General features: G+C 39.8%; 1 protein-coding gene across 1 annotated transcript; it reads right to left on the bottom strand.

Moving 5' to 3' along the window:
* Positions 1-17,317: 17,317 nt before the first annotated feature.
* STIL (STIL centriolar assembly protein) lies at positions 17,318-70,991 on the bottom strand (the record flags this gene model as incomplete). The annotated part of the gene is made up of 16 exons (XM_082833626.1): positions 70,887-70,991; positions 68,715-68,801; positions 65,237-65,344; positions 62,731-62,843; positions 62,224-62,411; positions 61,025-61,272; positions 58,391-58,474; positions 56,773-56,859; positions 50,421-50,571; positions 47,804-47,913; positions 41,285-41,399; positions 33,407-33,572; positions 31,968-32,196; positions 27,404-27,614; positions 25,868-26,118; positions 17,318-18,107 (listed from the first exon to the last, which is right to left on the bottom strand). The coding sequence occupies exons 2-16, from the start codon at positions 68,756-68,758 to the stop codon at positions 17,318-17,320; spliced, it is 2,895 nt and encodes a 964-aa protein (XP_082689752.1). The 5' UTR covers positions 68,759-68,801; positions 70,887-70,991.
* Between the last annotated feature and the right edge of the window lie 1,098 nt (positions 70,992-72,089).

Raw genomic sequence — 72,089 nt, 5'->3', positions numbered from 1 at the left:
TTCTTCCTACAGATTAAGGGGGGCGGGGAAGAAGAGAGAGAGGAGGACAAGAAAGAAAGGAAAAGAAAAGAAAGGGAAAAAGAAAGAAAGGAAAGGCCCTCGCCTTTCCCTCAACAATCCCTACACAAGATTTTCGATTTATCGGTATTCAGATCGTCAGAGAAGGGGAGAATTTTAGTAATTCTTTTCAGCAATAAACAAGGAAAGGACGGAGGGTAAAAATAAATCCAGTACTGCTTCCCAGGGTGTAGCGGTAGTGAAATTTAGTTCACCTTTTTTTCCCTCCCTCCGGAAGGTTTGTTTAATTTGTTTTGCCTAAATTGTCCAGTTTATGGTCACACATCGAAGTCTTGGATTAATTGCTAAGGCCACCTCCTTTTTGCCCCGGCTTTAGTGGAAATACAGTAATAATTATTCCCTGCGGTTTCAGTCCAATGCGGGAGATTTTCTTTCTCCTCTTCTAATCCAAATGAGGGGGGAGGTGTGGGAACAAGAAGGAATCCAGTCACGCCCGGTGTCTGAGGTCGGGTTTAATTTCTGCTTTAGGACGGAGTCTCTGTGTGCGTCCCTCTCTCCATTTTCTCTCCCTACCACAAACCCAGCAGTTTAAAGATCAGCGCTGGTGGGAGGAAACCCGCGCTGCTTTGTTATCGCCCCGGAGAAGCTAAAAGGGACAAGCCGCTTCGCTCCTGGACGATTATTTTAATTAAAATACGATGATGATGATGATGGTGGTGGTGGTGGTAGTAGTGGTGGTGGTGATGATGATGACATTAGCAACCACAGTAACCGGCAAAACAAAATCCTTTCTTTCGGAGCTAGGGCAGCACTGACCCCGTCCCTCCATGAAGCCCGGTCCCGGTCATCGATGTGACGGGTACCTGACCCACGCGGGAATGTCGCTCACCCGGGGAGGGGGTAGAAAAATGTTCCTTGGAGATGATCCCGAAGGTCCCCACCCGAGGCGCGAGGCCTGGAGAATGCGCCCATTGTCTTTTCCGGGCCTCTCCCGCAGACCCCCGGCGGCCGTACCCGCGAAACTGACCAGAAATGGACGAAGCCTGAATGCGGCGAGAACCGAAGCCGGCGGCTACCGGCCTGAAGGCGCTGGCCTCCGCGAGCGCTGCTCAGCTTCCAGCCTGGAAGAGCCTCCCACTCACTAACAACCCCTCCAACACCGAGGCACAGAGTGGCCTCTGGACAGAGCAGGGCTGCTCATCCAAGCCAACGCTGGCTTCCGAATACATCATAATTTGGAATAAAACGTGAAATCCCTCTCCCCGCCCCCATGCCGCCTCCTCAACTCGCGCATCCATCTCTCGCTCGCTCGCCCTCCCCTCCACCCCCCAGCGATTTACAAACGCACTTCCAAAGGACACCAGCACACAGGCACACAACCCGGTGCGGGCAGGGCCACACGCGGTCCAGCTCCATAGAAGGGAAGCGAAGTAAGCACAACGCAACACTGCCCCACAAGCCGACTCGGTCAGGCCCACATATTGTCCAGCACGACACAACGAAATCGATCAAACGCAATCGCTCAGGGACGCACAACCCAACGCAGTCAGGCTCACACACGCCCGACACAACAACGAGACCATACAAACACAATCGCAAAGGCCAAGCAACCCCCGCACACATGTCGAGAAGGCAAACGAGCGTAATTATATACAACGATGAAAACGCAGAAGGGCCTCGGAGAACTCAAATCTACACCCTAAAGAGGGCAAACACCATCACACTGGGACACACAACCTATCGCCTAGAAGACCACACTCAGAAGAAGTCAACACTGCCCACAGCTCACACACTCCCTCTCACAATCCCACCGCATGCACACAACCACTAAGGAGAAATGAAAACCAACCACCGCCTCGCGCATTTCTGTATATTGCGTAAGGAAAAGGGGAAGGAAGGAAGAGAGTCTCCGAGGCGGGAGGGGCGGCGGCGGCGAGCTCAAGGGCGTCGGTGGAAAATGCCCCCCATCGAAAGAAACCGAGGGAAAAGGAGCGAAACCTCTTCTGCGAGCGGGCAAAAGAGGGAGGAACTGGATGGGGATTCCGTGGGAGGTTGCAGGTTGCCTGCCCCTAGAAAAAGGCCAGAATGCTCACGTTTTGCCGCTAAGGGGGTACGCGTGTGGCCATTTTGAGGCCTGGTCCTTAGTGCCGAGCCCTCCCCCAGCCCCCCCCCCCCCCGCCCAGTCCCCCGCTTCCGCGCCGCGGCGCGCCCGGCTCCTCCACCGCCGCGCTCTAATCCCGCTCACGTTCTAGGCCTCGTTAGCATGGGCCGAGGCGCGCGGGGGCCGTGTGTGCCGCGGAGATAAGGCACTGCCGCGGGTCCGCTCGCCCCCGATAAGCGCCTCGGCCATTACGGGCCAAATGATTCATTTTAATTTGGCAATTTCACCGGAGGGAGTGGGGACTGGTTGCGCGGCTCTGGGACCGTCTCCGTAATGCGCCACGGAGAGAGTTGGGCGGGCGCTCTGTCTAGGACCCGCCGGGTCCAGCCTCATTACTGATCCCGAGGCCTCTCGGGAACCCGGGCTCCCCACAACCTCAGTCCCTCGGCCTTCCAGACACATTTCTCCAACGACTCGCACCCCAGCAAGACCACAACACCAAAATGATCACATCCAACCCTTCCTTCCCTGACATTCATTCATACCAGTGTCCTGGATACTCGGATTTCAATGGGCAGTTCCTCTTATCCCAGAAAGCTCCCCAGTTCCCCCCGACTCTCACCCGCTTCAACCCTGGCTCTTTTCTGTTCTAAAATGGAGCCTGCTTGCCTGAATGTTGGGACTGAGGTCACACCCAAGAGGCTCTATGGAGGCAGAACTGGTGTCAACGAAGAGTTTAAAATATCCATTATACCGAGTTTCAGGCTGAGCCCAGAGCTGGGAAACATCCCTCCCCTCATAATTTAACATTTTAATCTCGATACTGAAGCAGTCTTCTGAGCAGGGTACAAATATTAACTCATTTAGTTCTCATAAACAGTCCTAAGAGGTTGGTGCAATTATTCAGTTTACAGATGAGGAAACTGAGGCAGAGTGAAAGTAACTTCCCCAGTGTCATGTATCTAGTGAGTGGTAGAACCTGGGTTTGATGGAAATCTGGCACCAGAGTCCTCTGGAGCCCAGCTAGAGCCTAGGCTTGGAGGAGGGATCTGGGCTCAACTCGCAGCACGAGCTGAGATCTGTACTGTGTCCTAGAAATCTGGGTTCAGTGAGGGGTAGGCAATGGGCTCAGCCCATGGAGGGTATCTGGGTTCATTCTTTTAGGGTGGAGTCCCAAAGTCACTTAGGGACTTCCCTGGCACAGTGGTTAAGAATCCGCCTGCCAATGCAGAGGACATGGGTTCGATCCCTGGTCTGGGAAGATCCCACATGCCACGGAGCAACTAAGCCCGTACGCCACAACTACTGAGCCTGTGCTCTAGAGCCGGCGAGCCACGACTACTGAAGCCCACGTGCCTAGAGCCCATGCTCCACAACAAGACAGGCCACCGCAAGGAGAAGCCCGTGCTGCTTGCCACAACTAGAGAAAGCCCCCGCGCAGCAACAAAGACCCAACGCAGCCAAAAATAAATAAATAGAAGTCACTTAGTTCCAAACCTCAGTTTCACCTCAGAGAGCTGTTACGAGGATTATATAAAATGATCTTTAAAAGGTGGTGAGGGCAATAATCTGTGGAAACTTACCAGCCTGGAGCCCAGCATGACATCATATGCACTTGCACACTGGAGTTCTGGTCTATCCTTATAGGGAAGAAAATTAGGTCATGAGGAGATGTGACTTGACCAAAGCTTACAGTGACCTAGAGGAAAAGCCAAGACCCAAACTCAATTATCCAGTTCCCAGTCCACAACTCTACCCAACATGCCAGGCTGCTTTGTCCTTCTAGCATCTCTGGTTTTGAGCTCCTTTTGTCACCTGAGAATTCACAGACTGAGTTCCAGTCGAGGACTGAGCCCAGAGTGTGGCTGCAGTCTGAGTCTGGCCCCTCCTTGGCCATCAGGCAACTCTCCGTGAAGATACAGTTAATCCAGTGCAGCCTGTTCCCTCTGTTCCTGTCATGCTCTCTGGCGGAAGTCAGGATGCCATGTGGATACAGGTAACTTTTACAGAATCCCATGGGAGAAGGGCTACCCATGTCCTGAGGAAAAGAGTCTAATTCCTGGACTTGCCACAAGGCCTCCCCTGGCCCAGCCACACCAACTGCTCAGCAGGGACTCAGGGGACCGACCTCTGTGGTTTGCTCAGCCCCATCTCATACTCTCTCCCCGCGGCTCTAGCCACACATCACCCACTGCTATCAAATTCAACTCACCCTCCATTACGTGTCAGCCTCTGCTTTACCGCACCCTCTCCTCTCACATCCATCCTTCAAGACTCAGTCTTTCTGCTCCATCCTTCTTGAAGCCTCTCTGCAACGGGGGTTGGTTTTCATCTCTCCCTCCCCTGGTCCCTGTTGTCTTTGCTTGGTTGCATCACTAAATATAATTCTGAATTCAAAGCCCAGCGCTGCCACACTTGGGCTGTGGCACCACTGGGCCAGTCATTTCACATCTTTGAGCCCCTCCAAAAAAGGAGAGCCCATCCAGGGAATGCTTCTCTGAAAACTGATGCCTGGACTGAGATCGGAGAGTGGGTTCTGAGGGTAGGTAGAGGAGTGAGCATTGGGAACCTTCCAGGTAAGCCAAGGGCTGGAACCGAAGGGCTTGAGGTTCATGAAAGGCATAGAGAAGAGTCCAGTACTGGCTGGAGCAAGGCTGTGGACAATTCAAAGAATTTGGGGGGGGCACCATTTTGTTCACTAGGTTAGAGGGGGTGTGTAATGTCCTATAAAAGATCAGCTTTGCATTTCTAGAAAGCTCTTTGGCTGCACAGTGGAGAAGGGGTATGTGGGGGAGCGTGGACTAGGGTGTCGCCAGGAGAGATGGCAAGAGGCAGATGCAGATGACATGTATTTAGGATACAAAATCGGGTTTATAAGAATTGGGTTTGAGGGATGAGGGGGAAGGAGAAATCCAGGAACCCTCTGGGTTTCTGGCTGTATTTGCCTAGATGGGAGTGTTATTCCAGGTGATGGGGGCTTGGAAGCCAAGAGAAACGGAGAGGGATTCTGCATTTGGTTTTAAATTTCTTGAGTTTAGGTGCCTTCGAGGCACCTACAGGCTGTTGGACAGGCAAGGCTTTTGTCAGCCCTGCCGAGCGGGGAGAGAGAGACGCGAGGGGAGGTGATGTTCCCCATCCCCCTCTATTCTCGAAGCTCCAGGTTCTGACAGTCTGGCAGCCCTCCTGACCTGTCCCCCAGCTCCCTGCCTGGGGTTGGGGGCTCGTGACGTCTACACCCTCCCCCCTTTCCCCGTTTCCGACGGTCGATGGAAAAACGGAAACTGCGCGTTGAGCCTAGAGCCGCCTGAAATAGCGTCTGGTGCCTGTCGATCAGCGCGCTGTCCGAGTGTCCGGGAGCGAGTGACGCTGCCCACGGCCCCGCCAGGAAATGCCACCCCTCCTCCGCCTGCCCCAAGCAGGGGCCTCGGACGGGCAGGAAACCCGGAGCTCCTGGGCTGGGGATGTCGAGGGGGAGGGGACGTGGGGACCCAGACTTGTGCGTCCGGAGTCTGGTCCTGGAGGGAGCAGCCTGGAGAGAACAGCCTAGCCCGGCTCTGGGGCTTTGGGCCTGAGGGCGTCGTCGCCACTCTCCGACCTGTCCCCTACCCCCACCAAAGGCCGGATTCTCCCCCAGATTCGAGGCTTTACATTTTTTTCAAGTGTTTTCTGCCTACCCTGTCTCTGCGTCCTAGGCAATCTCTGAGCTTTCTCCCCAGAGCTAGTCCCCTGGAGGGATGCAGTGTGTGGGCACCGTTGTGGTCATCCAGGTTTGTTTTCAGTACACGTATATGGTGGTACTATGTGCCAGGTGCTGTCCTAAACACCTCATAAATATTAATTTCAGTTAATCCTCACCACAACCCAGTGACTAGGGACTACCGTTACCTCCACTATTGTAGGTAGCCAGTTGAGGCACAGAGAAGTTGAGCAACTGGCAGAGAACACCCAGCTGGTAGGTGGTGGAGTCAGATTGCACACCTAGGGCAGCAGAATGAGTACAATAGTCAGGCAGTCCTGAGTTCCCACCCTGCTCCCCAACTTGCCCGATGTTTCCAGGAAAGTTACTTAATCTCTGAGTTTCACTTTCCTCATCTGTAGAAGGGAGTTGATAATTGTCTATACATCATACTGTTCTTAGGATTATTTTTAACAGTAAAAACTCTGATTTGAGATGTCATTGTTTCCCCCTTCTACCTCCATATGACCACTGTCTCCATTCCTTGCCCTGGAAGAACCTCACCTCCTCAGTAAGCACATCTGAGCCCAGAATTCCAAGCTTGAGATGTGAGGAGAGTCATCTCTGTGCTGCCAAACCCAGCGCTGCCATCACAATGCTCAGGGATGGAAAGGACTTCACTCTAATTCAGTTGTTCTCAAAGGGAACCATCACCATCACCTGGGAACTTGTTAGAAAAGCAAATTCTCGGGCCTCACCCCAAGCCTGCTAAATCAGAAATTCTGGGAGTGAGGCCCAGAAATCTGTGTTCCAACAGGACAACCAGGTGATTTCTGATGAGCACAAAACTGTGAGAGCCACTGCTCTGGTTTACAACCCTCGTGTCGCAAAGACCAATGTAAAAGAATTGAATGTATTTAGAAAGCACTGTGCTTCCCAATGTTTTGAAGCCATTTCCCTTTCCCTAACCCATGCTTCGTACAGGAGCATCCAGAAGACCAGAGCTGCTCCCCAGACTTATAGAGCCGATAGTACCTAAGTGGGTCTGTCCTCACAAGGCGAGAACCCCACACAGCTCTGCCATAAATGATTTCGCTCCCAGAACTGTCAGAAAAGGACAGAAGAACATGTGTGCAGCCACCAACCCTCTGGCCAGCAAATAGTTGTTACTGGTCACCCCGATGGGGCCCTGGCCCTTGTGTAATGTAAATACTTGTGGGTGGGATCAATGAGGGGGACTATATGTGCTGAGCACCTGCTGTGTGTGCCTGCGTTGCTCCTGCTCTGCCTCTGTTGGTTACTTCATCCTCCACAATAACCCTGCTGGGCTGCTAATGTGACCCCAACTTAAGAGGTGAGGAAACAACTTACCCAAGGTGATTCAGCCAGTCGCACCCATGTCAGCTCGGACCCAATGACCTTTCCATTCCTGCTGGCTATAAGGAAATATTTGCTACATTGGGAGAACTAATTAAAAATCTTGTGGTATGTCCTGGTTTAAATCCCTTGTGACCCTAAAGAAGATAAACAAAGAGCCAAAATGTCATGGGAAGATGTGCAAACTTGCATTTGGGAAATGCAAATTAAAACTACAATGAGATACCATGATACATTCGCTAAAATGGTTAAAATTTAAAAGGCTGACAATCCCAAGTACTGGTGAGGATGTGGAGCACCTGGAATTCTCATACATTGTTGAAGGGAGTGCAGAAATGACTCAACCACTTCGGTGGGTCTTTAGCAGTTCCTTATAAACATGCAGTTTATAAACATACACTGACGTGGGAGAATCGAAAAACATATATCCACAGACCCCTTGTACATAAATCTTCATAGCTGCCTTATGCACAATTGCTAAAACCTGGAAACAATCCAAATGCCCAGCAACAGGTGAATGGATAAACCGTGGTACATTCATGCAACAGAATACCACACAGAAATAAAAAAAGAACCAAACTACGATACATGCAAGCATATGGAATCTCAAAAACATTATGCTCGGTGAACGAGGCCAGACACAAAAGAGCGTGTTAGTGTCTGATTCCACCTATAGGGAACTCTGGAAAAGGCAAAGCTAATCTATAATATGACAGAGCTCAGATCGGGGTGGTGGGAGAGGGAAGATGACAGCAAAATGCACAAGGGAACTTTCCGGGTAATGAACATATTCTATATCTTGATTGTGGTGGTGATTATATGAGTGTATACATGTCAAAACTCAACAAACTGTACACTCAAACTGGATGTGTTTTATTGTACATAAATCATGCCTCAATAAAGTCATTTATAAACCTTTTTTTGTGGCCCAGTTTCAATCGTACCTTGTCCAGGGAGCCTTCCCTGGTCAATCCTGCGTGGATATTTCCTCTTACCTCTTTCTCTTCTGATGAGCACCCCCCTGAACCCTCCATTACAGTCCAACTCGTGCTGCTCAGGGCCAGCACAGCAGGCATTCGTACGTATCTGGGGACACGAGAGGAACTAAATGAATGGTGTTTAGAAAAGTGACAGAGACATCTGCCAGGAAGTAGTGTCATTCCCTCTGACCCTCAGTTTTCCCATCTGTAATAGGGAATGTAATGGGGTGAGGGGACCACAGGATCCCTCTCTCCCTTTTATCTCTTATCATTTCTTTCACTCTGCCTCTCATCTCTGCCACCTCTATCTCAAGCTTGCGCTCTCTGTCTGTCTCTGTTTCTCTCCCTGGGTCTGCTCTTTATCCTGCCTCTGGTCCTCACTCTCTGTCTCTGTCTTAATCTACTTCTCATCTTTGCCTCCTTCCTCTTTTTTCGGTCTCTGCTCCGACTCTCACTGAGAACTCCAGTTCCCCCACAGGTACCCGTACCAACAGACATCTCGGTTCCCTTGTCATATTTCTAGCAAGTCAGACCAGATAGAGAGTTATAAGCTCATCTGTCAGTTGTTCTGGGCCAGGGTGAGGGGGTGGGTGATGGAAAGGAAGGTGGAAAGGGAAGGGGAGAGTTTATAAAGTCACCATTTAAAGACACACACGGGCCTACTGGACTCTGTCACCAGCTCTGAGTCACCAGGAAAACACTGCAGCAGGAGCCCTCTTGTCCACATGGCCTGGGTCCTGTGCATCCAGCCCGGAACCCTCCCACAGGGCAGAGCCTGATGGTGTGGTTAAGCATATGTTACTGATTGTTAGGCCAACCTAGGCTAGAGTTCCTCCTTGGCTACTCAGTAGGTGGTGTCCCTATGCAAGTTACATCACTTTTCTGTGACTCGGTTTCCTCATCTCTAAAGCGGGGGTAAAAATAACATATGATTCACAGGATTGTTGGAAAGCTTATGAGACATATAGAAAGAACTTAGCACAGAGCCTAGCACCATCTGATACACAGAAGCTCTTATTTTTTATGAGGAGCCTCTACTTTGCACCAGCTCTGTATTTAGACCTAGGGATGCTAAGATGGAGGAGACAGACACACAAGCAAAGAATTATAGTGCAGCTTAATCAGTATGCTAGTAGGGCGGAGTGTGCAAAGTGTGCTGGGAACCCAGGAGAGACTGTGTGTGTGTGTGTGTGTGTGTGTGTGTGTGTGTGTGTGTGTGTGTATGTTTATTCTGCCAGGAAGGATAAGACCAGACTTTACAGAACTGGTGTCATCTGTCTTGCACTGTGAGGAACAGGGGCAGATGACAGGGAAGAATAATAGCAAGTACAAAGGCCCAGTGGTGGGAAGTGAAGGGCACAGATGGGGACAGCAAGCAGCTCAGTGTGACTGTGGCTCAAGTGATCCGCAGGGACTCTGTGGTAGATGCAGCGAGAATGGGGGGCCAGGGCTCTCCACATCGCATGCCACACAGCTCCATTCGTTCATTTTATTCCACATTTGCTAAGCATCTAGTTTGTGTCAGACAACATCTTAGGTGCCTGGGTGACAGAGACAAATAAGACATGCTCCCCTTTCTTAGACAGCATGCCCTGCCCTAGGGTAAGAAACCTGGGCTCCTTCTCATTCTGTTACTAAAAGCCGTGGTGGGGGAGCAATCTCCTGTCCTGTCTGGAATTCAGTTTCCTCATCTGCACAGTGGGCACAGCCCCTGCCCGTTTGTCCATTTTAAGCAAACACTTTTGGAGTGGTAGTTCTGGACCCCGTGCTGGCTGCGGGGGATGGGAGAGGATGCAGAGCCCAGCTGGGCTGCCCTCAAGGAGCCAAGGCTCACCTTTAGGAGAACGGAGAGGAGTCGAATGAAATCATGTCCATGATCTAGGGCCTTTAGCAGCACACAGTTGGGTACCTTGCTTCTCCTGGATTAGTCCCAACACTGTCTTGTTTTCCCAGGACCTTGCGCTGGGGCCCTGCTGCACAGGGGAGGCAGGAGGAGGCGGGGACAAGGGTGAACACCAGGTGAATCTCCTGGAGGAAGACAGAGGGAGCCAGGGACTCTGGTTGGCCTGGGACTTCCAGCAGAGTAGGAGTTCCTGCCTCCAGCTCCTTCTCCTGTGGCCCTTAAACCTCCCTCCATTGTGGTACCAACCACACGCGACGGGTTTCTGTGTACCCCAATGGGGGCCTCGGAGACAGGGACCGTGTCTGGTTTGTCCACGTCCCAGCCTATCATAGAGACAGAGCAGGAGCACCACAAATGTATTTTGAAGAAATAAGAGCGACAGAGACAGGACTGGAGAAAGAAATTGAGGGAGAGCGACACCACCCAGCAGGAACCTGGGCCATGAACTTAGAGGAAACAGAACTGGTCAGCCCTCCGGCTTCTAGAAAACAGCCCCAGAGAACGTGCAAGTGCGTCCTGTCTGGCCCTTGTAGGAGAGAGAAATTGTTCCGCGATTACACAGGCTGTGAGTCGCAGCCCCTTCCTGGGTGGCCCAGGGAATGCAGGCCTTGATGGGGGTGGGGCGCTGGACTCTCCCTGGCTCGGTGGTACTCTCCGTGCTGGGGGTGCGGGAGGGGAAGGAGGCGAGAGTCACAGCGCACCCCCTGGGGGTGATTCTGGGCGTTTGGAGCAAGTTACTCACCAGGATTGACTCAGCTGTGGTGAAGTCGGCATGTATGACCTGGTATCACCTTATCAAGGTAGGAACAGGATCTTTAGGGAATGGAAACACATGCTTCCCTCAACCCTCTGCTCTGAGGGAGGAGGAGAAAAAGGAGAAGAGAAGCCAGACAGGCCTATATTCAAATCCTGGCTTCCACCGTGTGCCCCTTGGGCACAGCACTTTATCACTGAGTGTCCATTTCCTCTCAGGGATAGTCCCCATAGAATGCTCGAGTGAAGAGCGAGGGCTCTGGAGAGAGATTGCCGGGGTTTGAAACCTGGTTCTTCACATTGGCTGTGTGACCTTGGGGAAAATTACGTAACCCCCCTGTTCCTGTTTCCTACTCCCTAAAATGGGGGATAGTAAGAGTATCTACCTCATATTGTTGTTGTGAGGAATAAGTAAGCTAACAATGTAAGGGGCTTAGTACAGAGCAGATGTAGTCAGTAAATGTTAACTATTGTTCTTAAGTCACTGAGTTGTTATGGTGATTAGATGAGAGAACAAATGTAATTGTGCTTTCCTCTGTGACCTGAAGGATCCGCAAGGCAGTAAGCAAACTGTACTGACTCTGTAACAGGCAGTTTCTGATCTTCAGAAAGATCTCTAAGAATAATCTTGTCTTCCTTTCCCCCATCACATGCTCCTACCACAGCCCTCAACCAGGATCTTGCCCCTCGCTGCAGGTCTTTTCCCCTGCTTTTGTTCCAGTTTTCTGTGGTCGTTGAGTACCTCTGTGACTGCATGAGAAACTGCACATTTGCTGCTGTTACCTCGCAGGACTGGGTGAGGTCTAACGAGACTGAGTAGCACTAAGATAAGTGTTCGATGAGTGGGATTCTGCACCTATGTCCATGCATGCATAGATGCATCTTTACAGTGGCAGGTGTCTACCAGAAACCTTCTCTTTCTTGGTTTTGCTCCCAAGGGTCTAGCACAAGGTCCCAGACATAGTGGGGACGTTCAACAGACCTTGTCCCTGTGACTCTTCATTGGACAAGGCGATCATACAGGGTCCCTGCCCTCAAGAAGCTCCCAGCTTGGATACTCACAACCAACATACAAGCTGGCTGTAATCATCTGGAAGAGGACAAAAAGAGGACCAGAGAGAGGGTAATGAGAAGTCAAGAGAGGAAAAAAATCACTCTCACAAGAAGATTCTGGGAAGGTTTCCTGCAGGGTGGGGAGGAGTCGTGGAGCGGGGAAGCATCTAACCTGAGCTTTGAGCCCATGGACAGTGTGGAGGCAAAGGGAGCAGTTGGTTGTGTGTGTGTGTGTGTGTGTGTGTGTACGTGCCCGCGTGCACACAGAGCCTTTTCGTTCCTTTATGGTAGAAAGGCAAATGGGGGGGCGGGGGAGGCAAGGCTAGGTTTGATGCTTGGTACCTGATTTACTGACTCAAATACCATGGCATATGACAGCATGCTCTGAGAGGCTGGAGTCCTGAGTTCCAGCCTGAGCTCTGTGCTTACTGAGCTGTGTGAATTTGAGCAAGTCCCTTTTCTTGGGGCCCTGATGTCCTCATTTGTACAGTGAGGACCAAGTGATTTCTGAGGGCACTGCAGCTCTGAATACCTGACATCGCCTTTTCCATTGTGTTTTTAATTAGTTCCTCTTGTCCTCCTGGTCCCAGACCTCCCGTGAAGAGGCAGGACACAGGGCTCTCCCCAAATCCATCCTTTTCCTGGAGTTCAGCCTCTTACCAGGAGGTGGGAAAGCAGGATTTCCTGTGAGGATGTTTTCTGTGATCCAAACAGTTCCCGTTTGGGGAGTGGAGAGGAGATAGGGAACATCACCCAGGCCTGCAAACCCTTAAGCCCCTTTCTGTGGGTTTGATGTTTTCTTCCACACTGGAGTTTGAGCTCCTTAAAGTCAGGGAATGTATTAATTCAGAGCTGGAGAAAGAGATGTTGGTACCTCTTTGAACAGATATTATTACTCAACATTTTGGTGGTGAAAACGGAATTCTTTTTCTTTTTAAAGTGTTAAATAATTAGGTATTATTAAAAGTAAGGAAATCTTTTCCTCATCGATGACTGTGGAAATCCTTCAAAATGCTTCAAGGCCCAATTCCAATGCTATCTCTTGCAGAAGCCTTTCCCTCCTCTGGACTTATAAATCACTCCTCACAGCCTATTTCTGTGTTAACATTTCATACAATCACAGAATGTTAGAGATACATGGCTAACCCCTTCACCTAAAAAACTGGGAAATAAACCTAGTGATATGAGGTGACTTGCCCAACGTTATGGAATTTTGAGCAGAGGGACAAGTGGAACCCAAATGTTGCTGACTTCTAACTCAGTGTTCTAGATGTGTCTTTTTTCCCTTCCTATCTTTGGTTTCCTGCCCCAAACCCCCTCCTCCAATGCTATACCTATTCAGATCTCCATGCTTTCCAACAAGCTGTTCCCTCTGTCAGAAATATCACATCTTCCCCTTCTCTTCCATATTGCTCCTGTAAGATTTTGGAAAAACCTGGAGCATTCGCAAAATAACCGTCCTCTTAATATATCCTCACGTCGTATAGTTTTATTATAAGCCCTGACCTCACTGTATTGCTAATGTTTGCATGTGTCTCCCCCATTAGATCGAGATCCTACAGGACAAGTTGTCTTGTTCATCACGGTATGCTCAGCATCCCAGCCCAGAGCCCAGCAGAATCAACATTAGACACCTGCTGAATGACTAGGGGTATAAAAGGTGCCGGTGGGGAGAGGAAGAATGGAGGGAATGGCTACTGCTGGGCTGGATGCTATGAAGGACTAGGTTGTTAACTATAAGTGTGTGACCTTGGCCCACTTATACCTTATTTGTGTCTGTCTCATCATCTGTAGAAAGAGGTTGATGATGTCTGCCATACATACTTCAGTTGGGTTTTTGTTGTGAGGATTATATGAGGAAATGTGTGGGAAAGCACTTTGAAGAGTGTGAAGCAGTCTGCAAATCTAAGACATTATCATTAAATTTATTTTGCAGGCATAAAGGTCTCTGTTAATCTAGGAGCTAGGAAAGGTTCTGCCCTCAAGAGTAATGTCTAGGGGCTTCCCTAGTGGCACAGTGGTTAAGAATCCACCTGCCAATGCAGGGGACACAGGTACGAGCCCTGGTCCGGGAAGATCTCACATGCCGCGGAGCAACTAAGCCCGTGCACCACAACTACTGAGCCTGCGCTCTAGAGCCCGCGAGCCACAACTACTGAAGCCCGCATGCCACAGCTACTGAAGCCTGTGCGCCTAGAGCCTGTACTCCACAAGAGAAGCCACCACAATGAGAAGCCCACACACCACAACGAAGAGTAGCCCCTGCTCACCGCAACTAGAGAAAGCCTGCTCACAGCAACGAAGACCCAACGCAGCCAATAAATAAATACATTAATCTTAAAAAAAAAAAAAAGAGAAATGTCTAGAAAACAAGGGCACAGAAAACTCTTTTGCTCCTCTAATTTCCTGGAGCCATTACAGTACTCAGTAGAGGTTACCACGATGTAAAATCATTGACGTGAACTCTTTAATATTAACAGAGCTGGGGTTCCCTTCTTTAGGACTGTTGACTAAAAAACCAGTAGTTTCTGGTCTTGGCTAAAGGGCAGGGGGACTTCTTGGCAGAAAATAAGGCCGGCAGCTTGGAGGACAGCACATACCTGAAATAGCACTGACTGTAGTATTCAAAATCATTCATTCAGCTCAAGATCTGCGTCTCGTAGGCATGTGAAGTGCTCTGCACAGCGCCCTGTGAGCATGTAGTTAAGTCTTAAAAGATGGAAGCTATCGTGATTACACTGTTGTGGCTCTTCATAGTCCGAATCACTCGTTTTGGCTTTTCATCATACACTGTCTCATACTGTTGTGCCACTGTTTCCAGTGTGTATCTGTTTCCCCTAGAGCCTTTACAGCTGGCAAAGGCAAGACTTATGTCTAACTTGTCTACATCCACTTCTCTGGAGCTTATTTAGCACAGGCAGGGAAAGGCAGAGGACAAGTGAGCATAGAGTAATTAACCATCAAGGGGCTCAGAGGTTGAGTGAAGGGACATTTGATGAAGGGTGTGGAGGTGCCGACTGGCCAGGACCTAGACTAACAGGCTTCTTTCCCAGGTAATAGAAGCTCCATCATTTCCTTATTCCATTTGACGGAGCGCCCACATATCTATAAACAGTATTCTGTGGGACTGGATGAAAGAAAGAAATTCAGACAAACGTCACTTGAGAGGCAATCATCTCCAAAGTCTTTTCATCCAACTTTTCCCGTATTAATGCTGTTTCCAAAGATGCCGAAAAGCTATTGTAGATAGCTAATTTGTCAGATAGCTTCCAGAGTGAGTTCTCTTCTTAGAGAACTTCTAGAGAGGCTTCAGTGATGGTCCCTCTTCTCTGGATGTTAGTAGGAGACATGTTTTATTGAATTAATCTACAGTCTAAATTCAGTCTCCAAAACTGCTTAAGTGTCTTATCAGAGGCCTTGAATTAGATGTGCTAACAGTAGTGATGGAATTAAAAGCCTTGGGTTCAGTTTTTATTGCTAAAAAAAAAAAAAAGCCTAAAAAGCCTTGAGTTCAGTTTTTATTGCTCAGATAGAGAGCTTCTTGTTTGGTGTGAAAATTACAGGATTCCCAGAGATAATGGTATAGTTAATGAGGCCGTCAGTGCATCAGCATTCTCTCAGTTTTTTAAATAATATGCAATATAAATTGTACTTACACTCACTTCTTGGGTGAAACACTGAGGGCTAAAGTTAAACAGAACACACTTGAAGTGGCGATGACAATTCCATTACTTAAAAATTTACTCCAATGAAACCTATAAGTGGATTTTAAAAATATTTATTAAAATAACCGAAGCCCCAGACATTGCCAATGGGAACAAAGGTAAACACAGAGAATCACCATCAGTGACATTTCTATATCTTGATTTTAACCTGAAAGGGCAATGTAACAGGGAAGTGTACACTAACTGGTGCCTGGCTCCAGTGGGGAACAGCAGAGAGCATCATGTTGCCATACTTTGGCTGGCTAAGTATAAATTGTTTCATCAGATTATTACCTTAGAAGGCCCCAGCTGGGTATTTAGAGACCCAAAGTCCATTTCTCTCCAGTTTACATATCAAATTTTGATATAAGGCAACGACGTCTTAATTTAACTTCAGCAGAAGAGCTTTCTCTCTCAAGTGAATGAGGACTTTTTCATTTACGTTCAGAAGTAACAATTTAAAACTTATTTTTTAAGAAGGTGAGGAAAGGAAGCAACTACTGATGCACTAAACAAGTTGGATGGATCTCAAGGATATTATGCTGAGTGAAAACCAATTTCAAGAAATTACATACTATGATTCCATTTATATTAGCATTCTCAAAATGACAAAACTTCAGTGATAGAGAACAGATCATTGGTTGTCAGGAGTTAGTGTTGGAGGGAGGCTGTATTTTAAAAGAGTAGAACTAGGGAGTTTCTTTGTGATGATGGGACAGTTCTGTATGCTGATCGTGGTGGTGGTTATGCAAATCTATAAGTGATAAATTTTCATAGTTATACACCAAAAAGTAAATAAATGAGTGCAGCAACTTGTGAAACCTAAAAAGTCTGTGGTTTAGTTACTAATATTGTACCCAATGTCAATTGCTTGGTTTTGATCATTTACTATGGTTATATAAGATATTATCATTGGGGGTTGCTGGACAAAGGGTACACCTGAACTCTCTGTATCATTTTTGTAATTTGGGGGGAGTCTAATAAAAAGTTTTTTTTAAAAAAGTGGAGAAGGATATGCTACAGCAGAGGACAAAGGAAAGTAGTCAATCTAGACATTTTTATTAAGTTCCATTAAAAAATATTAAAACATCTGAAAAACTCACAGTTTATAAAACACACTCATACTCAATAATTTTATTATGTGATAGCTAGTGCTATATGTTGAAAATGTTACATTAACATCAACCCACAAGAGTGCAAAAGTTTTACTTCCACAGTATTTAACAAATATGCATCTTAAGACAACATCTATACTCCTTGTATAAAAGATCTTAAGTTACTTTTAAAAATAAAACTTTCCCCTTAAATTCAATAAGCGTTGATTTAGCTAATTTACTCAGGGTCATGATAACTTTATATTCTTTTGGTGATACTGGGTAGATGCAAAATGCTAGGAAAACAGACTTACTTTTCAAAATGTACAGTATAAAAGAGCAATTCAGATTCATAGTTGGATAGCATCTGCTTATCTAAATTTGTTGAAATAACTGATCTTAGGATTTCTTTAAAAAAAAAAAAAATCCAGTGATGCTGAATGCCACTATTTGAACAAAGGGCATTTAGCCCTCCTAATAGCCAGCCATCTCATAGACAATCAGGTCACTTGTTCAGCTCTTTGCCATCAGCTGCTACCAAGAAAGAGTGATCCCTAGAATGACTAGGAATTCCAAAACTATCAAAATGCTCTGGCTTCCATAAGTATCTTCAGGAGACATCCCATCCTCATATCAGGAGGGCGGGGGAATTAAAAGTTTAAAATAATTTTGGCAACTGTCTGAGACGCTTCACATCTAAGAAGGTGCCTACTGAATTCATACTATTCATTTGCTTTAAAGTGTCAGAAGGTTTCAAACTTTCAGGAAAAATCGGAGTGTCCCTGACATTTTCTTTCTCAGGATGTTGGGTGAACTCTGCTTTTCCACTTCGGAGTTTCACTGCAGGACTTGACTTAAGGTTCTTTAATAAGAAATCTGGGTTTTCATTCAACTGTGGTGTTGCTTTTGGCTGAACAACTTCATTTGTAATATTTCTCAATACTGGCATATCTGTGTGGGTGCCCATGGAGTCACAGTTACAAGACGTAGTTATCTCCCAAGCATTCCTAGAAGGCTCTTTCTGACAATCAAGTTGCTCAGCTGTGCATGTAAGGTTTTGATTCACTAAATGTTCACTCTTGGTATCTATATTGTTTGGAGGCTCCTCTTCATCTTCACTATTGTCACTGCTTTGAATCAGTCCATATCTCTTCATGTATTTTTTGGTTGCAAATGACATGTTGTTTGGTGAAATTAAACTAAGGCCCACTGTGTTTCTGTCTGTATTAATATGTAGAAGACTAAAAGATGAGTCACAGTTATTTTGGCTTGATCGAGTGAGAGACAGTTGTGACAGCTGATTTTCATTTAAATATTTCAGAGCTATAGCATTTGCCTCCATGCTCAAATCCACACCGTTGGGGCTTAAGCCACTCATGCCAACATTAGCAAATGACATGCAGTTTAATCCAGAGATCACTGCTTCAGGGCTGATGCATGCCAACACACTGAAAGACAGAACAGAGCAGGCCATCATTTATCTTATTTTGAGTACTAAACAGTGTAATTGTAAATATGTTCCATTCTATGAAGGTAACAGTAAGTCTTCAGCTTTAAGCTTGATGGTGCTTTTTATCTGAAAGCTCAGACATCTAAGTCTTGATGATCCAGATACATTCAAGGGGTAACTATGATAACCTAGAAGGTAATCCATGATGCAAAGACTGAAAGTGGAACACAAATTAATTTTCCTAAATTTATATCAGTTATGGTTTTAAGACCAAATATAAGACCCCCAAATGTAAAGCTTTTTAATATTGGTAAAATAAAAATAAATAAAATCAAACAGAAAACACATCTGATAATATAACAAGATTTGGTGAGTAGCTCAGAATGTTACATTGTTCATAGTTGAAGAGATTCCATTTGTAATGAATGAAAAATATCAACCAGTCTCTGGATATGGACATGTGTGCGTGTGTGTGTGTATACACCAATTTTCTTTTGTTAGATATAATCCTCACTCACTTTGGTTGCTGTATCTCATTAACAGTAATCAACTGACTTGCCTTTTCCTGTATATCACATATACAATAATAGCTGCTAATTTTTATTGATGCCTTATTATGTGCTAGGCACTCTGCTAAACATTCAGTGCCTTATTTAATCCTTGCAGAAACCTTTCTCTGGGAGGTTGTCCCTATCATGTATTTCAAACTTATTCTCCATTACAACAATTCACATTTCTCTTCCCCTACTTTTCTGTTTTCTCCTCGGCACTTATGGCTACCTATATATTTAACTCACAGTTCTTATTTATAGTCTAGCTCCCTCATGAAAATCCATGAGGGCAAGGGATTTTTTGTCTCTTTCCCCCACCACTGCAGTATCCTTGGTGCCTGGAACAGTGCCTGGCACAGGGTAGGCATTCAATAAATATTTACTGAATGAATAAGTATCATTATCTTTATTTTATTTTACAGTTAAGAAAACTAAGGAATAGAGATTTTAACTAATTTCCCTAAGTTGAACAGCTAGTAACTGGCAAGCTGAGCCCAGGTCTGCCTTACTCTCTGGGACTCTATAACCACTGTTTCACTACACTGTATTCAGCAATTTGTATTTTGCTATCAGAGTTTTTCTATTCCCTAAAAATCAGAGTCCTCTGTGTACTATTATATTATATATATAATATATATATAATATACAATATAGTATATTATTATTATATTCCAGTCAAACAATATGCTATGACTTTCCATACCATCCAACGAAGAAATTCAGCTGTTTTATACATGCCAGCCACTGCCTGCATCCCTACCCTCACAAAACCCAAATAACTATCAGGTATTTTTATTCTCACAAGTACCTGAAATTCTGAAGAAACTATTTTCAACCATCAATATCCCCTAAAACCAGTGATGTCATTACCAAACAATGGAAGAATGTGCTTAATAATGCTGTTCTTTATAACTACCTTGGAATTCTTCCTCAACCTTCTTGGTATTTACTGCTTTGGAGACTGTCTTAATAAGATGGAAGAGATAGTACCAATCTATCTAGATATTATTCTTTTATGATATATTCATAGTGCTAATATCTTCTGAATATAAAGTCATTTTTCTACTTTCTTTGCCTATTTCCTCAAAATTATAAGCAATTTGCATATTAAATCAGACTTGTACATATTAAAAATATATATCTATAGATAATATTAATGTAAATAATATGAAGGCAAATAAAAACTTCTAATTCAAAATGTTAAATATTAAGAAAAAGTAGATCTAATTTGAATTAGATCTTTTTTTTAAAACCATTTTTAAAAATTGAAGTATAGCTGATTTACAATGTTGTGTTAGTTTCAGGTGTACAGCAAAGTGATTCAGTTATTTATATATATACTCTTTTTCAGAGTCTTTTCCATTATAGGTTATCATAAGATATTGAATATAGTTCCCTGAGCTGTACAGTAGATCCTTGTTGTTTATCTATTTTATATGCAGTAATATGTATACGTTAATCCCAAACTCCTAAACTCCTAATTTATCTCCTCCCCCCATCCCCTTTGGTAACCATAAGTTTATTTTCTATGTCTGTGAGTCTATTTCTGTTTTATAAGTAAGTTCATTTCTGTCATTTTTTTTAGATTCCACATATAGGTGATATCATACGATGTTTGTTTTTCTCTGTCTTACTTCACTTAATATGATAACCTCTAAGTCCATCCATGTTGCTACAAATGGCATTATTTCATTCTTTTTTTATGGCTGAGTAATAATAGATCTTTTATAGAATGGTTAAAAGATCCATATAAATCCAGGAAAACAATCAATATCAGTTCAAAAGGTCCTTCAAGTTTCATTGTCTAACACAGCTAGCTAGTTTCGATTTGGGGTCTGGAGGAAACACCATTACTTTGAAAACAAATCAATAATACTCAGGACAAATGCATATAAACACTAGGGTAATTAAGATGAAAAGCAAAAGTAGGCCATTCCACTGATCAAATCCTAAAAGCCTTGATCACAGATATACTATATTAGAATCTCATTAGATATACAGTCACAAAAGGATGATGAGAGTCCATTTATGTTTAAATATGAGAGTCACATGCCAACAATTAAGGGAACTATTCCAGCTTACTTAAAGATGAAAACCAACCCTGACTACTGTCCTGTTTGAATCCCAATTAGTTACCTCCTACTTATCCTACATAGGGTTTTCAACTAGAGAAAACATACCATTTTCAAGTAGAGAGCAAGGAAATAACTAGAGACTGCTAAGGATCTGTTTTGAATTCAAAAGGTCACTCCAATTGGGAATATGCCTGTAGAGGCTGCTGCCAGTCCTCCATCTTCCCTACAATTTCTAGGTATGTCTGGGACCTTCTTTCATTGTTTTCCTGTTTTTGGACCTTCTTAATCTGCAGTGTTACGGAACAGGAAAACAGAAAGGAAATCTTCCTTCCCCTGTCTCAGCTACTCTTCTGGCTAGAAGATATGCTCCTGCAGTCCAGAACTGGAACGTGAAATAAGTTTTCACATAGGTACAATGACAAAAGTAGCTGGTTTATAGAACTAGGACAACAACAGGCATTACAAGGATTACAAAGATTACTTTTCTGGAATACCAAACTACAATTTATACACTATTTCTATAGGAAAAATGTGTCTTAAATTCTAAACAACTGCCTTATGAACTTTCAGCACACCAACTATATTATACCAATATCTGTTAAAAGATAACAACACAAGGCCATAAATACTGACAATAAGTATTACAGAGGTACTTATAAAAATAAGGCATTCATTGTAAACTTCAGTGATGACCCGAGTAGTTTGGATTTCCTTCCTTTATCAATCCATGAAGACCCACCAAATGTGGTAGAAGCAATGAGGATTCACAGATAGATAAAACTCACAATCTTGCTGGAAAGGCTATCACAAGAACATGCTATATAATTTATTAGAAACAAGGTACTCTGAGAGTACAAAACATCAATATTCTGGTGAGGGGTCCCAGAAACATTGACAAAGGAGGTGACGTCTGAGTTCAGCTTTGAAGGATAAGGATTCTGGCAAGCAGAAAGATAAAAAAGAGCATCCCAGGTAAAACTAACAGCAAGGAACTTTGCAAATGCCAAAGAGGGGTAAACTGGAATTTGGTAGAGAGTGGTAGGAGATTATACTAAAAGAACTAAGTTCAAGACAAACTGTGAAACAACGTGAATTAATTAGGTAGGCTTTAGATAGTCTTATGCTTGGAATCTCCTCTCAGCCTAAGACTACTGACAACAAAATATGACTTATATGTGTTAGAGAAATAGTTTCAGTGCAGTTTCATTTTTAATCACAATAACATAGAGAAGCCATTAATAATGCATAAAATATAAATTAAAGATAATTTAAGAATTTTTGGTCTAATTTAGCACAGATCTTTAAAATGGTCAATTTTAATATAGGGTAATTATAATACAGTATGAAAATATGCTAGGTACCTCTCCTATGTGCTTCCATGGTATACTATATCCTTCCTTTTCATAGCAGGTATCAGAGTATTTTATAATTGACTATTTATTTGTGCATCTTCTCCACTGAACTATAAGATCTATGAGGGGAAAGATGTCTTTCCTAGGTTATCTTGTATACCATGATATTTCTCATAGCTGGCTCACAGTAGCAGCTCATTATATATTTATTGAAGTAAAATGAGTAAAAGTATTGGTGAACTACTAACACATATAACTGGTAGGAAGGTAAAAATCTTACTCTTTCAGAAAGCAATGTAGTGACAGCCTTAAAATTTTCCTACCATTTGACTTAGTCTTTCTACTTCTGAGACTCTAGTCTAAGGAAATAATCCTAAACCTAAAAAATGCAATCTTGGCAAAAGGATGTTTATCATAGCAATATTTAAAATAGTAAGACATTGAAAAAAATTTGACTCAGTTCTGACAAGAGGGGAAGGGTTAAGTAAACAAATACTATGCCCTACTTACTGGTTTATTAGTTCCCCACTAAAGATGATGCTTAGAAGACGTTACAACAACTTTGAAAACGTAATTATTTTCCAGTGTAAAACCAAAAACACTTTTTTGGGAGGGTATATACAGTATGGTCAAAACACAAAGCAGCAAAATATACACCACTGTTAAGACCCCACCAAAAACTTAAACAAGCAATAAGCAGAGAGCAAAATAGTAAAAAAACAAAACAAAACAAAAAAACTATGGACTTTGGAGTTAGAAGAGTAGGTTTAAAATTACAGGTGTGGGGTCTTGAGTAAATTGGTACTTAATTTCCTCATCTATAACACATGTATAATAATAGTATCTATCACATAGATTATTGCAAGGATTAACTGAAATAATGTTGCATAAAACTTCAGCACAGTTCCTCATACATTATGAGCACTCAATAAATGGTTGCTGTTAAAGTTATTTTAGAAAAATAAAAGGAAATACAAAAGCAAAATTTTTAATAGTAAATGAAGTTGGTTGGTATGAATATGTTTTGTTTTGTTTTTTTTGGCCTCACGGCTTGTGGGATCTTAGTTCCCCGACCAGGGATCGAACCCAGGTCCTCAGCAGGGAAAGCACATAGTATTAACCACTGGACCACCAGGGAATTCCCCTGAATATGAGTTTTCCTTGTCTACTTTTCTAAATTTTCCAAGGTTTCCAAAATAAACATATTACTTTGACAATGGAAACAAAACAAATATCAAACTCTATTTCCAAAGCTCTACAATATTTTACACAATTTAAAACATAAAATAAAGCTTTTTAAAAAAAGTTTTCATGTGAAGATATAGCTATATCATTGTAAAATTTTAGCCAGTTTACCCCTCTATGGAAATGATTAATTTAATATATTGTTTTGAACTGAAAACAATTTTTTTCACATCAGCTTTTACTTCCTTGAGAAAATCATCTTACATGAAACTAAAATCCTATCTATGAATGTATATCTATGGATTTTTCAACTCATATAGGTAATTGAATTTTAAAAATGGGAACAGCCCACAATATTAAATGAAAATGTCTATTTTGTAATGGTAAGTAAAGAAAAATAAACAAAATTATATATATAGTAAAACAGCAACTATGTTTCCTAATTTTCTTTGGGTGTTATTAGTTCAGATGACATTTTCTTCACTTTGTAAAATTCCAACCCCGAGCATGTATTATTTTTATAGCATAAATTTATAATATAAACTGTCATTTAAATAAAGAGAAGAATGTGACTACTCCACACTGATACATCAAAAAGGCGTTACTTTCCATTTCATTATAGGCATTTAAAAACAGAATCAAGTTCATTATATACTGAAAATTTATTCATTTCAATGTTTCATACTTAAGAGATTAAAACAGGGTGGCCACTATGAAGAAATACATTACTTAGAAACTATTCCCGGGCTTCCCTGGTGGCGCAGTGGTTGAGAGTCCGCCTGCCGATGCAGGGGACACGAGTTCGTGCCCCGGTCCAGGAAGATCCCACATGCCGCGGAGCGGCTGGGCCTGTGAGCCATGGCTGCTGAGCCTGCGCGTCCGGAGCCTATGCTCCGCAACGGGAGAGGCCATGACAGTGAGAGGCCCGTGTACGGCAAAAACAAACAAACAAACAAACAAAAAAACTATTCCCTACAGGCAGCCATACCAAAACGTAAGGGCTCCACACAGATAGCAGGGTGATTTATGCATTTTAACAGATGTATATAGCCTCTATCCCAAGAGTATTGAAATAAAACCTTCAAAAATGCTAGACTCATTCCTACACTGGTGGTAGGCATATAAACTAGTAAAACTATTTTGGTCGGCAATGGCAACATCTACCAAAACTTCAGATGCACATATCCTTTGATCCTGCCTATTTCTAGGAATTTATCCTACAAAGACACTTGTACAAGTATATGTAGAATGATGTTCACTTAGCATTGTTTGAGATAAGAAATAAGAGATTTAGCCTAAAAGTCCATTAATAGAGAACTTGGGTTCACTATATTATAGTACATGGGCACAACAGAATATTATCCAGCTGTTTAAATGCATGAGAAAGAACTGCATATACCTATAAAGAAAAGTACCTAAGATATAACGTTAAGCAAAAACCCCAAATTGCAACACTTATCACACAGATACATACTTGAACATGCCTAGAGCATTTCTAGAAGAATACCAAAGAAACAGTTAAGAGAAATAACCTAGGAGGAGTCAGACTGAGGAGTCTGGGACATGGGGGCTTTAGCATTCTATCTGATATTCTTGCATGTTATTTGATATTTTTTTAAATCATGAAATTGTATTATTTTTGTAACTAGAAAATGACATCAAAAATAATTAATAGAAAGCACACTAGCCTTAATAACATAATTTCCAGATTTTATCCTCTTTAAAACAAGTATGTGTTGAGGTGATCTTTGATGAAGAGGAATCTAAACAGAAGAACATGGCCAGTTGGAACTGGTGAGCAGTAAGTAAGGTTCATATAACTAGATTCTTCAAAACACATTTCTACAAAAAGGAATTTTTTTTTAAAGGAAATAATCTTGTTTTAAAATTTATTTACTTTGGGCTGCGTTGGGTCTTCGTTGCTACGTGCAGGCTTTCTCTCTAGTTGCAGCGAGAGGGGGCTACTCTTTGTTGTGGTGCGTGGGCTTCTCATTGCAGTGGCTTCTCTTGTTGCAGAGCATGGGCTCTAGGCGTGCAGGCTTCGGTAGTTGTAGCACACAGGCTCAGTAGTTGTGGCTCGTGGGCTCTAGAGCGCAGGCTCAGTAGTTGTGGTGCACGGGCTTAGCTGCTCCACGGCATGTGGGATCTTCCCGGTCCAGGGCTCGAAGCCGTGTCCCCTGCATTGGCAGGCGGATTCTTAACCACTGCGCCACCAGGGGAGTCGCACAAAAAGGAACGTTTTTGCCTTTTAGATGGCATAACTGCATTAACTGTACATCCAGTAGCTGGCGCAGACTCCATCACCTCCAGGAAAACTTTTCCAGACATCAAAAATGAGCAAAAGCTCATTTCTCTTTCTATAAGACTCCCAGAGCATATTGTTGGCCAATATCCCTCAAGTTACTTAGGTATATAACCTTCTCCTCTACTAGAAAAATCTAAAGGGTAGAAACAATCTCTTATATTCATCATATAGTAGACCCTGAAAAAAGGATAAGCCAATTGAATTGAGTGGCAAGCTTATACCTTTTTTCATGAGACAGCTGCAATACATATAAATTTTTCTTTATCTTTTAAAACAAATTTTAAAGTTACCTGGCATGATCCACTTTATGTACATTTTTCTTCATTTTAGTAGGAGAATCAATTTTTACTCCAAGGCTTCTTAGTTGCTTAAGGGTTGCATTAAGAACACAATCTTTGTCCACCGGTCCTGAATCATGGTTTTTTTTTTTAGTATGGTAAACATTCTGCATTCTGGTGCATTCGTGACTGATAATTACTGCTTTGGAAGATGGCTGCTCAGTTTCCTTGTGGGAGTTATTCAATAGGTGGTTCCCTTGACCCTGATGAAAAAAGAAAAAGGACATATTTGAAAAATCGCTATTAACAGTCTTAGGAAACAAAAATGCAAATAATAGTGGTAAGTAATGCCAGAGAAGAGCAAAATATTATCCTGCTAAATTCTACAAAATATCAAATACATTTGCCAAGTTTTATGGAGTTTTTATAAAAGAAGCCCATCTTAATGAATGAATGATTTCATCAGATCCTACAGAAAACTTAGAATGTTTGTTCAGAATTTGTTCATTTTAAAACCAAAAGATTTAAAATCATTTGAGTAATATTTCAAGTATTTTTAAGGATTTATAGTAAATTCTTTATAAACAAAAGTTTAAAATCATGCCTTCATTTGAAAAATGATAATGTTTCAGAGTTATAAGTTTGATCTTTATGTTACTTTGAGAATTTGACTCCTCTCTTTTCTCGCTTTGAATGAGAATGACCTGTGATCCTATCTCTGCCTTCCTGACATTAAATCATATTTCATTCCCTTGAGCACACGGCTGCTAGCACCAGTCTAGGACCTAGCAGGCAAATAACAAATATGTGTTAACTCATGAATACTTAGGGCCCTATGACATATGTTTAATTAGCCTTCAATTATAAATGGAGAAATCAAATGTTCCAAAGTCTACAATTGGTAAGTGACAGCCACGGTCATTCGACCTTCAAGTCCCAGTTTACATTCTAGCTTTTCCAAGATGACTATTTCCTCCAACCAGAATTACCCCTTTTTATTGTGTATTGCCTTTGCTTACAGCACTTCTCAGCCTGTCCTATAGTTATTTGTTACTGGTATCCATGGGCTATTTCCCATAGGTTTTCAAAGGCAGAGACGGTCATATTCATCTGTATATTATCCACTTAGTTCATTTTCTTACACTAAGCTAAGCATTCAATAAAAATCTGCTTATCTGAACTAAAGTCAGTAAATATTATCATAAATATTCTACTACTTTCCAATTTTCAAGTTTCCTGCAAACGCTCGCTTATTTTTCTGGTACTAACTTTAGTTTGAATTTGGCATAATGTCAACATATTTTTAAAATAAGACATTTTTCCCCTGGCTATCTAAGTATCTGATGACTGGCATGCTTACAATGAGTTACTGAATTTAGGTTATCATAATTTATGAAAAGCTAAAAGAAATAAGTGACATATCATTAATTTGGGGAAAAACTTTTTATATCAAGGTCCCAATCAGTTTAAGGATAGGAAAGGCTTAACTCACATATCCTAGACTAAATAACCATCTCACAAAAGATGAAATGCTTTACATTTTCTTACCAACACATCCTGGAATAGTTTCTGGTTATCAGATGGTTGATGAGGCAAGGGTTGCATTACTTGCTCAGTTTTGGGTTCCCCTGATGTTACAGAGCTATTAGTGGCACCCTCTGTTGGTCCACTTTGGAAGCACATGCTTACACTCTCTGCCAGCAGAGGATTTGGAAAGAATACAGGCACATCAGGTTCTTTTTCCACAAGTGGAGAAGAGCTGCTTGAAAGGACATACATATATAAAGTAAGTGTTAGTTATCAAGATATCTTTAATGTATATTTGAAGTGCAGTAACTTTGGGAGAACGGGGTAAGACTCGGCAGCATTCTGGTTTGTACCGTCAGCTCTTAGTGGTACTAGATAAGCATTTCATCTTGATTGGCTGTATATAAATGGTTAAGATGGTAAATTCTATGTTATTTTGTTTTACAACAACAAAAAAAAGACAAGCAAAAACCTTAAAAGGTTTATTAAAACAAACACAATTCCTTATACTGTCAGTCAAAGCTCTCTGAAATTTGGTAGTCAACTTGGCTTTTCAGCCAATCTCTTTCAATGCCTGTTTTATTTTATATTCAGAACAAACTGGATTACTAACAGTACTCTGAATTCTGCCCATAAATTTTGTCTACAACAGCACAGTTCTCAATCTTGGCTACAAATCAATATCACATGTAAAGTTTTAAAAAATACAACTGTTTGGACTTCTCCCTTCAGAGATTCTGAATTGGTGAAGGGCCCAAATTTACCTGTATTTTCAAGCGCCACTGAGACAAGACTTACTGTTCTAATGCCTTTAAATTGGCACATTCTCATCAAAATCCTATCTACTGCTCGAGGGACATTTTAAAACTTTGCTTCCTCTATGATGTTCTAAAACCTTAACTGGGTATGTCCTCTTGCTTCTTTCAACCCCCATTAGCACTTCCTTTTATCTCTTAGGTCACATATATTCTCATTTATAATATAGTTTGTTCATTGTGTCTGGGGCAAATTTCTGAATCTCTCTGGGCCTCAGTTTCCTCATTCATCAAATGCGAAAAATGATATCCACCTCCCTGAGTTGAAAAACATGAGACAGGATTAAAGGAGATACAAAGTACCTAGCATAGTACCAGATAAACATAGTGGGTGGTCCATAACTGCTAGTTCTCTTCATCTCCTGCTGCTATCCCCTTGCTTCCTAAATATCACATTGAACCTTTATCTTCAACCATGTTAACTAATTTCACTTTAGTGAAAATACCAAAACTCAAATGTAGAAGCAGAAATCCAGCCTTTAGAGATTTTATGGCTTTTTGGGAAAGTACTTGTACTGAGCAGGATTTTTATCATGCAAACATTTGCAAAAGCACTTTATAAGGAGAGTCCATGTCAGTTACTGAGTTTGCCTTATTCTACCTTTAGCTAAATGATGACAATAATTAGGTACTAATTCTGGTACTATTCTATGTGTTTTAAATACATCAACTCATCTAATCTTTACAACAATGCTGATAGGTACTACTTTCACCGTCTCCATTTATAGACAGGAAAACAGAGTCATCTAGACATTATGAGACCTGCCCATGGTCACACTGCTGTGATTCAAATCCAGGCAGTTTGGCACCATGCTCTTAATCACTCTACTATATTGCATTTTCAAGAATTTAAAAATATGTGTCTTGGTGTCTAACCTACCAAACAAAAATAAAAGCTAAAAAAGAAGACAAGAACCAAAACATTAAAGATTTCAAATTAAAAAAAATTGTTTAAAGATGATTCTAATATGGCAAGTATTAGTAGGTATGTCCAAAGCACGACTTCTTAAAAAAAAAAAGCAAGCTTGTGTCAAAAGAAATATCATCTACCACTCTCCCCTGGGAAAAAGCAACCAATTACCATATATGCTGCAAGCCAAAAAATTTATCTTTCACAAACTGCTTTAACATTAGACTGATTCAGCAAGACATCCAAAGAGGGCAGGGAACCCAGGTGGCCAGGTGCCATGTATGAATACTTAGCACTGGGAACCACAGCATGAATCAGACCAGATGTTTGGGAAGAATCTCCTAAAGAAGCACCCAAACCACCATATACCACACTGGAGATACTATTTAATCCAAGTCATATATTATGCTGAACAAAAATCAGATTTACATGTTATATGTTGGAATCAACAGAGTTAGTTAATTGCCCTGAAAAAGCAATTAACTGCATTCTATCAATGAACTCAGATCTGTTTCTGAAGTTAAAAACCACAATGGCTTGGAGATTTTTTTTTTTGATATGGATCATTTTTAAAGTCTTTGTTGAATTTGTTACAATATTGCTTCTGTTTTATTTTTTTGTCCAAGAGGCATGTGGGCTCTTAGCTCCCCAACCAGGGATCAAACCCACACTCCCTATATTGGAAGGCAAAGTCTTAACAAGTGGACTGTCAGGGAAGTCCCTGGATTGGAGACTTTTTAAAGTTCTGACTTAAAAACTATTTCAGGGGTAAAACCTCCTAATTCCTGATAGTCTACAGTTTACAGAAGTTAGGGAGAATACATAAGGATAACCACAGTTCATGCCTCTTTGTTCTCAGTTTCTATAATTATTCCAAATAAAATGTGGACTTATTTTGGGGCTCACCCCAAATTGCTCTTCCTATCACTGAACGTTTATGAAGGAGCTAACATGGGGAACCAGACACTGGGTCAAGTCCTAAAGATATAGAAATGAGTAGGATCCCTATCCTGTAGGAATTCAGTCTAGTCGGGGAGACACATATACAGATCTTTTTAATACACTTGTGGTACATGCTATGAGTACTTAATTGAATTGTAAGGTTAAGACATATACTCTACTGAGCAAAGCAGATAAATATTTCTAGTTTTCTGGAGGGGTGTATTTATTGTTTTAATCATTATTGTAACCAGAATAATTTAAAATGTCAAATATTATCAAAAGGCTTATAATTTTAAAAAGTAATCAACGGCCTGCCCCATGCCACCCCCACCACTGAATTCACCTCTTTTAAAACTGTTTCATGTGATATATTACCCTGTAGTGTTTTAACTTACATTATTGCACTCCCTTTAACATTTATTCTACACCTGATCCCTTCCACCACAGTCAATTCCAAGGCACCTTCACCTCACTTGGTCTTTAGTCTATTAACGAGTCTCCCTACTTCCACTCTTAATCCTCATCAGTTCACTTGCCACAAAACAGCTAGAATGGCCTTTAAAAAATGAAAATCAGATCATACCAGCCCATCATTTAAAATCCTCCCTGGTTCTAATGAACACAAAATAAATTCAGAACTCCTTTTTACAACCTACAAAGCCCTACATAATTTGGTTCCTGCCTGTTATCTCTGACCATATTTCCTGTGCTCTCTCAGTCACTAAGTTCAGCCACAATGGCTTTCCTGCTTGTTTCTGGAACTCTCAAGCTCAGGCACACCTCAGGGTCTACACTTGCCATTTCCTCCACCTGGAACACTCTTTGCCAGATATTGTCATGGTTGGCTTCTTCTCATCATTCAAGCCACTGCTCAAATGTTACCCCCTCAGGGAAGGCTTCTTTCACCACCCTACTTAATAATGCCCCCTCACTCCCATGCCACTATCCCAGTTACACTCCACTTGGTCACCCTGGTTTATTTTCTTCGGGCAGTTGTCATTATATGAAATTATATGATTTCCTGCCGATGTGGTTACTGTTTGTCTCTACAACTCATGGAAATTCCATGATGTCAGGAGCTTTGTCTGACCTACTGCTCAATCTCTAGGGCCTAGTTCTGTGGCAGCACATACCAGAAACTCAAAGAATATTTGTTGAATTTATTTCCAAATTTGCTAAGGATCTAAATTACTTCACAATCCTTATCTTTTTTTAATGAAAATTTCATAATGAAAAATTTCAGACACAAGAGGGAATAGTTTAACAAATCACTATGTACCATCACTTTTTAAAATTACCTACTCAGTCTACCTTACTTCAACTATACCCCTAGCGATTTCATCCCCACCAGCTTATTCTGAAGTATATCTCAGGTAACAGGTTGTATCTCTCAGAAATAAAACTTAGCTATACATATATAATTGCAATATGGTAAATCTTTAAAAATTTACAAAATTCAGGACCCCAGCTCCAACTGGGATCTAGTGTTATCAGAATCTCTACAGTGAGGCCTGAGCATACATATTTTTGAAATTTTCTTCAAATGTTCTGATTCAGCCAGACTGTTTTACACATCCAGTGAGCGACATCTGGGAATGGTTCTAGAAGGCTCAGAATTATCTGTTACAGGGAATTCCCTGATGGTCCAGTGGTTAGGACTCCTCGATTCCACTGAAGGGGGCACAGGTTCAATCCCTGGTCAGGAAACTAAGATCCCGCATGCCACGCAATGCGGCCAAAACAGAAAATTCAAAAAAAAGAGAAAAGAATTGTCTGTTACATAGGAATCACATTAGGAAAGACATCAATGAAAATATTTTTAGAAAACAAACAGTTTCTGAGTTAGAGTACCAGAAGAATATTAGAATTTAAAAAGAAAAAAAGAGGTAAGATGAATACTGAATCAAAGAGATCTTACTTGGATATAGAAAGTTGCTGATTAAATTCTTCCACAGCAATGTTGCTCTCTTCAAAACTGGGAATATCAACAGCTTTTAATGAAGATGCACTACCAGGAGTACTTGTGACTTCATTATTAATATCGACAGAAAAATTCATGTCCTCACTGGAAATCTTGGTATCATCTTGTCTCAGCTGAGATTCAGGCTCTTGATCATCACCTGCCGCATTCCAAAACAAGCTGGCACCTAGACGTTAGATGATTTAACAGATACTGAAACAAACATTCACTTACAAAAATAATTCTCTGACAAACCTTTGTTAAGTAACACTAGCTATATTAGTTTAACACAATTACCCAGAACTGTTTTCAGATTATATTTTCTCAGAAATGCCATGAAGAGGTAAGTGAAAAGTGAAAAGAGAGAAAACTGGGGTACAAAGGGAAAGAGGACATTCTGGGCCCTACCTCTTCAAGAGGTGTGGCTCTCAAATGATGTGTTTTACCTATCAAGGTTCTAAATATGATTTGGGGTGTATATGTGTTTTGAAAACTGCTGTTCTGAAAAACAGGAGAAAATATATAAAATGCAAATCCCTAGGCTCTCTGATTTTGATTCTTAAATACAATATTTATGATACTATATTAGAGATGTATCAGACATACATAATATCAGGCGAGTATTTAAAAATCAAATGTCGGGACTTCCTTGGTGGCGCAGTGGTTAAGAATCCACCTGCCAATGTAGGGGACACGGGTTTAAGCCTTGGTCCGGGAAGATCCCACATGCTGCGGAGCAACTAAGTCTGTGCGCCACAACTACTGATCCTGCGTGCCACAACTACTGAAGCTCGCGCGCCTAGAGCCCGTGCTCCACAACAAGAGAAACCACCGCAACGAGAAGCCTGCACACCACAATGAAGAGTAGCCCCCACTCGCCGAAGCTAGAGAAAGCCCGCGTGCTGCAACAAAGACCCAACACAGCCAAAAATAAATTAAAAAAAAAAAGGCCTTCTATTTTGCTTACCAAATGAAGTAGACATGGCTTTGTGAAATATGCAGTAAAGCCTCTCCATGACATAGTACTGTGTAGAGCACTAGACAACTCAGAACCCTGTGTTTTCCCACTGAGCCCTATTTTCTCTACCATCTGTTCTGCCATCTCTCAATTCCACCAACTAAGATTCTACATTCCCTTCAAAGCCCAGAATCAATAACACTGCATAGATGAAACCTTCCCTGATCCCTCAAACCACAGATGACTTCTCTCATTAGAACTGGGGGTTCATCTTGAGAAAGCAGCAAAAACAAACAATATATTATGCTATATGGTTTCCAATCTGTTTTCAGGTATAGTTTTCAGAAAGAGTAAAATTACACAAAGACTTAAGTTATACTCTCATCACCTTGGTTTTGACATTATGTGTACCATGTACAAATTTAAAAAATGAAATTACCTGTGCTTACAGCAATGCTTACACTTTTTCTCATGTGCAAAGCAGGGGGAGACTGTGCTTCCATGGAAACCAACTCCATTTGTCTGGCAGCTTGCACTGTGTCTTCAACAGTGGTTGTCTTAGGGGAACAGGGCTGCAGAGACTGTGCTTCCAACAAACGCTGAATCTGTATCAATTAAAAACATACTTTACACTGACAGTGAAGTAATCAACCAAACTGGCATAAGAGTTTAAAAATGAATTACAAAGTGCCCCCGTTATAAATAACTGACTTTTAACTATATTTTCTCACATTTCAACTACATTATACCGTAAAACTTACTCAATGTCGAAAATCATTGTCATTAGTTATTAAGAACTTAAGTGGGCTATCTATAAATTTAAAAATAAAAACATACAGGTGTTTAGACTAGCATTCATAAATTGACACTCACATAGAAAAGCCTTAATGTTAACACTTCAAACATTTTATGCCTATTTCACTTACAAACCAAAAGTAAGATAGGAGGCATACTCTAACTCCATATACCAAATTTGAACAATTTTTACACAAGATTCATCTTATAAAAGTTAACCAGAATTGCCCGCATTTGGTCATGCTGAAACTGGAAATATTAATAACAGTCTCTAACACTGAGTGCTTCCTGTTTACAAGACACTACAATAAGAGCTCTTATGTATGATTTTTACAATGACCCCATGAAGAATGTACTACTATTAAACACACTTTACACAGAAAAAAACTTGAGGCGCTAAAAATAAAGTTACTTGCCCAGATCACATAACTAACAAGTAGCAAAGCTGAAGTTCAAACACCAAAAGCTTCCCCTCCTCCTTTTAAAATTGAGATGTGATTCACATACAATAAAACTTATCCCTTTGAAGTATACAATTCCATGGTTTTTAGGATATTCACAAAGTCTGCATCCATCACCACCATCTAACTCTACAATATTTTCATCAACCCCCGAAAAATCTCTGTACCCATTAGCTGTCACTCTCCACGGCCCCAGAACCTAGCCTTTGGCAGCAACTAATCTACTTTCTGTCTCTGTAGATTTACCTATTCTGGACATTCGATATAAATGAAACCAAACAATATGTGGCCTTACATCTTGCTTCTTTCACTTAGCATAACGTTTTCAAAGTTCATCTGTGCTGTAGTACCTATCAGTACTTCATTCCTTTTGATGACTGAAATATTCCATTGTATAGATAATGTCACACTGTGTTCATCTATTCATCAGTTGATGGACTTTGGATTATTTCATCCTTGGCTATTATAAATAATGTTGCTATGAACATGTGTATACAAGTTTTTGTGTGAACATATTTTTTCATTTCCCCTGGATATACACCTAGGAGTGGAAAAGCCTCCCTTTTTAAACACTGTAATTTTCTATTTCCCTGTAAGTTATACTGTTGTGTTCAACTCATTAACTTTAGTAGATTAACTTTATTAATATAGGAAAATAAGTATTATCAATAATTGTTGAGATCAATAGAAATACGACCTGCATTAATAATACAAAGTGACATATGTACTTATAGTGGTTTGGAGCATGGGCTTTAGTGTCATGAGGATATAAGTTTAAATCCTACTCTGCTACCTTTTGGAAAAGCTATTTAGCTACTATGAGCTTCAACATTACCTAAAACTAAGGTTGTTGTGAGGACTAAGAGATAAACAAAATAACTGTAATTTGTTGAGTGTTTACTATAGCCTCATCCTACAGTAAGCACTTTATCTAGACAGACAGGTGTGTGTGTGTGTGAATATATATACATATACATATAAATTCATTTAACCATCAAATCTACATATAATACCAATCACTGCCCTCAATTTACAGCTGAGAAAAGTGAGGTTTAGAAAGACTGCCTAGGAAGTACTCGATAAGAGATTTATTATAAAGCTATAGAGATTAAACTGAATGGTAATAGTGCTGGAATAGACAGGCAGATCAATGGGGAACACAGTACAGAAACAGATACAAACCCATGATACTTTAATTATACAATAAAAAATGCATTTCTAAATCACTAACAAAAAGATATATTATTCAGTAAATATATGGAGTCAGTCATCTAAGGATTAAAAATAAAAAAATCTTTTATCTCATATACCAAAATAAAGCAACAAATATAATCCTGGGGGCGTGGTGGTAATGAAGACTAAATTTTTTATGATCTTAAAGGGAAGAGCCTCTTCTAAACATAATACAAAACCCAAAAAGAAAATGACTGATAAATCTAATTATGTCTGAGCTGGAATATTCTGTACAAATGATTAAAACACAAAACACTTAAGACAAACTGTAAGAAATACCACATACAGATGATAAAGAACCAATTTCCTTAATATACAATAAGCTCTTATAAATTGATTAGAAAAGAACTTAATAGAAAAATGGGTAAATAGCAGAGACTTTATAGAAAATACAAATGGCCAATAAACAATAAAATGATCACTCATAATAATACAATGCAAATCAAACATTTGTATTAATAAAGACTGATAACAATTTAAGAGTAGATATGTCCAGTATTAGAGACATGGGAAAAATTTTCAAGTATTAAATTGGTATAGCCTTTCGGGTGGCCTTTTTCACTCATTCAAGTTACAAAATATGTATTAAACAACTGTTTTTTTTGTTTGTTTTTTTTTTTTGCAGTACGCGGGCCTCTCACTGTTGTGGCCTCTCCCATTGCGGAGCACAGACTCTGGATACGCAGGCTCAGCGGCCATTGCTCACGGGCCTAGCCGCTCCGCGGCATGTGGGATCTTCCCGGACCGGGGCACGAACCCGTGTCCCCTGCATCGGCAGGCGGACTCTCAACAACTGCGCCACCAGGGAAGCCCTGAACAACTGTTTTAAGTGAAGTATTATTCAAGGTGCTAAAGAATACAGTGATGAAGCTCCCTGCCTAGAGCTCCCTAGAGACAAAAAACTAAAACATGTAATTAAGGCCTGACTGAATGATGAGAAAGAGCTAGCCATTAGTAGAATTAGAAGAATGTTTCAGGCAAAGGGGACTAGAAGCTTAAGCACATAAAGTGGAAAGATGTTTGTGTTTTTGAAGAACAAAAAGCATACCACTGCAGCTGAAGTGTAGTCAACATGGAAGACAGTGGCAAGAGATGAGCGAGGAGAGGGAGACAGAAGATGAACCCAAAGGGTTTTGAGGGTCAAGGTAAGAAATTTTGATTTTATTTTAATTGCAATGGAAAACCATTGTGTTTTAAGCAGGATCCCTATGATCTGACTTGGGCTTTTAAAAAGATGGCTCTCATGTTTCCAACTGCAGGAAAACACGAGGGAACAGTACTGGAAGCAGCATGTATGGAGAAGAGAAAATGATGGTTTGAATTAGGGTAGCAGGAAAGATGGTAAAGAATAGTTAAGTTCAGGATACAGCTAGAAAAGTAAAAGCCTTGGTTTTTATGCATAGGATTTTGGCCTGAGCAGCAGGATGAGAAGTGATGTCATTAACTGAGATAGTAACGATAATGAAAATAATAATAATAGTTAACATTTACTGAGCACTATATGCCAGGCACTATTCTTGGCCCCTACCTAGTAACTCATTCAGCCCTTAGAACTCCATACACTTATGTATATTCCTCTTTTGTGGATGAGAAAACTTAAGTCAGACACATAAAGTAACTTGCCCAAGATTGTATAACTTACGTCACACCAAAATTGGATTAGAACCCAAGGAGTCCACTCTCTTTAACCACTACACCAAAATAAGACTTTGAATATTAGAAGAGGAGCAAGTTTGGGTACCTTTGAACATTTAAATGTGTGTTCCCTTTGACTTCAAAATTTTACTTCTAGAGATCTATGCCATAGTGGTACATGCATATATACAGAAGATACAAGTATAAGGGTGTTCACTGCTGCACTGTTTACAAAAGCAGAAACTCAAACTGCTGAAATAATTGATAAGAGACCAATTAGACAATTTCTTGTACATAACAAGGGAATCCTATGCAGAATAAGACAGTTCTATAGAAACGTATATAGAAAATGTTATGATACTCTCAAAAAATTTAAATAGGGACTTCCCTGGCAGTCCAGTGGTTAAGACTTTGCCTTCCAATGTAGGGGGTGCAGGTTTGATCCCTGGTCGGGGAGCTAAGATTCCACATGCCTCGTGGCCAAAAAACCAAAACATAAAACAGAAGCAATACTGTAAGAAATTCAATAAAGACTTTAAAAATTGTCCACATCAAAAACATCTTAAAAAAAAAAAGTTAAAAAAAAAGTTAAATAAGATGTTACCTTTAAAAAGTTTTAAAAAATATGTTAGCAAAATACTATGTGAATTTATCATAGAAGCATTTTCTACATCATCTTTTGTGTTCTCCAAGTATGACTCATAATCTACACAAGAGGCAGTAGTCTATAATTTACATTTTAAGTATATAAATCCCAAGTACTAAGATTTCTAAATAGCTTAGAAGACCTTTTTAGCCGCTATTATCTTTTTTCAAAAAACAAGATCAAGGGCTTCCCTGGTGGCGCAGTGGTTGAGAGTCCGCCTGCCGATGCAGGGGACGTGGGTTCGTGCCCCGGTCCGGGAAGATCCCACATGCCGCGGAGCGGCTGGGCCCGTGAGCCATGGCCGCTGAGCCTGCGCGTCGAGAGCCTGTGCTCCGCAACGGGAGAGGCCACAACAGTGAGAGGCCCGCATACCGCAAAAAAAAAAGACCAGAAAGAAAGAAAAATTTCTTTTCAATGTGAAATATTTAGCCACATTAAAAATTCTGCCAAATGTTTATAATCTTTTGTTACATTTTACAATTTCAGAGGATATACCTGGGTTCAAAAAAACAGCAAAGCTGAATTTTTCTTGGGTGTCTTATCTAAAGCATTTTAAAGCAGAATTTGAAAAATGTCATTATCTTGTTTTTGCAAAATGCGAACACTATGACCCCAATTTTATAAAAGACTTTAAAAAAAAAATCACACATGTATATATGTCCATTTTACATATATTAGTATAGTTATAGGGTCATGGAAAAAACTATGAAAGTATCTACTTCAGGTTGTTTCCATTGGTACCACGGGGAAAGGAAGGAGTGGGGGGTTTGCGGTAGGTATGTGGAAGAAGGGTGTCAGTTAGCAAAGAAAGAAAAAGACACAATACAATAAAGACTAAATTGTGCAAGGATATAATTAAAAGACTAAGAACTTCCAAAAAAAAAAAAAGACTAAGAACTTTGTCATAAAGGCCTGAAGAAAGGAAGCATTTCAGAATAAAATGAGTAGAACAAGCCTAGTATAGATACACAGAGGAGGCACTACAGGTACTCTGTAAGGGTACACTGGCTAACGGTTAGTTTACACACTACAGGGTTGACGAACTACAGAGTATCAGAACCTACTGTGCAGGCTTTATATTTAGTTGTATATAGAGTTTAGTAAATTATACAGACTTCTCATTAGAGGCAAAAAGTGAAAGAAAAATACAATGATGTTGTAGGTTAGGATATGCACAAGACAGAGAAGAGAGGACTTGCTTTCTAGGCCTAGTTCTACTCCTAACTAGCAATGTGTCATTGGGTAAATTATTTTTTCTCTCTAATCCTCATTTTACTTACCTGTAAAACAGGGACTAGAATTCAGTTTCCAAGGTCTCTTCTAGTTCTGACATTCTACAATTCTACTCCATAAACTATAATTACTGAAGAGTTGCCAGTTATTTTTTCAAAACCCTATTAATACCAAGAATTTAACAGAAGAAAGCTAGCAAACCTGTGCCTGAAGTAGTCGCAGCTGTCTGTCTTGCTCTGTGACGAACCTATACGCATCCGGAGATAGTCCCATCATTCCATTATCTGACCCAGTCTTGGGGGTGTGCACGCATACTGCACAAGGCCATGGGTTACATGAGTCCACGTGTGGAGGTAGTCTTGCCACAGGCGATGGTTCTACATTGCTGTGGGAAGAACAACCCCCCATGTTTCCCTGAGGTCTCAAGGCTACAGGACTACTTGAGGAACAGAATGCATTATACTGAGCTGGACATCCACTTGGATGAAATAATGAATGTTTTTGAAGGGCTTCAGACTGGAGGTCTTGAGTGGATCCTACTGTATTCATTCCCTGCCAAGAATTTATTGGACTATATTGAATACAGCCATGATGCTGAAAACAATTGCAAACATTTGTGGAATAGTAAGATGGTGGTGGGGGAGTAGGTATCTGAAATTCCATTGGTCTTCCTGAATTATGGGGTGAAAAAACAAAATTGTGTGGGTGGGACTGTGGGGCAAAGGAAGACTGCCTGGAATTAAATGTGGAGGATCTTACAGGATACTCTTCTTTGTGTACATTTCCAGCAGAAACTGTTTGAAGCTTTTCAGATGCCTCAGGAGACGGTCCATTAAAAGAAGATGGTTTAACACTGCTCCTGATATGGGGGTTCCCTTTCTTACAGGTAGATGGCCGTCTTACTTTGCAGTGTCTCAAAGGAGCAGTGTCCTGGTTTAATTGATTTGGTAGCCCTCTCACGGAAGGCTCTCCAGCTTCAACTTCTGGGCTGTGTTTCTCATCATAAAGCTGCGGTTGCAATGGCTCAAAGTGTTCAGAATGGTTAATCAACAAAGGAGGATTTTCATTATTCACCATTTCCAATGGGTTAGGCACAGGGTTTGATTCTATGAAGTTGCCATCCAATACAAGTGAAAGTTCAGGAACTGATGGCTGGATCTTAGAAACCTGTAAGTGGGAAAGAAATTAAAGAGGAAAAAGTACCTTTTAGGATAATGATATATGCTTCATTTTCCTTTGATTAGTATTTTCCAAATTACATCCAGTTATTTATTAAAAAGTGTTTATTCTTTATTTAGACAGTTAACAAATATTTTCTGGGCATCTATGTGCTAGTACTAGAAATGCAACTGTGAACAAAATAAATAAGGTCCTTGCCCTCACAAACTTATTTAACAATGAAACTCCTTTCACTGGAACACTGATTAATGTTGCTTAGATCACAGAACACAATATGGGAAACTATGTTATAACAGACTTCTTTTTACCCTCTCTGAAAAAAAAATTATCAGACCTGATGCTTCAACACATCTAGTAAAGAATAATGTTTCTGCATCTTAAATAAGCGTCTTCCAATAAGTATTCAGAATATTCTACTAAGTGAAATTATTCACTGCTATTCTTTTTACTGATATCAACTAAAAGAGTTGGAAGAGAGCCAAAAAGAATAAACAAAATACTAGCTGTGGCGAATTTGGTTATAATTTAATATTAATTTTAAAAAGCCTTTCTCATTCCTTTTTCTTCTAATAAGTAATTAAGACACAACAATTCTAAAATAACCCACTAGTTGGCCTCAATAAAAAAATTATGGCAGGTTATTAGCAATCTCCAAAAGGAAATAGAATGTTTTCTCAGAATATGGTAATAAGAAACGATGTTGAGCTCTGGTTAATGTACAGAATGTTGTGTCTATATGGGTTAAAAGCACCAGATTCTGAAACTAAACCTCCTAAATCACTAGGTTTACCAAATCCCAAACTTCCTGAATTCCAGCTTTACTACTTAATAGTTATATAATCCTAGGCAGGTAACTTAACCAATCTGTTCCTCAGTTTTCTCTGGGAATAATAATTATATATACTTATTACAATATGTGTACATATTCATATATATTATTACATATAATAATTATATGTACCTGTGAGGAATATATATATATCTCTTTATATATAGTCAAAGCCATATACATATAGATAGCTATAGATATCTTAGAATGAACTTAAGGAAGTTTTAGGTAATATTATTGAGTGCTTTAACATGAAGAGACTTTTAGGTTTCTAATCACAAAGGTGAGTTCTAAGATCAGTGATACCTTCTGACTCACTGGATGAGGACTAGGAATTGGTCTTGGAGAAACATCTTCATCTTCAACACCAGAGTCATGATCACTTATTGGCATTTTCCCTGGAGGTAACTTTTGAGAAGACCTAAAGAACAGAGGGGAGAAAATATAAATCTTCAGTAATTTAGTTTTCATTTGTTCTTTCTTTCTGAAGCTCAATAAAGTCCTTTAATAAGCCACAATAGTATCTGGATCATTTAATTTAGTATCTGACAACCAAAAATTATTTTATTTTTTCAGGCCAGTGCCAGATGATCAGGAAAGCTGAGCCAGTCAGACTCATGCTTAATAATCTAACCTCTTCTCCTGATCATGGCAAGTTTAACCCAGTTATTCTTTTTTTTAAATTTATTTTTAATTGAAGTATAGTTGAATTACAATGTTGTTAATTACTGCTGTACATCAAAGTGACTCAGTTATCTATCTATCTATCTATCTATCTATCTATCTATCTATCTATCTATCTATCTATATACACACACACACACACACACACACACGCACGTGTGGGCACACATACATTCTTTTCCATATTCTTTTCCATTATAGTTTATCACAGGATACTGAATGTATTTCCCTGTGCTATACACAGTAGGATCTTGTTGTTTATCCATTCTATATATACCAGTTTGCACTGATAATCCCAAACTCCTAACCCAAACTTCTCCCGCCCCCCTCCCCCTTGGCAACAAGAAGTCTGTTCTCTACGTCCCTGATTTTGTTTCTGTTTCACAGATAGGTTCATTTGTGTCATATTTTAGATTCTACATATAAGTGGCATCATACGGTATTTGTCTTTCTCTTTCTGACTTACTTCACTTAGTATGATTATCTCTAGTTGCATCCATAACCCAGATAATCTTAATGTCATAATAAAGCAATAGTTACTGAGCATTTTCTGATTAATCACTTAGGGGAGTATAGAAATTAATAAGATACAGAGCTTGCCATCAAAAATTTATTATCTGATAAGAAAGATGTATACTCACTGTATTAAACATACTGCATTAAACACTGTGTTAGAAAGAAAAATCAAGTAAGGAATTACATTTTCCTATGTACTTATATCTGTGATGGTAAAAAACTCTGAGACATTAATTGAAATACCTCCTTCCATTTAGTCAGTTGAAGTTATTGTGTCACAGGTGCCATGTCCCAATAGAACACAGAAAAATTTTAAGTGCTGGTCCTGAGTTTCAAAAGCTGAAATTAGAGTTTAAGACTAAAATTTGAAAGACTATACGCATCCAGTTTTTTTCCATCCTAAACTAAATAAAATCTCAGTAGATGAGGTAAGGAAGACAAAAGAAAAGCCAGAAGGAAGCTAAGAGAGCTTAGACATCAATGGAACTCCTAAGAAAGGGTCCTGTCTCCTTAGCAGGAGAACAACAGAAACCCCCAAGTAGATATGGAAGATTTGACAGCAGAATAGACCTTAGTCCCAAACCCTGATAGTCTGTAGAGGCAAACACAGAGTTCTTTCTGTGCCAAGGTGCTGCAATGAAACAATCTCACAAAGCTCTCCTCCCACACCCAAGAAGGACATGGAGAATACAGAATGATATTCCATATGCCTCAGTGCAGCATGGGCATGACCCAGAGAGCCAGTGACCTGAATAGGGTAAGGAGGTCGCAGCAGGATCCTGCACAAACCAACTGCCAAAAACCAGATGCAAATGAAAACACCTCAGGGACTTCCCTGGTGGCGCAGTGGTAAGACTCCACACTCCCAATGCAGGGGGCCTGGGTTCGATCCCTGGTCAGGGAACTAGATCCCACATATATGCCTCAACTAAGGAGCCAGCAAGCGGCAACTAAAGAGCCCGCAAGCCAGAACTAAGGAGTCTGCCTGCTGCAACTAAGACCTGGTGCAACCAAAGAGAGAAAGAAAGAAAGAAAAAGAAAGAAAGAAAGAAAGAAAACACCTCAGCAGATGGCTGAGTGGTGTGGATGGATGATAATCATGTCACCCCACATCACCAGTAGTGGCAGAGCATTAGTCCCCTCTAAATTACATATAATCTCAGAAGAAACAGAATAAACAGACCTTGAATTAACTGAAATTTGGCTTCTATAACTGAGCAAAATGAAAAGGGGCTCAAAATAGAAATTAATTTCAATTACTTTTTTTTTTGGCTGTGGCACCGCGCGGCTTGTGGGATCTTAGTTCTCCAACCAGGGATCAAACCCAGGCCCCAGCAGTGAAAGCACGCTGTCCTAACCACTGGACCACCAGGGAATTCCCTCAATTACTTTTAAAAAGAAAAAAAGTAGGGGACTTCTCTGGTGGTCGACTGGTTAAGACTCTGCACTTCCAATGCTGGGGAATCGGGCTCGATCCCTGGTTGGGGAACTAAGATCCCACATGCTGCACCAAAAAAGAGAAAAGAATAAAAACAAAAAAAGTTACATTTTTGGTGCACCTGAGTTTGTGGCAAGGAATTAATATTTGCTACATACTTACTTATGATAAACATATACAAATATACACATAGATACACACATATAAAATTTCCCAACGCTGAGCAATAAAATCCATTTCTGAGGGACTTCCCTGGCCATCCAGTGGTTAAGACTGTGCTTTCACTATAAGGGGTGCAGGTTCAATCCCTGGTCAGGGAACTAAGATCCCACATGCTGCGTGGCACAGCCAAAAAAACACAAAAAACAAAAAACAAAAAATATTCATTTCTGAGCTTTTTTAGCACCCAAGACAAAAAGAAAAAACTTAATGTTGTATAATTTTAATACCAGTTATCTAGGTAAGATAAACATTTTATTAAAATTAAAATCTAAAAATAAGTGATCCTTGGGGCTTCTCTGGTGGCGCAGTGGTTGAGAGTCCGCCTGCCGATGCAGGGGACACGGGTTCGTGCCCCGGTCCGGGAAGATCCCACATGCCGTGGAGCGGCTGGGCCCGTGAGCCATGGCCGCTGAGCCTGCGTGTCTGGAGGCTGTGCTCCGCAAAGGGAGTGGTCACAACAGTGAGAGGCCCGTGTACCGCAAAAAAAAAAAAAAAAAAGAGTAAAAATAACTGATCCTTATCAAAGCTTTGGTCAGAGTTGAAAATAGACACGGGCGGACTTCCCTGGTGGTGCAGTGGTTAAGAATCCACCTGCCAATGCAGGAGACACAGGTTCGAGCCCTGGTCCCAGAAGATCCCACATGCCGCGGAGCAACTAAGCCTGTGCACCACAACTACTAAGCCTGCGCTCTAGAGCCCAAGAGCCACAACTACTGAGTCCATGTGCTACAACTACTGAAGCCTGTGGACCTAGAGCCTGTGCTTGGCCACAACAGAAGCCACCGCAATGAAGAGCAACCCCCGCTCGCTGCAACTAGAGAAAGCCCATGCGCAGCAACGAAGACTCAATGCAGCCAAACATAAATAAGTAAATTAATAAATTAATTAATAAATAAAAAAAGAAAATAGACACGGTTTTTCAACAATGTTAAAGAAATTCCAAGTGTCCCCTTAATTTGGCTTTTTCTTCCATAAACATTCAATAAAATCTTGAATAAAACCTTAAACCTTAAGACAATGAAGGTGGTCCTGCAAGTCTGTAAGAATATAGTTTTCTGCTGATCTAACCCGCTTCAAGAATAACTTAAGGGCTTCCCTGGTGGCGCAGTGGTTGAGAATCTGCCTGCTAATGCAGGGGACACGGGTTCGAGCCCTGGTCTGGGAGGATTCCATATGCCGCAGAGCAACTAGGCCCGTGAGCCACAACTACTGAGTCTGGAGCCTGTGCTCCGCAACAACAGAGGCTGCGATAGTGAGAGGCCCACACACCGCGATGAAGAGTGGCCCCCACTTGCCGCAACTAGAGAAAGCCCTCGCAGAGAAACGAAGACCCAACACAGCAAAAATAAATAAATAAATAAACTCCTACCCTCAACATCTTCTTAAAAAAAAAAAAAAAAAAAGAACAACTTAAAATGCCCAAAGATAGCGTATACCTCAGACATCTTTCTAATCCCCAGAACCTGTGAATATGTTAGTGTAAAAGGAAAAAGGGAGTTTGCAGATATGATTAAGTATCTTGAGATGTGGAGGCTCAATGTAATCACAATGGTCCTTATAAGATGGAGGCAAGATGGTCAGGCAGAGATGGAGATATGAGGAGGATAGAAGAAGTCAGAGAGAGATTTGAAGATGCTATGCTGCTAGCTTTGAAGATGGAGTAAGACAAGGAATGCAGGTGGCCTCTAGAAGCTGGAAAAGGGAATATGGATTCACCACTAAAGCTTCCAAAAGGAATGCAGCCCTACCATCACTTTGATTTTAGCCCCAAAGATCCATTTTGGACTCCTGACCCCCAGAACTAGAAGATAATAACTTTGTATTGTTTGCAGTCACTTAAGTTTGTGGTACTTTGTTAGAACAGCAATAGGAAACCAATATGGATATAGTCATAATTCCCATTTTACAGATGGGATAGTGATGTTTACAACCAAGACTTGAACACATATATGTCTTATACCATAACCTGAACTCACAACTATTATGTTATGTAGCCTCTATAAATAGTTGGCACAGCTGGCACTTATTTTAAAACTGTATCATAGTTAACTTCCACCTACAGAATCAAGTGTTAAGGACAGATGAATGAATGCTATTTAAAAAAGGTCAAGGGGCTTCCCTGCTGGCGCAGTGGTTGAGAGTCTGCCTGCCAATGCGGGGGACACGGGTTCGTGCCCTGGTCCGGGAGGATCCCACATGCCGCGGAGCGGCTGGGCCCGTGAGCCATGGCCACTGAGCCTGCGCGTCCGGAGCCTGTGCTCCGCAACGGGAGAGGCCACAACAGTGAGAGGCCCGCGTACCGCAAAAAAAAAAAAAGGTCAAGCTAGGGACTTCCCTGGTGGTCCAGTGGTTAAGACTCAGTGCTCCCAATGCAGGGGCACGGGTCTGATCGCTGTTCGGGGAATTAAGATCTTGCGTGCCAGGCGGCACGGCCAAAAAAAAAAAAAAGGTGAAGCTATTTTCGCAATAATTGCAATAATCTATAATGAACCTTATACCTGCTTGTTTCTCATACAAGATACTAAACAGATAGTATTAAAGAGGCCCAAAGATAGGTTAAGGTTATAATCAAAAAGTTGAGAAAAGGACAAATCAGTTGTAAGTGCAAGTTAAAAATAACAAGTTTCGGGCTTCCCTGGTGGCGCAGTGGTTGAGAGTCCGCCTGCCGATGCAGGGGACGCGGGTTCGTGCCCCGGTCTGGGAAGATCCCCTATGCCGCGGAGCGGCTGGGCCCGTGAGCCATGGCCGCTGAGCCTGCGCGTCTGGAGCCTGTGCTCCGCAATGGGAGAGGCCACAACAGTGAGAGGCCCACATACCGCAAAAAAAAAAAATAACAAGTTTCTGAGCTACAGAATCAAAGAATAAACCAGCATTCCAAAGTAACTTTTAAATGAGGTTATTAAATACTTGGCAAATATTAACGTAAATTAATGAACCTCTCAAATAATACAGAGAATTCAACACTCCATTACTGAACTATAAATTCCACGAGGAAAGGGATCGTGTCTGCATCTGTTTTTAATACCACTATATCCCCAGCTCTTAGCACATTATCAGGCACATAGTAAAATAAATGAGAAAGCTAGAATAGGGATATGAAGGGTTAATTTTATGTGTCAACTTGGCTAGGCCACAGTAGCCAGATTTTTGGTCATACATTATTCTAGATGTTTCTGTGAAGGTGTTTTTAAGATGAGATTAACATTTAAATCGGTAGACTCTGAGTAAAGCATATAATCCTCCATAATGTGGGTGGGTCTCATCCAATCAGCTGAATGCCTTAATAGAACAAAGACTGACCTCCCCAAGAGGAGGAAATTCTGCCAGCTGACCACCTTTGGACTCTAACTGCAACTTTTCTCAGGCTGCCAGCCTACCCTGCAGATTTTGGCCCCGACAAGCCTCCCCAACTGCACAAATCAATTCCTTAACACAAATCTCTCTATGTATATATATCCTGTCGCTTCTGTTTCTCCGGAGAACCCTAATACAAAGGAAATATCTACTTTACCATAAAAGGTATATATGGACCCAAAAATTCACAACCATTATTTAATATTCTCCAAGTGCATTTGCTTTAAAAGTTTTCTTTTTTAGGTAGAGGAGTTATTTTTTATAGTAGTTTATCTGATAGGCCTAGGTTTAATACTACAAGGAAGGGAAGAAGAGAAGGCAAACTAAACAAAAACAGGATGCTTCTTCTTAAACAAGATAATGTCTCGACAAATACTTTTGTTCCCCTATGTAATAAATCAACTCAAATGAGAACCATATTAGAGTTGTCACTTCATTAAAATGATCATCCAACTTCTGAGTATGAAGGAATGCATTTAAAGCAAGGATACCTATGGTAAAAGATTTACAAATAGTTTCCTCAGAAATATTTAGGGAGTTACTTTAATTACTCACCAAAAAACTAATAAAATTAATTTAAAAAGTACACATGACAATAAAATATCTTTTACCTCTTAATTGAAAGATTCTTGGAAACTCTGTTAAAAAACTCTCTTTCTGCATTCTGGCCTTCAGCACTCAGTTCAAAATAGACTGGGTTTTTGTCAGAAGGTTCAACATTCTGAAATAAAGTACGTCAGACTTTGAGATGTGACTTACATAAACACCAGAGAATTCTATTTAGATGACAAGTAGCTCTGAAACACTGGGGGGAAGGCGACTTCTGATTTCTGAAACTATAATCTTTTAAAAAAAAATAATTCTTTCAACTGAGATATAATTGACATATGACATAATACTTTCAGGTGAACAACATAATGATTCAATATTTGAATATACTGTGAAACACACACTACAATAAATCTAGTTAACCATCCATCACCATGCAGAATGATAAATATTTTCTTATAAGAACTTTCAAGGACTTCCCTGGTGGCACAGTAGTTGGGAATCCATCTGCCAATGCAGGGGACACGGGTTCAACCCATGGTCCTGGGGGTATCCCACATGCCGCAGAGCAACTGGGCTCATGCACCACAGCTACTGAGCCTGTGCTCTGAAGCCCACGAGCCACAGCTTCTTGGCCCCTGTGCCACAACTGCTGGAGCCCGTGCACTGGGAGCCTGAGTTCTGCAACGGCAGAGGCCACCACAATGAGAGGCCTGCACACCGCAACGAGGGGTGGCCCCTGCTCGCCGCAACTAGAGAGCCTGCGCACAGCAACGAATACCCAACGCATCCAAAAAGTAAATAAAATAAATTTAAAAAAAAAAGAACTTTCAAAATACAATATAGCATTATTAACTATACTCACCATGCTGTATATTATATCCCCATTACTTATTTACTTTATAACTGGAAGTTTGTACCTTTTGACCACCTTTGGCCATTTTGGCCACCCTCAAACCCCCCCCCCCCAACCTCTTGCAAACCACCAATCTGTTCTGTGTGTCTGTGAGTTCAATGAAATGTTTTTTTGTTGTTGTTTAAATACTGCACATATAAGTGACATATGGTATTTGTCTTTCTCTGTTTTATTTATTTCACTTAGCACAATGCCCTGGAGGTCCATCTATGTTGTCACAAATGGCAGGATTTCCTTCCTTTTTTTACAGCTGAATATTTTCTCATTATATTAATATAATATGATATAATGTAATATAATATAAGATAAATTACATTTTCTTTATCCATTCACCCATCCATGGACACTTAGGTTGCTTTAATATCTTGGCTATTGTAAATAATGCTGCAATTAACATGGTGGTACACATATCTTTTTGAATTAGTGTTCTTGTTTCCTTTGGATAAATACCCAGAAGTGGAATTGCTGAATCATATGGTTCTAATTTTATGCAACCTTTTTAAAAAACTATCCGTCTCCCTACTACATAAATGAAAGTAAAAACCGAATTATCTTTACTATGTAACTTACTCAATAACCAGGGATTCAGTTAAAATAGTAACTTTAAACTGAGCATACAATCTGAAGAATAAAATGAGTGATATATATGTGAGATATGTCTCTAAAATGGAAATAGACCTCATTTAAGATGATTATGTTTATAATTAAAATACAAAAACTTGATTCATGAATCAATACAACCTATAAATGAAATTAAAGGCACAAAATAAGATCTGAGTGGTAACACATGGTTATTTAGGGCTAGTAAAATTTTTTTTTAATTTTATTTATTTTTGGCTGCGTTGGGTCTTCGTTGCTGTGCGTGGTCTTTCGCTAGTTGCAGCGAGCGGGGGCTACTCTTTGTTGCAGTGCACGGGCTACTCACTGCGGTGGCTTCTCTTGTTGTGGAGCATGGGCTCTAGGCACGTGGGCTTCAGTAGCCGCATCACGTGGGCTCAGTAGTTGTGGCTCACGGTGTCTAGGGCACAGGCTCAGTAGTTGTGGCACACGGGCTTAGTTGCTCCACAGCATGTGCGATCTTCTGGGACCAGGGCTTGAACCCGTGTCCCCTGCATTGGCAAGTAGATTCTTAACCAATGAGCCAACAGGGAAGCCCGGGATAGTCAATATTTTTGTAAAAAAAAAAAAGCAGAATTATTGTTCATTTTTGGCCTTAGAATATTTTTACATAATGACATTTACGGTTTCAAAGATCTACTTTTTCTGCGACCATCACCTAAATGTATTGGGTTGGCCAAAAAGTTCTTTCAGGTTTTTCCATAAGATCTTACAGAAAAACCCAAATGAATATTTTTGCCAGTCATATTAATCTATTCTGATTCCTAGGGTTATATATTATAGACACTGACTTTTAAGTATGAGAAACCATTTGTTATACCCATACATTTAAAAATTAACAATAAGGACAAAGAAAACACTAAGATCACAAATTAACTCTCAGTATCATAAAATGATACAACATATACATTAAATTCTTGATATAGTCTTCAAAGGTTTTAGGAAAACATGGGAAAGTTACTCTGTACATAACGTTTGATCCTGCATTAGAATTTGGTTCTGGAGGTATGGCCTAAAATTTACAAAACAAAATTAACCATAAATGAATAAAGTTAATATTTAGTAAGACTGATTATAAATAAAGCCTAATAATTTGAGTACAACCCTGAATAGTCATAAGTGTGCTAGGAAATCAAATCACTTACTTTGAAAAGATGTAATGTTTCCTTACTAGTTAGTAGCTGGAATCGAAGGTCAGGTAACCTGCCATCACAAGGGAGGCATTCATAAAACTCAGGATCCTTATGTGTCACAGAATAGAGAACTATAATGAAATTTCCAGATTCTGAAAAAACCCTGGATAAAAAAATGCCATTTAATTAAAATTTACTGAGAATAACAAGAATACACTCAAAGAATTCTATGTGAGTCCCTCAATCTAGTTAATAGACTACCTAAACAGTCCAATTTTTAGAAGAAAACTGAGGGGCAAATTTATGCTTACTTTTCCCTGACCAGGGATTGAACCCATGCTCCCTTTAATGGAAGCGTGGAGCCTAACCACTGGACCACCAGGGAATTCCCTATGCTTACTTTTTAATGTTACTAATTTTTAATTTTTAAAATACATTTATTACAGAATACATATTCCTTGTAAATACTTTAAACAAAAACAGGAATGTATAAAATAGAAAATGAAAACATCCCATTCCACTCTCCAGTTTACAGTATTTACTTCCAGAATTTTCCCCTAGGCATACGCAAACATTTTATACAATTTAACAAAAACAAGATACTATACACACTATTTGCATTTGTTCCTTTTTTTTGAGGGAAAAGAGAAATAACATTTAATTAAAAGCACACAACATGATTACTAGTGTATTTCTAAACCACATAGTCAATAGGTCTGTGATATAGTTTTTTTTTTAATTATTTTTTATTGGAGTATAGTTGCTTTACAATGTTGTGTTAGTTTCTGCTGTACAGCAGAGTGAATCAGTTATACGTATACATATATCCCTTTTTTAGATTTCCTACCCATTTAGGTCACCACAAAGCACTGAGTAGAATTCCCTGTGCTCTACAGTAGGTTCTCATTAGTTATCTATTTTATACATAGTAGTGTATACATGTTGATTCCAATCTCCCAATTCATCCCATCCTCTCCTTCCCCCCTCCGTATCTTTAAGTTTGTTCTCTACAACTGTGTCTCTATTTCTGCTTTGCGAATAAGTTCATCTGTACCATTTTTCTAGATTCCACATATAAGCGATATTATACAATATTTGTTTTTCTCTTTCTGACTTACTTCACTCTGTATGACAGTTTCCAGGTCCATCCACGTCTCTGCAAATGGCACTATTTCGTTCCTTTTTATGGCTGAGTAATAGTCCATTGTATATATGTACCACATCTTCTTTATCCATTCATCTGTCGATGGATATTTAGGTTGCTTCCACGTCCTGGCTATTGTAAATACTGCTGCAATGAACACTGGGGTGTATGTATCTTTTAGAATTATGACTTTCTTCAGGTATATGCCCAGGAATGGGATTGCTGGGTCATATGGTAGTTCTATTTTTAGTTTTTTAAGAAACCTCCATACTGTTCTCCATAGTGGCTCTACCAATTTGCATTCCCACCAATAGTGTAGGAGGGTTCCCTTTTCTCCACACCGTCTCCAGCATTTATTGTTGTAGATTTTTTGATGATGGCCATTCTGACTGGTGTGAGGTGATACCTCATGGTAGTTGTGATTTGCATTTCTCTAATAATTAGTGATGTTGAGCATCTTTTCATGTGCCTCTTGGCCATCTGTATGTCTTCTTTGGAGAGATGTCTATTTAGGTCTTCTGCCCATTTTCTGATTGTTTGGGTTTTTTTTGTTATTGAGCTGCATGAGCTGTTTGTATATTTTGGAGATTAATCCCTTGTCAGTTGCTTCATTTGCAAATATTTTCTCCCATTCTGAGGGTTGTCTTTTCGTATTGTTTATGGTTTCCTTTGCTGTGCAAAAGCTTTAAAGTTTCATTAGGTCCCATTTATTTTTGTTTTTATTTTTATCACTCTAGCAGGTGGGTCAAAAAAGATCTTGCTGTGATTTATGTCAAGGAGTGTTCTGCTTGTTTTTTCCTCTAACAGTTTAATAGTGTCCGTCCTTACACTTAGGTCTTTAATCCATTTTGAGTTTGTTTTTGTATATGGTGTTAGGAAGTGTTCTAATTTCATTCCTTTACATGTAGCTGTCCAGTTTTCCCAGCACAACTTACTGAAAAGACTGTCTTTTCTCCATTATATATTCTTGTCTTCTTTGCCACAGATTAGGTGACCACAGGTGCATGGGTTTATCTCTGGGCTTTCTATCCTGTTCCATTGATCTATATTTCTGTTTTTGTGCCAATACCATTCTGTCTTGATTACTGTAGCTTTGATGTATAGTCTAAAGTCAGGGAGCCTGATTTCTCCAGCTGTTTTTCTTTCTCAAGATTGCCTTGGCTATTTGGGGTCTTTTGTTTCCATACCAATTGTACAATTTTTTGTTCTAATTCTGTGAAAAATGCCATTGGTAATTTGATAGGGATTGTACTGAATCTGTAGATTGCTGTGGGTAGTATAGCCATCTTCACAATATTGATTCTTCCAGTCCAAGAACATGGTATATATCTCTCCATCTGTTTCAACTTTGATTTCTTTCATCAGCATCTTACAGTTTTCTGAGTACAGGTTTTTAACCTCCTTAGGTAGGTTTATTCCTAGGTATTTTATTCTTTTTGTTGCAATGGTAAATGGGATTGTTTCCTTAATTGCATTTTCTATTTATTATTTGACAATCTTGGATTTCTTTCCATGTCACTGTTCTATAATATACCTTAGACCTCCCTATTCTTTTTTAGTGACTATCCAGTATTACAATTTATAGATGTGCTATTATTGATTCACCCAGACTTCTAAAAGTGGATATTTAAATTATTCACAATAGTTCACTACTATAAACACTGATAAAATGAACATTCATTTTATTATTCACTACATGACTCAACAAATATCTGTAAAGTAATCAAGAGTCCTTAAAATACACACCAAAACCCACTAATTAAAAATGCTTTTAGGGCTTCCCTGGTGGCGCAGTGGTTGAGAGTCCGCCTGCCGATGCAGGGGACACGGGTTCGTGCCCCGGTCTGGAAAGATCCCACATGCCGCGAAGCGGCTAGGCCCGTGAGCCATGGCTGCTGAGTCTGCGCGTCTGGAGCCTGTGCTCCGCAACGGGAGAGGCCACAACAGTGAGAGGCCCGTGAATCCAAAAAAAAAAAAAACCTTTTAGTAGTTGTCTCTACTTTATAAAATGTTGAATGAAAGATAATTTGGGGATATATTACACTATTAACAAAACAAAGCAGTGAGGGTTTAGGAGGCAGAATGCCTATTCTGCTAATTCCTCTCTCTAGGGTCAGACAAGACCACTGATCAGAATGCTGTAAAGTACTAACCTAAGCTATGCCAAGCAGTGCTGATACCTCCCTGGTTAAAGGCCGGCAGTAATTAAAGAGTCCAGGTATCAAAGAAATTCCCTAATGCTTCATTTTAACAAAGAGAGCTTCAAAACTAACTTCACCAAGCATTTACTATCAATAAATAATTAAAGCAAGACCCGTCACTGATAATAAAACTTAATATTACTAATACGTTAAAATGAATATTTAATTTCTCTTTTATTGCAAATAAAACTAACTATATTATATAATTAAAATAAAATGTAAAAAGTAGAACTGTAGCTTCTGGAGAAAAAACAAGAGATTTTCATTTCAATAAAAATCCTTTCTAAGCAAAATAGAAAAAAAAAGATGGATAAATAGGACTTTAAAAAAAGTCTGGGGGCTTCCCTGGTGGCGCAGCAGTTGAGAGTCTGCCTGCTAATGCAGGGGACACGGGTTCGAGCCCTGGTCTGGGAAGGTCCCACATGCCGCGGAGCGACTGGGCCCGTGAGCCACAACTACTGAGCCTGCGCGTCTGGAGCCTGTGCTCCGCAATGGGAGAGGCCGCAATAGTGAGAGGTCCGCGCACCGCGATGAAGAGTGGCTGCCGCTTGCCACAACTAGAGAAAGCACTCGCACAGAAATGAAGACCCAACACAGCAAAAATAAATAAATTAATTAATACACATGTATTCACACAAACACAATGGGATATTGGCTTAGAATGTATTGAACATATAATTAAAAGAAAAAAAATGTCTGGGAAAAAATATTAACCAAAGTGAAATGAAATGACAATCTGGGGGAAATAAATTTTTGCCACATATCTATACCAATACAAATACATATATGTATGTACACACGCACATTTTTATAACATATTTATATACACATATATAAAATCTTTGCAGCATATAACATATATTTTAAGAAAGATATACTTTACATATTATATAAATGTATATATACAGAGAGTGAAAAAGAAAAAGAGAGCTCTTACAAAGCAATGTGAAAAAGATACACAACCCAACAGAATAATGGCAAGAGACATGATTAGGAGGTTCCCAGAAGATGAGATTATAAAACATCAGATTTGCAAAGATCAAAAGTCTAATAATGGGGGCATCCCTGGTGGCGCAGGGGTTAAGGATCCGCCTGCCAGTGCAGGGAGCAAGGGTTCGATTCCTGGTCCAGGGAGATCCCACATGCCATGGAGCAACTAAGCCTGTGCGCCACAATTACTAAGCCTGCACTCTACAGCCTGCGAGCCACAACTACTGAGCTCACATGCCACAACTACTGAAGCCTGCACACCTAGAGCCCGTGCTCTGCAATAAGAGAAGCCACTGCAATGAGAAGCCTGCGCACCACAATGAAGAGTAGCCCCGGCTCCCCGCAACTAGAGGAAGCCCACGCCCCAATAAAGACCCAACGCAGCCAAAAATTTAAAAAAAAAAAAAAAAAAAGTCTAATAATGGCCTTCCAGTTACTTCTCTGAGGTCTTGTTGTTTTTCCCTTCCCTCATTCCTCTCCAGCCACGATACATCCTTGCTATTCCTTGAAGATGCAAGGTGATCTTTCACCCACAGCTTTGTACCCATCACCCTGTGATACTGCCCCAGACAGCCACATGGCTTACTCCCCCATCTCAAGTCTTTGCCTGCCTGACTGCCCTATTTAAAACTGCAACCCTACCTGCCACTACCATAGACACAACATCCACCTCCCCTGCTTATTTCTCCACAGCACTCATCACCTTGTAAAATACTATTTATTTTACTTATTTTTTCTGTTTACTGCCTATCTCTGCAGGGTCTTTATTTTGTTTACTGTTTATTGCCAATATCATGAATAGTGCTTGGTACATAGTAGGTGCTCAACAAATACTTGTTCCACAGTGTTAGTGAGGGGATGGAGAAAACAGGCACTCTCAAACACTGTTGGAAAGATTATAAACTGATAGTCTTTGAAGCACAAATTGGCAATATCTACAAAATTTAAAGTGATATACTATTTGACCCAGAAAAACCACTTTTAGGAATTTATTCCACAAATATACTAGTATATACACACAAAGATGTATACACAAAGTTGTCCGCAAGCAAAAGGAGTAGTTTTTAAAATATAGTATATATTATTTACTATTCAGTTGTAAAATATGTGTATTAAATCTATATGTGCCAAGATTTAGTAATGATTTCCAAGGTATAATGATATAAAGAAAAAAGCAACAGAGAAAAGGTAGAACGGTTTGATCCCATTTGTGATTTAACTTTTACAGACCAGGGAAGGGTGTTATTTGTCTATGCATTGGTATTTCAAGAAGGAAGCACAAGATACTCCTTTAACAGTGATTGTCTCTGGGGATAGGATCTGGGGAAATGCGGTGGAAGAGACATTTTTATTATGTATCTTTATATATATCTGATTTAGTGCCATGTACTTATACTGCCTTTTCATTAAAGTTTTTTTAAAAAAGTGTATTATAGCCACCAAAGCAGACAGAAACAGACTCTGGAATTTTCATTTAATAGATGAAGAAAGTAAGAGGCAAATAATGGCAACATGTACAAAATAACAAAATTAAATGAGGAGTTGAGGTTAGAAATAAAGTTTCCCTATTAGTTCCAATGCTTGTGCTTTAGTTCCAAGAACATTAAACTTCATCCCAAGTGTTTCTTAAGGTACTATCAGCAGCACAGGGTAACAATAAAACACTTGAAACAAATTCAAACTCATTTTCAGTCACTTCCATGAAAATTAATCTTTTTTATAAAATAGGATGCTAGAGTAGATGATCCCTAGGGGTTTTTTTCCACTCATAAAAAGTATGTCTTTTGTGTTACAGTACTGTCATTAGGCAAGTGAATTCCTTCACATTTCCAAGTATAGCACAATGTCACCTTTTTTGTCTGGTTTTATTCCCATTTAATATAATGTTTGACTTCCTTAGTGTGCCTGTTCTTCTGGTTTCTAAGTATTATAAAAGGTTAAGGCATTGCATGAACTTTAAATAATACCAGTAAAACATGAATGGAGGTGAAGATCAAAATAAAACCCTACAGAAAAAAATATCACTTACCTTTCTTGAATAGAAGAACTGAACATATATCGCAAACAGCAAGCCCACACCTGAGGACTATAGATATGTATAATTCCAGACAGCCAGCTAAAACAAAAAATAGAAATTAAAAACTATAGTCATTTTACAAATTAGTACTTAACATCCTTTAGAGTATGCTCTTCTCAAGGTAATGTGGCAGAAATTCTTGGCATTCATCAGGAACAGATAAAAGGGCTCATAAATAAGAAATCTATGAACATTAAACCATGCTGATAATTAAGAGGGAGACTATAGATATACATATAACCATAGACAGATTCAGAGACAGAGCACTACTTTCTGTCCTCTTCCACTGAAATGATGGTAAAACTGTGGGAAAGAAAATGGGTAACAATAGAGATGAAAGCAGAAATCAATTAGAATCAATTAGCCTGCACTAGAAAGAATAGGCTGAATTAGGGGAGAAAGAAGTTAGCAGCCTAAAACCATAAAGTTATTGAGAGGATTTAAGTCTATAATTATACAGGTAGGCTGAAAAACAGAAAACGCTTTTAAAAAAATTTTTTTTATTATTTTCTTAAGTATTTATTTATTTATTTTGGCTGCACTGGCTCTTAGTTGCAGCATGCAAACTCTTAGTTGTGGCATGCATGCAGAATCTAGCTTCCCGACCAGGGATTGAACCCCGTCCCCTGCATTGGGAGCACGGGGTCTTATTCACTGGACCGCCAGGGAAGTCTCAGAAAACTCTTAATAGATATTCACTTAGCAGCAATAACACACAGCCACTACCAGGACCAGAGCAAAAAGACTGTAAGGAGATTTTGTGGTCCACAGAACATTTCTGTACTCTCATTTTTTGTCTGCATATACCATTCCCACATATGGGTTCCCTTCCCAGTCAATCCTCTCTTCTATTATCTATACACTTAAAGGTCCAGCTCAAGTTTGCCTTCTCTAAGAAAATGTCCCCTATCATCTCTCTTGCAAACAGTAATAGTGCTCACTGTCTAAATTGTTTATTTCATAGTAAATCATACACTTTCTTATTATTTATCTTTCTATGTGGGAATATTTGAATATTTTATCGCCTCACCTTTAATTATTAATTCCTTGAGGAGCTTTAAATCCCAACACAGTATGCAACATAATACTATTTATAGGGTAAGCACTCATTAAATACTGAATTAGTATAAATTTCTGACTGAATAATCTATCTAAATGTCATTAACCACCAACTCGAAAGAGATCTCCATAAACACTAAAGAGAATTTCTGCAAAATTGCCTGGCAGTGAATTTTAAACAGTGTTATCCTGAGTCCTGAGTTCTTCAAGATGCCTTAAGGACAGGGGTAGTGAATAAGGTTAAAGAAACAGGGCTCTAAGGCTTCAACTTCAACCAGAAGAATTCAGTTTTGTTTTATATACTGGAATTCTTCCTAAAATTGGACAAAAATCTTGTTTTAACTGATTCAGCTGTTAAAATAAGAAAGCTTAAGCATCATTAGCATTTATGGTTTTATAAGGTGATCCAAATATTAATACATATTCATAGTACAAATGATTCACATGCTTATAATATACATTTGAATACATACATGGCTGAAAAGGTTTTCATAAGTAATGCAATACTTACATTCCCACTAATGGGAGAGAATAAATCTTGGGATCAGATTCCAGCAAAAGTAACAATTTGCGTGTCTCATCCATGGTAAGATATCTAAACAGAAGACATTCATGTAAAAACAATTGGAAATATGCACTTTTACCTAAAAGAGATAATCTGAGTGCTGAAAAAGTATATTTTAGGCAGAGGAGAGGATTCAAATGAATAATTTCTTTTATATACACATGCACACAAAGAAAACAGTTCAAAGTGTAGAAAAATATTCTACTAATTATGAGGATGACATGGAAGAGATTTAATATCTTAAAATTTCTATGTATTAAAATGGTCACTGAAGATTACATACCTTTTGAAAAAGTTTGCTCTAAAAAGTATCAACTTTTTAAAATCAAAAGTATTAAAATCAAGGCTAACAAGTGCAGAACCAAATAGGTTTCCCTGGGAGAAATGAATTTCCTGTTGCTGGAAGTATTCAAGCATGCAGGTGACTTGACAAGATTGCAACAGATGTGACTTCTCACTGAAGGAGGCTGAATTAGGTGGGGGATATTCAATCTTCCATGTACTATATTCCTCCAACCGCTATCAAAGAATTTTGCAACCATCATGATAGAACCCCAAAGCTCACTTTTCCCTAAAAGGACATTATACTACATTTATACTTTGTTAATATAATATACTTATTACTGACAATAAGTTTTAAGAATTTGATAAGTACAGTACAACTGTCAAGAGTTTACTGTTATGGATTTAAAACACAAAAGTAAAAACAATGCCATTTGTGATATAAAGTCTTAATAGTATCACTGAGGATACATTTTATTGCTATAATAACCCTAAAACACAAAGATGATGAATTTATCAAGCCATGTGACAATATGATTAAGCCTGAGTTGGCACGAGATTTATGTATCAACAATGACCCTTACACCTGCTTTGAGAGCTCTTCTGCCTTGACAACCTGATAAACCAGCTTAGGCTTTCCATGATTTTCCCAGGCAATTTGGACACACCTTCCTGCTTTCCCTGCACTATATATAAAACCCTATTACGTTTATCCACATCGTGTTTACATGATAATATACTTAGTGGACAGTAAGTACGTTTTTTTTATATATTTAATGCCAGTGTATAAAACAATACTATTCCACAATGGATCCTAATAAATATTAGGGTAAACAAGTGAATGTGGTCAAAGAAAAAGGCAAACGTCATAAATTAAATAATTCTAGGTAGAAAGGGGCAAGAGGAATAGGTGATTAGGTAGAATACTGAACATCCTGGGTTACTACTGGCATGCCAAGGGGTCACAAAGGAGTAATTCAAAGAAAGGTAAATTCATGCTTCACTAGATGGACTCAGGTACTAAGGAAAATAAATTAATTTTTTGGTTAATTTTAACACAAATTTCTATGTACCAATTGAGAAGTATTTTATTACTCCAAGAGAATTAAATGTTCAATTTAATTCAAACACTTTTTAATCACTATCACCTTTGACCATTCCATGATTTTGGAATATAGCAACGCTTTTTCTTTTGTGCCACCCCAACCAGAAAGGTGCTCTGATCAGCATGTGGGAACTTTCTTGCTGTTCCAGGGACACTCTGAAAAGAAAATCCTTTTTCTTAACCTCTTTTGAAGAGGCATATTTGGTAGACAAGACTTGAAGTTGAGTTTACTTTGCCAAACATTTCGAGCTCTAGAGACCTAACAGGAACTAGGGTGGAGTCAGTGGGAAAGGAAGCCAGAAGTGAACTGCTTAGACTTTAAAGCAGTTGGTGCTTACATTGTCTGACTTAGCTCAGTAGACAATGGATAAAGAAAGTGGATGAGGATTCAGGGAAGCAGCCCTGCTGAGGATCAGAAAGCAAGCAATTTGGCTTACATTTCCTAAGAAACTAAGAGTGTTAATAGGAAGCTAGAGAGGATGCTGCTTCAGCTATGTGAGGAAACTCCACCCTCAAGTGGTTGACAATTTGGTAAGCAAGAGTATCATACATTATAATTTAATAATCTCCTTTATCTGCAGTGCTCATTATTCACAATTAAAACTGCATATTATAGGACTTCCCTGGTGGTGCAGTGGTTGAGAATCTGCCCGCCAATGCAAGGGACACGGGTTCGAGCTCTGGCCCAGGAAGATCCCACATGCCGTGGAGCAACTAAGCCCGTGCACCACACTACTGAGCCTGAGCTCTAGAGCCTGCAAGCCACAACTACTGAGCCCACGTACCACAACTACTGAAGGCTGCGTGCCTGGAGCCTGTGCTCCGCAACGAGAAGCCACGACAATGAGAAGCCCGCGTACCGCAACGAAGAGTAGTCCCCGCTCACCGCAACTAGAGAAAGCCCGTGCACAGCAATGAAGACCCAACACAGCCAATAAATAAATAAATTAATTAATTATTTTAAACCCCCTGCATATTATAAATAATTCTCCAGCCTCCATTAGGCTCGTTATCAGAAAACTATATTCAGCAAAAATTAACAATTTTTTCATCCTCCTTGGTTGTTTATCTAGCTGCCACAGATCTCAGGCATGTAAACTGACCAAACAATTATTTCACATTATGTGAATAACATGAAAATATACTAATGTGACAAATATTTAAAATTTTGGATGAATAGGTCTTTTACTTACCCATATTTATAGGTACCTTGAACTTGAGAAATATTCAGATTACTGCTCAAGTTTCTTGCCAGAGCTGTTGGAATAATGGGGATGGGCTTCACAGGTGTGCATTTAAAGGTATTTGCTAGAGTTACTGCTGCCCAATCCAAGTCAAAATCCACAGTGTCCAAACTCTCCCTGGAAGTGATATGAGCTCTTAGGGAAAGCAGTTTACCACAATCCAAGGAATCTTTGCTACACACATGATGCTGCAGAGCCTGAGGAATCAATATTATACAATTATTTTAAAGCTTTGAAATTTGTCCTTATCTCTGAAGGTTTTGTTTCATATATCTTATATTAATAAAATTAAACAATTTCTGATTTGCAACATTTCAATTCTCTTATTTCTTCCATGTGACCAAAAGGTTATATGAATAATTATGTTAAAGCAAAAGAGATTTATATACCAAGCTCCATCATATATTTCCAACCTATATGTCCCAGCAGCATTTTAAACTCTTACTGGAGAATGTCGCTTTCAATAAATATTTATTACGTGGGTAAAAATGGACATAAATTAACTTTGACTCAGTGTCAGAGAATCTAAGGTCCATTCCTCTCCGATTCTTTTCTATTACTCCAAATTGTCAAGTTAGTTCTTCCTCTGTAGTTGCTCATGCAGACTGTGCCCTTTCTGGTCTCACTGCCACCACTCTGCTATAGGCTAATACACCCCCCTCTAATACACACCTGACTACTGCAATGGCCTAACTATTCTGACTTCAGTCAGCCCTCCCTATCACATTAACCATCCCTGATTTAACAGTATTTCCTCTTTTCAGAAATTTTCAATGAAAAACATGGCCCATTAGATAAAGTTCAAATTCCGTAGCCTGGCAGACAAGGCTCTCTATGATCTAAACAAACTAATACTCAAGTCTGACTGCCCACAAATCCAGCAAAACTCTCCACCCTCAATGTTACCCTGAGTACATGTTGCACTCTGCTATCTTGGTCATGTTGCTCCCTCTTCTGGAATGCTACCCATATTACCCACCTAGGATTTCTGTCCTCAGAAACCATATCTAATTGCATTTTAGGTCAACATCATTTAGTCAGAAATTAAATGAATACCTATTAAATATGGGTTTATTAAAATATAACACAGTACACATAGTTTGATTCTTGTGTTGGATAAGAAATAATCACATATCAACAAATCTCACCTTAAAAGCTGAATTGAAGTCATCTGCATTGTGCACTATTATTTCTCTTGAACAAAGTCCTTGAGTATGAATTGTGCATGGGATCACAAAGTCCCCAGGAAGAGAAGCAGTAGGGGTTCTTTCTAAGCATTCAGGTACCTCTCGACCAGGATCAAAACGATCTATTGTCAATGTCACACTTTCTTCATCTGAAGAACAAAAATAGCAGTTATTATATAGCACGCCAATTATGAAATGTGAAATTAACCAAGCAAGCCTAGATTACAGGAAAGTATTTTGTTCATACTAAGAGTACATTAAACTTTCATTAAAAAAAAATGACTTACATATATATTTATCCACCTGACCAAACTGTAAAGTCTATGATGAGTAGTGTCAACTATTACTCATCTTCATAACGTTGGTATACAGTAAAGAAAATTAGCCAAAGTACATTACAGTAATTGACTGAAACAGTAAACATAAAATCTATTATACTCATAAAAATAATTTTTCAAAGTATATTACCTTCATCTACTGTGAGAGAACCAAGTAAAAAGCATGGCAAGTTTTCTTTATTCTGCTTAGCATGACGACAAGCAAGTCGGATGGTCTTTTCAGTTACCACAAGCTTTGGATTTCTGAAAAATAACAAATGTCTTTTACGAATGTGGTGGATCTGACAGCCTAAAAAACCTTCCTGCCATGAAATGTTGCCTAAGATATAATACACATCTTTTAAAATGTACAGAAAGATCACTGTTGGGAAATCCTAGGGTCAAAGGCAGCAGGTAAGGAGGGCTACCTGGAAAGCAGAATTGCAATAAGCAGACACTGAAGTTATAGTTGTTCTCCAGGCATTCATAAAATTCTTAATTTTATGAATTTTAGGATCAAGAACCTATGAGGCCTCCTGTTTTTGTAAACAAAGTTTGATTGAAATAGTCACATCCATTTGTTTACATATGATCTATGGACTTCAGATACTAGCATTACTGAATACAGACTATAAATACAATTCACATGTTTAAAGAAATATAAAAAGGACTCTAGAATATGAGTAAGGAACAAGATACTATGAAAAAAGACAAGACAAATTTATTATTCTATAAACTGTGTGTATATATTATAAATAATCTTTCACATATATAGCATACTCTCACATTTAAAAACCTAAATGAGGGCTTCCCTGATGGTGCAGTGGTTGAGAATCTGCCTGCCAATGCAGGGGACACAGGTTCAAGCCCTGGTCTGGGAAGATCCCACATGCCACGGAGCAGCTGGGCCCGTGAGCCACAACTACTGAGCCTGCGCGTCTGGAGCCTGTGCTCCACAACAAGAGATGCCGTGACAGTGAGAGGCCCACGCACCGCGATGAAGAGTGGCCCCCGCTCGCCACAAGGAGAGAAAGCCCTCACACAGAAACGAAGACCCAACACACCCAAAAATAAAAATAAACCCAACCAAATATTTTTTAAAAATCAAATTAAGGTATATGTTCTAAACTACCCCAGGAAAAAAAAAAAAACCCTAAATGAACAGATTAGATGGCAACTAAGCACAGCTAAAGAGAAAATTAGAAGAGCTGAAGAGCAAAAGAAATTACTCAAAATGAAGTAGAGAAAGATGGCAATAGAAAATATAGGTTAACAGACATGTAGAAAATGAACAAGTTTGACAAATATTTAAACTTCCACAAGACACTCTCTGTTTTTGTCAATGATACCACCCTTCTCTGAGAACTTAAATACTTTTTTTTTTTTTTAATTTATTTTTGGCTGTATTGGGTCCTCGTTGCTGCATGCGGGCTTGCCTCTAGCTGTGGTGAGTGGGGGCTACTCTTCGTTGAGGAGCACGGGCTTCTCGTTGCGGTGGCTTCTCTTGTTGTGGAGCACGGCCTCTAGGCATGCAGGCTCAGTAGTTGTGGCAAGAAGTCTCAGTAGTTGTGGCTCGCAGGCTCTAGAGCGCAGGCTCAGTAGTTGTGGCGCATGGGCATAGTTGCTCCGTGGCATGTGGGATCTTCCTGTACCAGGGCTTGAACCTGTGTCCCCTGCATTGGTAGGCGGATTCTTAACCACTGCACCATGAGGGAGGCCCTTAAATACTTTTTGACTTGTAATTTTCCTTTAGTTCCTCTATTCAGTTGATCATCAAATGCTATACATTTCTTCAAAACACCTTGTTTCATTCTTTCCTCTTGGTCTCAACACTGCTACACTGCTCTAAACCCTTATAAGAGCTAGCATTTATTGACTACCTCCTATGTCCAGGTACTGTGCCAACTGCTGCTTTACAGCCTGTCTCATTTAATCCTTACAAAAGTACTATGAAACAAGTGTCATATCCCCATTTTATAAATAAGGAAACTGATCCTTGGCTACTTTACTGAGGTCACTTAAATAAGAAAGGGTAAAATCAGGATTTGACCCTCTAGGAAGTCTGACTCCAGTTACACCACCTTAAACCACTACAGAATAAATCTACGTTCCTTGGATTACAGAAAACCATCTTGCATTAGGCTGACTCTAGGGTCTCCCCACTATGATCCATCCTTCTTAGAACTCTGCTTTTAGCAAGTAACTTTCTTAAATATAAAATCTCAGTGGATCTCTATTTTCTATTACTTGAAGACTAAGCTTCTATGTCTTTCTTTCACAATTCTGGCCGTAACCAAAATATTTTATGTTCCTTCTAATATGGTCTATTCAACTCAAAATCAATCTTCTCAGTGTTCTTCAAAGACACCATGTGGAAACATGACGAAAAACTCAGTTTTTATTATATTTTGTCTCTTTTGAATTCCTATAATACTTAGAACTTTAGATTTGCAGAATATTTTAACTGTGAAATTAAGATTACTTCTTAAAAGCACAAGGAACAGATTTAAGAAGCAGCAGAAAGAATACTTTGTATGAGGGGAGCTCCTGAATAGAAAAGTTTAAAAAAAAAAATTGGGTCACTGTAATCATTGCCTTACATATTCTTTTGACTCCTGTTTAACCTGGTTTGATTTGGAAAGAGAAACGTTTTATACCTGTGGTAATTGAGACGTAAGTAGATATAATCTCCAATTGGCATTGGGTTCCAAAGTGCACATTTTGATGGAGGAAAATAGAAAGGCACCATCCTGCTTGAAGAAAACCTTAAAAAAAATTTTTTTTTAAATCAAAGCACAATGAAAAACAGTAGAAATTTTACAAGAAACAGTTTAACTGTAAATGATAGGGTTTTCAGATTACTTTTGTAATTTTAGAAGACTTGAAAAATATTTTTAAAAAGTAAAAAGGAAAGAAAAATCACTTGTAACTCTGCTATGAAGAGAATAAGCACTCAAAATTTAGGTATGACTTTCTGTCCTTTTTATCCTATCCATATATATATTTATATACACGTGAGTCTTTTTAAAAAGAACTGGGAATATCAATTCTATATAATCTTCTTTAAGTAACTGAAAAATGAATATAAACCATGTATTTACATTTAAATTTAAAATTAATATCCATCCTTCTGAACTGATTTCTAGATAACACTTAAAAAATCATGAAAAGCACAAAAACTTTTCAGGGTTTTCAAATTTGGTATCTTGGGCCCTATCACATGAGTTTTTTATGTTATTGTTCTGTGTTTTGGGGGGTTTTTTTTGGCAGTGCCACGTGGCATCAGGCACCAGGGATCGAACCTGTGCCCCCTGCAGTGTAAGCGTGGAGTCTCAACCACTGGATGGACAGGGAAGTCCCACACATAAATTTAATTAGTGAAGCATCAAAAGGACATCATTAATAATCCCTCCACAAAGATCACGCAAGCAATGTAAAGCAAGATTTCAATGTTAAATCATATAGGATATCATCACAGAGTTTTTAATCACATGTAATTAAAGCAAGAAATCTCTGACAGTGAGCTACCTACAAAAGTGCATTTGCATGGTAGTAGATTATGAAATAGTTGAACTGAAAAAATATTTATCATACCATGCACTAAGAATATCTTGTTCTAGATCTTACTTTCATGTTTCATCTGATAAAACTTCTCAACTAAAATATTAGCCCCAGGGCCTTTCCTAATGGTCCAGTGGTTAAGAATCCACCTTCCGATGCAGGGGATGCAGGTTCGATCTCTGGGTTGGGGAACTAAGATCCCCCATGCCTCGGAGCAACTAAGCTCCCGTGCCCTCAACTAATGAGCACTCGGGCCACAACTAGAGAGAAGCCCATGCACTGCAGCGGAGGATCCCGCGTGCTGCAACTAAGACCCAGCACAGCCAAATAAATAAATAAAATTTTTTTTTTTAAAAAAAAGAAGTCAATTGCAGTAAAAAATATACATATATTAGCCCATTTACTGATCACCTACTATGTACCAGGCATCCTACTGGCCACTTTACATATACAATATTTCTCACTAAAACTGTTCCAGAAACACTTTATTGTCCACTTTATAGATAACAAACTGTAGCTTTTATGACTTGATACAGCAACTAAGTAGCAGAGCTGGAATTTGAATCTAAGTGTGGCTGATTTCAAAGCTTATACTAGTAGAAACTGAACGATGTAGTGCTTTATCCACCACATTCTTAGCTATTTGCTTTCAAATCTTTGTCTGATTTGAGCTCATAATATCTATAAGGATTTTTAATCTCCCTTTTTTGAAATGAGGACACAGTCTGAAATTAAGAAATTTGTTCAAGGTCACAAAGGTAGTAAGTGACCACTGTCAAGTTATCTATACCTCTATATCTAATATATTTATTATTTACCAATTGGTGAGAGGCAGTATGATATAAGGGTTAAAAGCAAAGCCTGGAAATCAGCTGCTTAGGTCTGAAACCTGGCTTCAAAATTTGCTGGCTGTGTGACCTTGATCAAGTTATTTAATGTCTCCGTGCCTCAGTTTCCTCAGCTGTTAAACAGAATAACATCAGTATCTCCTGGTAGAGTTATACTGAATATGAGTCAATTAATGTAAAATGCTTAGAAAAATTCCTGGCTTATTTTAAGTGCTCAATGTTAGCTATTTCTTTCTGCTCTAAGTAGTCCATTGTACCTTTAAAGCCCAACCTGCACTACTTCAGGTTTACTTCCTTGCAGTACAGAGTAGAAATCATTTCAGGTTTAAATATTGGCTATACCATTTACCAACTATATAACTTTGGGTTGGTTCATCTCTCTATGCTAGTTTCCTCATTTAAAAAAAAAAGAGGGGGATAATAATAGTACCTACTCCTCATGGGTTTGTTGTGAGGATTAAATAAAAATAATGTATGCAAAGTGCTTAGCACAAGAGCAAGATTTCAATAAATGCCATTATTAGTCTTTTTCTTAATCTAAGGTATACAGGTAGACTTCAGAGGCAAGAGAGACACAAATGCCCTGAAATTGGGTGCAAAATGTTGCATGTATGTATAAAAGTATTTTTCCTTATAGGGAATGAGATTCATGGCTATCAGAAAGGGGTCTGTAACCAAAAATAATTCAAAACTGCTGCCCTAAAGCCCACAGATTACTGAAAACCAGAGTTCAATAAATGAATTAAAAAACTAGAGTTGAATATACCAGGAATAATCAGTTTAAATCACACGAGTATATTAACTTCTCTAGAATGTAAGGAATGGATTTGACCCAATAATAAAATTAAAGAGAAGAACAGAGGTTGACAAATTTTCAAAGAATAAGAGGTAGCAACAGGACAGAACAGAAGGGCCAAAATTAAGTAAAAGGAATATGATAGCCTCTTTGGGTCATGCTTCCCATTGTCTTCATCAAGAACATCTGGCACAAAGAAAAATAATACAGAAAATAAAGGTAACTCATGGATGCAATTCTAGTTTAGAAGAAAAAAATTCACACGTCAGCATTAATTGTTCTTCTCTGGGGGAGAAAAGAACAATAAATGATCCAAAGAGCCAAATAACACAAGCCAATTTGCCTGGTCCTCACAGTAATGACAAACTGAGAAAATCAGGAGACAGCTGGCAAGCTCCTCCTTCCTATACCACTTGAGTGGGCAAAGGCTTAGGGACATGTAGGAAACTTGTAGGAAACTTGATACATCCAATGTGTTTCCCATCAAGGAATTAGGGTTTAGAAGAAGGAACTCAACCACTTTCCCATTTGTCTAGGATGTAAATAAATATGTATGTGATCTTTAGCCTCAAAAGTTCAGGTACTATTTCATGAATAAAAAGACCCTCTGTGAAACTAAAATAAGGGAAGGAGGAAATAAGACTAATATTTACTGAGTGCCTACTATGTCCCAGATCCTTTAGTTTAGTAATCTTATTTAACCCTTCACAATTATCTTCTGTTAGAGATTACTGTCCCCAATTTACAGATGAGGAAACTGAGGCTTAGAGAAGTTAAATAACTTGAACACGGTCATCCACCTAATAAGAGGTAGAGCTCGGATATGGACCCAGATTTTCCTGGTTCTAAAGATTATTTTTTCCCTTCTATTCCAACCCAAGTTATATGAGCAGCTGTGAAAGAAAACATTTTGTAAAAATATTTCTATACCTGGTATTCATCTGGGTCCCTGTGAGAGGATACGTAGGCTCCATGATAGTTGGTGAATGATTTACTCAATTTCACATGCTCAGGATCCTAAAGAAGTAAAAAGAATATTACTAATGAGTGACAAAAACGAAAAACAAAAGGAAACACGATTTAACCACATATTAAGAAAATAACAGACAAAGTTAGGTTACTTAAGTGAAGTGTCTTCATCCATAATTAATAAGATAAAGTGCCTGTGGATTCTGATCATTTTCATACTTTACAGTATTCAGTATAATTAATGTTAATATTTATTCTAGGCAGCAAAACCCACCAATATATCTATTCATTAAAGAAAGTACAGATTCTGCCCCAAGATCCTTGTATGAATTTAGTGAGCTGGGTAGGGCAGTCGTATTTTGCACATGAGATTTTGACCAAAAGCCTCATAATATTCAGAAAACCACAAAGAAGTAAATAGGAACAATTTGGGCCAGATGTTTATTAGGTCTATAATAAAGTCAATGAATCTTCAATCTTGTGGAGATGGGAGGCAAATGCTGCATACCCACAAACTAACTTGTATCAGTGCCAAGTCAGTGGTGTTTCTTTGGCTCCACATACCTTCTCTGGGTAATCTCATCCACTCTCAATTGTTTCCACACCTATCTGTATATACCAAACTTTCGGCTTCTGCCTCTCTTTTGAGTTTCAAGCCCATATTTCTAATTGCCCACTGGATATCTAAATCTAGATATTATCTAAGCAAAATACAAACCTCAAAGTCCTTTCTTTACAGTTCATTATTTGCTATGTCTTTTTTATTAAATCTTAGAGTTAATCTTTAGGCCCTGTACATTCTACTTCAATTCTAGCAAAAATGAATTGTTTAAAGCAAGATAAGGAAGGAGAGAGTTATTCATGCTGGTGCAGAAGTCATTTAGAAGAATTTTTTAGTTCAAGTCAGAAGTTGGAAATATTTACAAGAACCAAATCCTATTGAAAGTGCCCTTGTAAGGTTGATAAAAAGTCCCTCTTAGAGGCATCTGAACGTCACACAGCTTCCAGGCAATGCATGTTTTAAACTCTAAAGTCCTTCTATGCTACTTGGTTGTCATGGATAACAACATTCAGATTGATAGTCGTAACTCTAGGAAGTAATAAAGTGCCGTTTTTCTTCATTAAACAAAAGAGTCTTAAAACTCCATATTTGTCTGCTCTTCCTTTATGCATTAGGGTAAAAAGATAATGTTGACCTACTTCTCATTATAAAAAAAACACACGAGACAGTTTATTCTGACAGTAACACACAAGCAATTAAAGCTAGTGAAACATAACACATATACCTAGCAAAACATATTCTCCCTGGATAACAGAAAGCATCAAGTCATCCTTACCTCTTCCTTCATCCCTCTTCCCCGATGTAAATTCTGTCTTTCCATCTCTGCTACCTGAGTTCCTGATTTCATCAGCTCTCACCAGATTTACTGAAATGTCCCCACAGTGCTGCTAGAAGGGTTATTTCTATATAAATCTGATCAAGTTATTCTGCTTGAAGAGTTGATGGCTCTTCTTTATGTACAGAATAAAGGACCTTCAAAATCTGGCCCCATCCTATTATTCCAAACTTAACCCCTATTCACTCCTCCAACAACACAATCAAAGTGAACTACTTGCAGTTCCCGAGTATCTTTGCATACAGGCTGTCCCCTTTACTTGGAAAGCTCTGGTAAACCCCCAGCATCCTTCACAATCCAATCCGAATGTCAACTCCTCTGTGAAACCATTTCCTAGGCACCATGGTGGTGTTACTACCGCCTGTGTTCACATACACAGCATTTTCACGCTTTGTTGTTTATACATTACTTCCAGTAGACCACGAACTTCAAACGTTAACTGATTCCTTACTATGTAGCTGTCCGAGCTCACAGGGCTTTAGTCAAGAAATTTTCACAGTAAAAACTTTAAACGGCACGTTATCGATTCCAAACCACGTTCACACACCTACGTACAAACGATTCCCAAGGAATTCATGGTCCGCTTAATTTGTTTCTCCTACTAGCTTCCCTTCACTTCATTAGTCCAGGCTCCTGGAGGCCTGAACCCACCACTGGGCCCTGAGTGTTGCCCACCCTCCTTCCTCCCGTCCTGCTGCCGCTCCTCAGGGGAACCGAAGCACATTTCCCCACTCACCTCAACCTCCGCCGAGTCGAGGTTTGTTTGTTGGGCCGGAACAGAGGTCGGCCCCAAGGAGCGCCTCCGCCGACTCCGCCCCGCCTCTGGGACGTTGAGGTCGCGGGAACCAGGGCGGCAAACAGAAACTCGCCAAACCGAAGTCCGCGCCGCGCCTGTTGACTGGTCAGAAGCCCAACCCGTCAGGGAGCAAGGGCGGTGCCGAAGGCGTCACGCATGGTCGCCGCGACACCCTGGCGCTCCAGCCAACCAGCGCCCCGCACTGGTCCCATACCGACCAATCCCAAGCTTCCGTGGAGAAAGGAGGGCGCCACCCGCCATCCAGGATTAGATTCCGGAGGATTTAAACACTTCAATTTCGTCAACGGTTAAGTTCCGGGGTGGGGCGGGCTTTGCGCACGCGCAGTGAAAAGCCCAGCCTGGCGGATGAGAGGACGGCAGAGGAAACCGGAAGTGCTCGTTGCCCTGGTCCTCGCTCGGCGACTAGAAGCGTACCAAATCCCTTGATTGGGCAAAAAGAGAGGGGAAGTTAGATTTCTTCCAGTTTCTTTACTAAGAATCGTCCTTTCCTCTCAATAACATAAAAAAATTTTAGTTCCTTCCTGTTTGAGCAGAAAAGAACGTGACAAATTTATAAGCCATTTATACTTATCTCCACAACGAAAACTGGTATTATGTATGATGTATGGTATTGGTATTATATATAGTGTTGGTATTATATATATAGCATATGGTATTAGTATTAGTGTGATGATTTATAGTTATCTCCACAAGTATCGTTGGTAATTGAGCCTTCTCCATTATCGTATTTGACTGTCCTAACAGTCAACGTAGGTATTACTATCCCTATTCAACAAGGGATCACACAGCTAGTTATTGCAGAGTCCAGATTCGAAATGTCAAATGTCACGTTTCTCTAGACTTTTGTTAGTTTCTTGAGCAATGTGGGAGTGTGTTGAAGTCTGCGCTGCATTTGTAGCCTGTCTTGTTCTGAATATGCATCCACCCTTTGGACAGAGTGAAAACACCATCCTGAAAAATGTATCAAACGAGCCAAGAAATACATGCTCCATAGAGCGTCATTCTCTGCTTTCCTGGAAAAATTCCTAGAATCTAGGGCACACATTTTAAGAGAAATGCTGGTGAGTTCTTCAGCTCTGGTGTGAGAACAGGAAGAGCCTTAGCCAGTGATGCACGTCTGAC

This window comes from Leucopleurus acutus, assembly GCF_964270905.1.
Source record: "Leucopleurus acutus genome assembly, chromosome: 2".
Taxonomy (NCBI): Eukaryota; Metazoa; Chordata; class Mammalia; order Artiodactyla; family Delphinidae; genus Leucopleurus; species Leucopleurus acutus.
The sequence above is the reverse complement of the archived record's forward strand: the minus strand, read 5'-3'. Positions and strand labels throughout refer to the sequence as shown.